The sequence below is a fragment of the Anas platyrhynchos genome, chromosome 2 (assembly GCF_047663525.1).
Source record: "Anas platyrhynchos isolate ZD024472 breed Pekin duck chromosome 2, IASCAAS_PekinDuck_T2T, whole genome shotgun sequence".
NCBI lineage: Eukaryota > Metazoa > Chordata > Aves > Anseriformes > Anatidae > Anas > Anas platyrhynchos.
Window position 1 is genome coordinate 105,574,764 of NC_092588.1, and position 72,089 is coordinate 105,646,852.

The following is a 72,089-nucleotide window of genomic DNA, read 5'->3' on the forward strand; positions in this document are numbered from 1 at the left end:
ATCTATTACTGACCACTCAGCCAGGACGACAACGCCGATGAATTATTCTTTGCAGAACTAAGAGATGCCTCGAGGTCAACTACCCTTGTCCTTATAGGAGATTTTAACTTGCCAGATGTCAACTGGGATCACCACACGGCTGACATGAGCAAGTCCAGGAGGTTCATAAAGCACCTAGATGATAACTTGTCGGTGCAGGTGCTAAGGGAGCCAACTAGGAAAGGTGCCCTCCTAAATCTGTCGCTGGAAAACAGAGAGGGTCTTGTGGCAATGCAGCAATTGGCAGCCATCTCAGTCATGGTGACCGTGAAGTGGTTGAGTTTAGAATTTATGGTGACAGAAAGAAAAGTGCCACCAAAACTTCAGCCCTGGATATGGGGAAAGCAGACTTCAGGCTTCTCAGGGAACTAGTCAGCAAGGTACCCTGGGAAAGCTGCTTTTTAAGACATTGATGTCCATCAGTGCTGGTCAATCTTTAAGCACTGCCTCCTAAAAGCACAAGATCAGGCAATTCCAAACTATTGGAAGGCAGGCAGGTGGGGCAGAAGGCCGGCCTGGCTGACCAGGGATCTTCTACTTGAGCTTAGATGGAAAAAGAAAGCGTATGGCTGCTGGAAGGAGGGTCAGGCAATGAGGAAGGCATACAGGGATGTTGTTCATGTTTGTAGGGAGAAAATTCGTGGGGCCAAAGCCGAACTAGAGTTGAAGCTGGCCATGTCTGTGAGAGACAATAAAAAAGGTTTTTTTAGATATGTTAACAGAATAAGGAGAACCGAAGAAAACATAGGTCCGATACTTGACGGGGAAGGTCTCCTCACAGACAATGACATAGGCAAAGCAGAGACATTTAATGCCTTCTTTACCTCTGTCTTCAGTGCTGATGATGGACTTTGGGACCCTGGTTGCCCTGAGTGGGAGGACCATGACAGTGGGAATGACAATCTTCCAACTGAGCCTGAACATGTGTGGGATTTGCTGTTCCACCTGGATCCATACAAGTCCATGGGTCTGAATGGGATCCATCGCAGGGTGCTTAAAGAGCCGGCTGATGTAATCGTGGGACCACTCTCAATCATTTTTCAATGATCTTGGGAATCTGGAGAGGTCCCAGTAGACTGGAACCTGGCAAATGTTGTCCCAGTTTTCAAGAAGGGTCAGAAAGAAGACTCTAGAAATTACAGACCTGTCAGTCTCACATCAGTGCCTGGTAAAATTATGGAGAAGATGATTATTAAAGTTATTGAGGTGCACCTGGGGGACAATGCAGTCATTGGTCCCAGCCAACATGGGTTCATGAGGTGTAGATCCTGCCTAACAAATTTGATTTCCTTTATGACAAGATCATCCATCTAGCTGACCAAGGGAAACCAGCTGATGTGATCTTTTTGGACTTCAGCAAGGCTTTTGACACAGTTTCCCATAGGATCCTACTGGACAAAATTTCCAGCATACAACTTAAGAAAAACATCATACGATGGGTGAGCAATTGGCTGATGGGCAGGGTTCAAAGGGTTGTGGTTAATGGGGCCACATCAGGCTGGCAGATGGTCACTAGTGGTAGGGCCAGTACTCTTCAATGTCTTTATAAATGATTTGGATGTAGGACTAGAAGGTGTTTTGAGCAAATTTGCCGACGACACCAAACTTGGAGGAGTTGTGGACTCTGTTGAGGGTGGAAAGGCCTTGCAGAGAGATCTGGACAGATTGGAGGGCTGAGCAATGACCAACCACATGAAGTTTAGCAAAGGCAGATGCCAGGTCCTGCACCTGGGATGGGGTAACTCTGGCTATACGTAACAGACTGGGTGATGAGACACTGGAGAGCAGCCCCGCAGAGAGGAATCTGGGGGTTGTGGTTTACAGCAAGTTGAATATGAGCAAGCAGTGTGCCCTGGCAGCCAGGAAGGCCAACCGTACCCTGGGATGCATCAAGCACAGCATCGCTAGTTGGTTGAGGGAGGTGATTGTCCTACTCTATTCTGCACTGGTCCAGCCTCACCTCAAGTACTGTGTGCAGTTCTGGACACCACAGTACAAGAAAGACATTAAACTGTTGGAGAGTGTCCAGAGGAGGGCGACAAGGATGGTGAAGGGCCTAGAGGGGAAGACATATGAGGAGCGGCAGAGGACACTGGGCCTGTTCAGCCTGCAGAAGAGGAGGCTGAGGGGGGACCTCAACACATACTTCCTTGCGAAGGGGAGTGGAGAGGCAGGTGAACTATTCTCTGTAAACACCAGTGATAGGACCCACGGGAATGGTGTTAAGCTGAGGCAGAGGAAGTTTAGGCTGGACATCAGGAAGAGGTTCTTCACCAAGAGGGTGGTCGCACACTGGAACAGGCTCCCCAGGGAAGTAGTCACTGCACCGAGCCTGTCTGAATTTAAGAAGCGGTTGGACTGTAAACTTAGTCACATGGTCTAAACTTTTGGGTAGACCTGTGCAGTGCCAGGAGGTGGACTTGATGATCCTTATGGGTCCCTTCCAACTCAGGATATTCTATGATTCTATGATTCCCAGGACCCAGCCTGAATGACAACAAGAGGATAGTAGTTCTCTGATTTAGTGAGTTGTAGCAGAGCCTTCCTAAGGTCTGTGACACATGCTCCAGGAAGACAACACACCTCTCTGGAGAGGTTATCTGGGCAGAAAATGGGATCTTCAGTGCCCCCCATCAAGGAGTCCCCAGTCACTAAGACTCTCTGCCTTTTTTTTGTGGCACTGGTTTTGATGCAGTGCCCCATCCAGCCCCACTCCTTGTGCTTGTTACTTCCCTCATCCTTGATGTGCTTCTCGGGGCCCAGGTTCCAACCAATGTCCAGACTGTCATTCTTCTCCTTTTCCTGCCTAAGAACCTTGAATCTATTACCCAGGGACACCATGGGGATTAATGGCACCGTCAGTGTTGGGGGAAGACGCCTCCTGCTTTGAGCTGAGACGAAGGTCCAGTCCCTTTCCTCTTGTGGATGGTCAAGCCCTCTGTACTGCAGGTGAGCAGCTGGATTGGCTACTACCCCTTGCAGGGACTTAGGAGGGGGCTGCTGGGCCTCAGTAGGGGCACGTTGACACTTCCTATCCACCTCCCTCAGAGACTTCCAGGAGCACCTCAGGCTGCCAATTTCTCACTGCAGCCTGGCCATTTCTTCAATCAGTTCCTTGAGCAGGACACACCTGCCCCCACAACAGCCCTCTCTTCCCTCAGGACCCAGGGGGGCTGATATTCTGAAGCTCCCCACAGTCTCTAGTCTGGACTGCCACCTCACCCCTCAGGGGATCCACCTGGGTGCCCATGTGAGGCCAGAGAGGCCACATCCCCTCAGTTTGGGTTACTGCCACTGTGATTAAAAGGTAGAGTTCCCAGAGAAGAGGAGAGGAAGAGGAAGAGAGGTGGGAAAAGGAGGGGATCCTCCCTGCCCCACCTGAACTGTCTGCGCTAACTGCCAAAGTCTGTCCTGTTTAGGCTTCCTGTTTAGGCATCCTGTTGGCAGCGCTCCTGGGTCACGGTGGTCCCTGGGGACTGCTTTTATACCACCTGGGGGCTGGCTGCTGTCACCCCTTGCTCCGCACTCAGCACTTCAGTGCCCGCAGTGGTACAAGCACAGCTCCTGCCTGCGAGGGGGTGAGGGGGCTGGTGCTGTGGTTCTGACCAAACGGCTCTGTGCCGCTTTATTGGGGGCAATTTTAGGGGTTGGCTCCATCGTCTCCCTGCCAGGAGCCCTCGCTGCAGCCAATTCGCATGAGGTCCTTGTTAAAATGGCGGCAATGATAAACTTGGCAGGCTTTTTAAAGCCAGTGTTGTCACCCCTGGCTCTGCCATCAGCACGTCACTTAAAATTATTACACTCTGATATACTCTGGCATGAATTGTGTACCTATACTCTTTATTTTCATATTGTTTGTGAGGATAAATTATGTTCATTTACAAATCAGTTTTATATGAATTGTTAAAAAAAATAAATCTGTAAAAATGGACAAACTGTCGTGTTCCTATAGAAAAGCCTGTCTTTGCATAAGAGTGCTACACCTGTGTAAATGTAGAAGCTGAAGTGTGTTTCACAGGAAAACATATTACTGTTACAACTGAACAAGCTTCCAGTCTTCTACTTCCTTGTTCTAAAACTTTCTCTGAAAAGTCTGGAGCTTATTTGCCTTCATCTTTTTTCATTTAGTCTTTCCTCACTATTTTTAACATGCTTACAGTCTTGTAGTTTGAGAAACTGGCATTCTAATTGTCATGATTCTGACACTGGTTCATTTTCTTTTCTATTTTATTCTCCAAAATAGAATCACAAGTACCTGTAACATTTGCTTTCATTAACTTTTTTTGGTGCTTAAAAATGTAAATACATCACATATTTTAAAGAAGTACAAGTTTAGGATTACAAAAGAACAGAAGTTTGTCTGAGAATCTAACATATTCATAAAGCTATGTGAAAGTGTTGTCATGAATATGAAAAAATGGTAAGAACAAAAAATCTCTTGTGAAAAAATCTCAGTGAAAATTTTCAATAATTCAACCACCCTTTCTATGTTTTCTACCACTGCAAATTTTCAGTTTGGTATTCAGGATGGCATTGCAAATACTATTCCAGTTTTGTACTAGAAATTGAAGAGACATATCTTCACTGGCCTTTCTGATCATTAAAGATCCAAGCACTGAATTGGATGCACTGAATAAAAAGCAGAAAATATGTACATATTTATAGAAATGATGAAACACATGCATACATCCATTTGTACTGTGAAACATACAGCACTATGTCAAACAGTGAGATGAAGTCTTCAATCAGTCTACATGGTATCAACAAAGTAAATGTTTATCCAACTAATGAACTTGGTAGCTAAAACAAGAACATTGCCTTGAGCTTGGCAAAAAATAACATGATGACAAAGAAATAAAAGATGAAGTGATTCTCAGGCAATCCAAGAAACATTTTGTTTTGATTCAACTTGCTTTTGTCTCATTTTCTCTTGTCAGGAAGATAGTCATCTGTTTTTGGATGTTCTCCAGCTTCATTTGCATGTGGTTTCTAGAAAAAGGAAAGTCCGATGCTTTTCAGATGTCTATTTTACAATGGTAAAAGTGCAGGCAATTTATTTTGTCCTTGGTGCCCATGTCTTTTCTTTGTAAAGCATTAAAATATATGCTGAAGCCATTTTTTGACCCCAGAATTATTATTATTTTTCTTATACTTAATCAAAGACAAAGCAGAAAGACATGCATGTGTAGATGTGTGGAACATATAATAGTTTCAATGGAATGAACTTGATCTAAAAAAAAAAATAATTTGATTTTTTTCTTTTTTATTCATATATATCAAACCAAAAGCAACCCTTTGTGCAACTCCAGAAATTATTCAAGAAAAGATCTCTGAACTAATGTGCTTAACTTCTCTCACCTGTGCATAAAAAGGGAACAGAAGCCAATCTCAAAATATTTCTGTCATTTTTGCCAAGTCAGTTAACAGAATATGCAACAGGGTGAAAGGATAATGCCATAGCTAATGCACTGACTTTTTGTGTTTATAGGTACATTAACAGCAATTGCTTTGAAGCTAAGAAAATAATAGGTAATTTTTGTATCATTTAGAGATGACTAAACTGCTCTCTGATGAAAAACAGCAACAACAAAACACTAAAAATTAATGCTGTCTCTATCTAGACTCCTACTCTATCAGATGTTCCCTAAAGAACTCTCTTGAACCAGATGGCCTCACTAGAAGTTAAAACAAATAATAAAAAAATAAAATTTAGTTCAACAGCTGTGATCTGTGGAAGTGGTAGGAATAGGAGGAAAGGAAAATTCCAAAGTTCACAGAGGTCATGTCTTTGTTTCAAGATTGTAAGCAGATATCCTTATTAACAGCTACCATTTTAAGCATTTTGGTAGTTTTGCCATCTTAAATACTTACAACATTGAATTTTGTTTTCCTTGCAGCTAATTCAGTAGAAAAGATATCAGCCAATTTAAGGAAAAATGTTTCTTTTAATCTCTTAAATGTTATATCCTTTTACAGACTGTCTGATAACAACAACAAATCTACAGTAATATTTTAAAATTATTGAGACTTGTCACTACACTTTTTTGCAACCAGCTCCTCTTTAAGTAGCTATGTAAGGTTACAAAGCAAAGACATAGTTTTCAATGTCTTGCAAGTGACATTTGTATTCTATCAGTACAGTGTCTGCAAAAGATAAAACCCAAAATGTAATAAATATACTTTCTCATGTTTATATTTTTTCTCAGCTATAGTTGTAGTAATGACCTCCTGTCTTATTAAAGTATCAATAAAGAGATAACTAGGCAAATATCATCTGCAGTCTGAGCTGGAAAGTTTGTTTGACTTACCTTGAAGGTTGTGGAAGCTTTAGCACTATTTACATGACAGTAATGCATGTTTTATATGACTGTAAAAATCATTTACAGTCCAGAATTTAAAGTACAGAACAAATGTTCAGTGCCAGAAGAATGAAAGAGTAAAAGTGAATTAAGCTTGTTCTATCCTTTATCTGAGGTTGTTTGTTTGTTTGTTTGTTTTCTTTATTTGTAAGGAAGATCATAAAAAGACAAAGTCACATGACGTTGCAGAGCAGGAAAATGGACATGGTGCTTAAGAGGACCATTTGATCCCTAAAATTCATGACACTAATGCTCTTTCTGCTGGTCGCATGAAATCCTGTGATTACAACAGCTTTCATATAAGGAAAAAGTTTTTGCTTGTTATAGTTAGAATGAGGAAATAAATAAAATAAAATAAAATAAAATAAAATAAAATAAAATAAAATAAAATAAAATAAAATAAAATAAAATAAAATAAAATAAAATAAAATAAATAAAATAAAATAAAATAAAATAAAATAGGTCAAAGCCCTGCCTCAAAATCTGAACAATCTACCAAAGAAATCCAAAATATTTAAAAAGAAGTTTGGAATTACTGATATGAAATAATGTAAATAAGATGAGAAAATTTAAACTGAGACGTAGTTAGGTCTTATGGAATTTTCATTTCTCAAAGAGTCTTGCCTTAGGCTAACACACATAAAGTCACTCATTGTTCATTTAATCTTATCATTACTCATTTAATCTTAGTCCTACTACTATGCATTCCAAGAATTTTGTACCCTAGAGACTTCTTTGAGCTTTTTGCCCAGCTATGACAACTGCATTTGCTTCATCAGGAAACAAATACTAAGTAATGTTACTTACTATAACTAACATATTTCCATATTAAAGATTCAAACTCCTTTCTATTTATGCCATTATGTTCATGAATTAACAAAATGTTTATAAATGTCAAGTATTTTTCATGTTACATTTTTCGTCACCTTTTTGATGATTTTCTAGAAACAGAAAAACAAATAAAAACTCATGAAGAAAAATGTACCAAAATGTACCTTCTTTTTGTGAAGGGAGCCCGATGAGCCCAAATAATAGCATGGGTGGTTTGCAATAGTTTTCCTTTTAAAAATAATGTCTAAAACCAACATTTTTACTGATGAGATTTTCAAGATTGTAAGCATAAACCTAGTAATCCCTACTTTGTAAATAGTTTCCAAAGAGTAGTAATAACATTTATCTTAAAAATTGTACTGAGGGTTTTTTCATTTTCTCTCACACAAAAATCAAGCACCTGCAGAAACTTGATCAATAAAAGCCACTTGTCTTTTGTCTTTTGATGAATACTGTAATTTGAATTCATAGAATTAATATTTTTTTCTTTTTCTCTTGATTCATTTATGTCTACTCTAAAATTATTTTTTAAGCACTTGACCTGCTTCTGCACTCTTTTAACTTACTTTTGTACAATTTATTTTGGGATAGATTTGCTAATTGTAATAAAAGATGTTTCTTTGTCATGGTTTAACCCATCAGGCAACTAAGCACCAGACAGCCATTCACTCAGTCCCTGTCAGTGGGATGGGAGAGAGAACTGGAAAAAATGTTTAAATAAAGACAGCGTAATAAAGCAATAAAGGAAGGAAAAATAATGAAAAGAATTATGATAAGGGAGTATACAAAGCAAGTGATGTACTATGCAAATTTTCAGCACATATTGACTGATGTCCAGCCAGATCCCAAGTCACAGCCAGCCCCCCCAGCCATTCCCCCCACTAGTTTTATTGTTATTCTTTTGCACAATTTGTTTTGGGATAGATTTACGAATTGTAAAAAAGTATTTTTCTTGATTTTATTTTCTTTAAAGGAAATATTTATTTATTTGTTTATTACCTCATTGCAGTTTACAACTTCCTCACGAGGGGGAGTGGAGAGGCAGGTGAACTATTCTCTGTAAACACCAGTGATAGGACCCACGGGAATGGTGTTAAGCTGAGGCAGAGGAAGTTTAGGCTGGACATCAGGAAGAGGTTCTTCACCGAGAGGGTGGTTGCACACTGGAACAGGCTCCCCAGGGACGTAGTCATTTCACCAAGCCTGTCTGAATTTAAAAAGTGATTGGACTGTGCACTTAGTCACATGGTCTAAACTTTTGGGTAGACCTGTGCAGTGCCAGGAGTTGGACTTGATGATCCTTATGGGTCCCTTCCAACTCAGGATATTCTATGATTCTATGATTTATTTATTGTAAATAATACAAAGCCACAGGCACTATAATGGTATATAGGTTTTTTATTACTAATACTCCTTAAATGTGTGCATGAACATGTATATTGGATGTGTCTTTAACTCAATTTAAAGTTCAGGTAATTAGCATAAGTGGGGTTTCCAGCATTAGTTCTTAGCTCAGTCTTGATTAGTATCTTATCTTAATTTAAGCATTCTACAAGGACTGATCAAAAATGCTGAGAAATGCTTAAAGATTGAGCTACAACATTCAGAAAAAAAGACAAAAAAAAAATGCAGGGCTCTTGTGAGTTAGAATAGCTGCACAGTTTGAAGGTTAAGGAACCCTGCTTAGGTTCTTTGCTCAGTAGCTGACAGGCTTTAATTCACATTGAGAAGAGCAAATCTGCCTCTTTCTAGTCCTTTGACTAGTCATTTATGCTATTACTATGCCTGTAATTTTGCAGCTGTTTGCTTTGATCTTATCTGATTGGAAAGGAAAAGAAAGAAAAAAAAAAAAAAAAGAAAGAAAAAAAAAAAAAGAAGAAAGAAAAACAAAACAAAACAAAACAAAACTACTATTCTCAATAATACCAAACACACAGAAATAAGAATGTTACATCTGTGTACTGACACAAGACTGTAATGAAAGCCAATAAAAAGCTCAAGACGGATAGTGATGAATTTGAGTTAGACAGTTTTAGTATACAAATAAATGTTTATTTATCTCTACTAAGGTAGGAATCCCTTTTATGAGTGGATTAAACAAACAAACAAACAAACAAAAATCCTTCTATATTACATGCATAAGGCCATCACTTTAAAAGTGGTGCCTATATTCATTATTTAAGAACAATATCTAAAACCATGGTTATATAATAACTTTCTGTGCATTTCTCTAAGTCAGTTCCAAAACAACCTAAATCAAATATTTCTAAATAGTCTAAAAGAGCTATGTAACTACTTCATCATGCGGGAGATAGACTTCTGGAGCAACTCCCTGCAGGGCCTCAAGGAGAGGCACCGGGGTGAGACACCCCAAATGGGGGTGGACACCCTGCCCAGTCGCCGTCGGACAGAGGGAGGGGATCTGGGAGCTGAGGAGGAATGGAAACAGGTCCCTGCTCGACATTGCAGGCGATGCCCTCCTCTTCCGACCCCACCTTCCCAGGTGCCCTTACGCAACAGGTTTGAGGCCCTGGAGAATGAGAGATCAACAGCGACTGAGGAAGAGGTAGAAAGTGTTCCCAGGAGGATTCCTAGGGCAAGGAGGTCAACTCCACGCATCAGGACTGCCTCCACCAAGAACGAAAGAAGGGTGATTGTTGTGGGTGACTCTGTCCTTAGGGGAACAGAGGGCCCTATTTGTCGGCCTGACCCTACCCGTGGGGAGGTCTGCTGCCTCCCTGGGGCCAGGGTCAGGGACATTGCCAAGAAGGTCAAGCGCCTGGTACGGCCCACTGACTACTACCCGCTATTGGTCTTTCAGGCTGGTAGCGATGAAGTAGCAAAGAGGAGTCCGAAGGCGATCAAAAGAGACTTTAGGGATTTGGGGCGACAACTTAGAGGTTCAGGCGCGCAGGTTGTGTTTGCCTCTGTCCTTCCGATAGGGGGGATGGAAGCTGAAAGGTGTGCTGTTCGCATAAACTCGTGGCTTCGAGACTGGTGTGACCGGCACAACTTTGGGTTCTTTGATCACGGGAAGGTCTATGCTACACCGGGCCTGATGGCACCGGATGGGATGGGCCTCTCTCGGAGAGGGGTAAGGATCTTGGGTCAGGAGTTGGCAGGGCTGATAGATAGGGCTTTAAACTAGAGTCGAAGGGGGAAGGGGCTAAAACCAGGCACGCCGGTGAAGACCTAAGGGATGGTACGCTAGAATCAGAGGGGCTGTGTGCCAGTGAGGTCCTTCGGTTCGATCCACAAGGTGCTGAGTGTAAGGAGACGCACCTGAAATGCTTCTACACAAACGCACGCAGTATGAGGAATAAAATGGATGAGCTAGAAGTCCTGGCCCAGTCCCGCAACTACGACATCATCGGCATAAGCGAAACCTGGTGGGATGAGTCCTGTGACTGGGGTGTTGCGATAGACGGTTACAGGCTCTTCAGGAGGGACAGGCAGGGTAGGCGAGGTGGTGGGGTGGCGATGTATGTGAAGCAGGGGCTGGACTGTGTGGAACTTCAGGTCGGCGATGGCAAAGCTGAGAGCCTCTGGGTAAGGATCAAGGGACGAACGAATAAAGGGGATGTCGTTGTGGGAGTCTATTACAGACCGCCTGGCCAGGACGATAGCGCCGATAACTTATTCTTTACAGAACTAAGAGAGGCCTCGAGATTAACTCCCCTTGTCCTTATGGGGGACTTCAACTTGCCAGACGTTAACTGGGAGTGCCACACGGCTGACACGAGCAAGTCCAGGAGGTTCATGAAGCACCTAGATGATAACTTCTTGGTGCAGGTGCTAACGGAGCCAACTAGGAAAGGTGCCCTCCTAGACCTGTTGCTAGAAAACAGAGAGGGTCTGGTGGGAGATGTGGTGATTGGTGGCCGCCTCGGTCATAGCGACCATGAAGTGGTTGAGTTCAAAATTTACGGTGACAGAAGGAAAAGTGCCACCAAAACCTCATCCCTAGATATGGGGAAGGCGGACTTCAGGCTGCTCGGGGAACTAGTCAGCAAGGTCCCCTGGGAAGCTGCTCTTGAAGGCCTTGATGTCCACCAGTGCTGGTCACTCTTTAAGCGATGCCTCCTAGAAGCACAAGATCAGGCAATTCCTAAATATCGCAAGTCAGGCAGGCGGGGCAGGAGGCCGGCGTGGCTGACCAGGAACATTCTTATGGAGATTAGGCGGAAACAGAGAGTGTTTCGCTACTGGAAGGAGGGCCAGGTGACATGGAAAGAATACAGGGATGCTGCTCGTGTCTGTAGGAAGAAAATTCGTGTGGCTAAAGCACACCTAGAGTTGAAGCTGGCTGTGTCTGTGAGAGAAAATAAAAAGGGTTTTTTTAGATATGTGAATGGAAAAAGGAGAACTAAAGAATACATAGGGCCGCTCCTTGACAGGGAAGGTCTTCTCACAGACGATGACATAGGCAAAGCAGAGACGCTTAACGCCTTCTTTGCCTCTGTCTTCAATGCCGATGATGGGCTTCGGGACCCAGGGTGCCCCGAGCTGGAGGACCGGGACGGTGGGGATGACAAACTCCCAACCGACCCTGAACGTGTGCGGGATCTGCTACTCCACCTGGATCCCTACAAGTCCATGGGTCCGGATGGGATTCATCCCCGGGTGCTGAAGGAGCTGGCGGACGTCATCGCGGAACCTCTCTCAATTATTTTTCAACGATCCTGGGAGTCTGGAGAGGTCCCGGTAGACTGGAAGCTGGCAAATGTTGTGCCGATTTTCAAGAAGGGTCAGAAAGAAGACCCTAGCAATTACAGGCCTGTCAGTCTCACGTCAGTGCCTGGTAAAATCATGGAGAAGATGGTTCTCGAATGCATTGAGGCGCACCTGGGGGACAAAGCAGTCATTGGTCCCAGCCAGCATGGGTTTGTGAAGGGTAGGTCCTGCCTAACTAACCTGATTTCCTTTTATGATAAGATCACCCGTATGGTAGACCAAGGGAAACCAGCTGATGTGATTTTTTTGGACTTCAGCAAGGCTTTTGACACGGTTTCCCATAGGATCCTACTGGACAAAATGTCCAGCATACAGCTAAATAAAAACATCATACGATGGGTGAGCAATTGGCTAACGGGCAGGGCCCAAAGGGTTATGGTGAATGGGGCTGCGTCAGGCTGGCGGGCGGTCACCAGTGGGGTCCCTCAAGGCTCCATTTTAGGGCCGGTACTTTTCAATATTTTTATAAACGATCTGGATGTAGGAATAGAAGGCATTTTGAGCAAGTTTGCTGATGACACCAAACTTGGAGGAGTTGTGGACTCTGTTGAGGGTGGAAAGGCCTTGCAGAGGGATCTGGATAGGTTGGAGAGCTGGGCGATCGCCAACCGCATGAAGTTCAATAAGAGCAAGTGCCGGGTCCTGCACCTGGGACGGGGAAACCCTGGCTGCACGTACAGACTGGGCGATGAGACGCTGGAGAGCAGCCTAGAAGAGAGGGATCTGCGGGTCATGGTAGACAGCAAGTTGAATATGAGCCAGCAGTGTGCCTTGGCAGCCAGGAGGGCCAACCGTGTCCTGGGGTGCATCAAGCACGGCATCGCTAGTAGGTCGAGGGAGGTGATTGTCCCGCTCTACTCTGCGCTGGTGCGGCCTCACCTCGAGTACTGTGTGCAGTTCTGGGCACCACAGTATAAAAAGGACATGAAACTGTTGGAGAGTGTCCAGAGGAGGGCTACGAAGATGGTGAAAGGCCTGGAGGGGAAGACGTACAAGGAACGGCTGAGGGCACTGGGCCTGTTCAGCCTGGAGAAGAGGAGGCTGAGGGGAGACCTCATCGCAGTCTACAACTTCCTCGTAAGGGGGTGTCGAGAGGCAGGAGACCTTTTCTCCATTAACACCAGCGACAGGACCCGCGGGAATGGAGTTAAGCTGAGGCAGGGGAAGTTTAGGCTGGACATCAGGAAGGGGTTCTTCACAGAGAGAGTGTTTGCACACTGGAACAGGCTCCCCAGGGAAGTGGTCACTGCACCGAGCCTGACTGAATTTAAGAAGAGATTGGACTGTGCACTTAGTCACATGGTCTGAACTTGGGTAGACCTGTGCGGTGTCAAGAGTTGGACTTGATGATCCTTAAGGGTCCCTTCCAACTCAGGATATTCTATGATTCTATGATTCTATGATTCATTTTCTCAAATCTAACACTTCCAATAACCTCTGAGTAAATCTTTCTAGATGAAACCTGCAGCTTTTATAAGCATTATTTATTAACATAGTACCTCAATATAAAGTAGCTTAGTAGATCTTTCCTACAGGAATTCATTTTTCCTTTAAGTTGTGACTCATATGCCTTCTGCATTTTCTACACCACTTTCTGGTACTTTAAAGAAGTCCAAACCCTCCAAGGGCCATTAAAATTTCTGCTTCTCTCAAGATCACGAAAGGACTGGTGGGAGATGTGGTGGTAAGGAGTTGTCTTGGGCAGAGAAACCAGGAAATGGTAGAGTTCTCTATCCTGGGTGAAGTCAGGAGGGCTGTCAGTAAAACTGCAGCCTTGGACTTCTGGATGGAACACTTCAGGACACTGGTAGGGAGGGTCCCCTGGGAGGCAGTCCTGAAGGGCAGAGGGGTCCAAGTAGGCTGGACACTCCTCAAGAAGGAAGTCTTAAAAGCACAGGAGCAGGCTGTCCCCGTGTGCCATAAGATGAGCTGGCAGAGAATAAGACCAACATGGCTGAACAGGGAGCTTTTGCTAAGTGTCCAGGGGAAAAGAGATTTTATGTCCAGGGGAAGAAAGGGCAGGCAATTTGTGGAGAGTACAAGGAAGCTGCCAGCATATACAGAGAAAAGATCAGGAAGGCTAAGGCCCAGTATAAGCTCAACCTGTCCGCTATGGTTAAGGATAACCAAAATGTTTTTATAAATACATTAATTGCAAGAGGTCCAAGGAGAATCTTCATCTTTTATGGGATGCAGAGGGGGAACATGACTACTGAGAATAAGGAAAAGGCTGAGGTTCTTAATGCCTTCTTTGCATCTGTCTTTACTAGCCAGACCACTTATCCTCAGGGTAATCAGCCCCCCCACCTGAAAGTCTGGGACAAGGGGCAGAAGAAACCCCCCACAGTTCAGGTGGAAACAATTAGACATGCTGCTCCACCTAGACTGTCACAAGTCCATGGGGCCAGATGGGATCCACCCAAGGGTGCTGAGGGAATTGACAGATGTGATTGCTGGGCCACTTTCCATCACCTATCAGAAGTCTTGGTCGTTAACTGGAGACTTTCTAATGTGATGCCCGTGTATAAGAAGGGTGGTAAGGAGGAGATGGGGAATTATAAGCCTCTCAGCCTGACCGGGGTGCCAAGAAAGGTGATGGAACAGGTCATCTTGAATGCAATCATGCATCATATGACGGACAATCAGGGGATCAGGCCCAGTCAGGAGGGGTTCATGAAAGGCAGGTCCTGCCTGACCAACCTATGACCAGGTAACCTGCCTGATGGATGATGGAAAGGCTGTTGATGTAGTCTACCTAGATTTCAGCAAGGCCTTCGACATGGTTGCCCATAGTATTCTCCTGGAGAAACTGGCAGCCCATGCGTTAGACAGATATACTGTTTGCTGGGTTAAAAACTGGCTGGACAGCCAGGCCCAGAGGGTAGTAGCGAATGGAGTGAAATCCAGCTGGTGACTGCTCCTGAGTGGTGTTCCCCAGGGGTCAGTGTTGGGGCCCATCCTCTTTCATATATTTGGGATTTGGATGAGGGAATTAAGTGCACCCTCTGTAAGTCCACAGATGACACCAAGTTGGGGGAAAGTTTCGATCTGCTGGAGAGTCGGAAGGCCCTGTAGAGGGACCTGGACAGGATGGGTCAATGGGCAGAGGCCAATGTGATGAGGTTCAACATGGCTAAGTGCCGGGTCCTGCACTTTGGCCACAACAACCCCATGCAAAGCTACAGGCTTGGGGCAGAGTGTCTCAAAAGCTGTGTAGAAGAAAAGGATTTGGGGATGTTGACTGATGATCACCTGAACATGAGCCGGCAGTGTGCCCAGGTAGCCAAAAAGGCCAACAGCATCCTGGCTTGTATCAGAAATAGTGTAGCCAACAAGACCAGGTGGGTGATCATCCCTTTGTATTCTGCTCTGGTGAGGCCGCACCTTGAGTAGTGTTCAGTTTTGGGCCCCTCACTACAAGAAGGACATCGAGGCCCTGGAGCACATCCAGACAAGGGCTACAAAGCTGGTGAAGGGCCTGGATCACAAGTTCTGTGAGGAGCAGCTGAGGGAACTGGGGTTGTTTGGTCTGGAGAAGAGGAGGCTCAGGGGAGACCTCATGGCTCTTTGCAACTACCTGAAAGTAGGCCTCTTCTTGCTGATAACTGGTGATAGGACTAGAGGGGATGGCCTCAGATTGCACCAGGGGAGGTTTAGGGTGCAAATTGGGAGACATTTCTTCTCAGAAAGAGTAGTCAGGCAATGGAACGGGTTGCCCAAGGAGGTAGTGAAGTCACCATCCCTGGGGTAGTTTAAGGAAAGGTTGGACATGTTGCTTAGGGACCTGGTTTAGTGGGTGACACTGGTAGCATGGTGATGGTTTGACCAGGTGATCTTGGAGGTCTTTTCCAACCTTAATGATTCTATGAAAATTCCTTTGCCCCTAAAAGTACTGGTGACTAGGTAACCCTCACTCATCAATTTCTTCCACACTTAAATAGTCAGTCACACTGTTATGTACACTAACTGGTTAATGTCTAGCTACATTCAAGCAGGGACTTTCTGTAGGTTATGGTACTAGAGGTTCTTCCAAGTGAATTAATGTGCAGGTTCTTCCAAATGAGTTAACATGCAGGACCCTCTTAACACTTTTACATTCAGTAGTGTTAAACTTTTTTCTTGCTGTCAGCAAGCAATGAGCAGCAATAACATGAATTCAGCACTTACAAAAATTATTTGTAGCAATTGAAATAGGTTGGCACATTTTCTGTTTTCAATTAAACATTAATATTCAAATCTTAACACAAACCAGATGTTTATATTTTTTTTTCCTTAACCTAAAATTACTTTTGGTGGGCTGAATTGGCTCAAAGCTCTTAGAAATATGGTTAGGCAGGCTAAGAAGGTAAGAGACCACTAGTATTGCAATTTCAGCATAGGTAAACCAAAGCAGATTTTTATATGAATTACCAGAAGTACTATCTACACCGTTCAATTTTATTCAGGAAGGGTATATTTCCTATTAAGTAAAACAAGATTGCATTCAAAACTACTGTTTCAAAACTAAAAGCTTGACAGAAATGCCATGATTTTTAAATCTTGTTTGCCTTCCTACTATTTCTTCACTTTCTTTCTCTATGTTCAGTAATGCTCTACTTCTGCCTCCCAGGTATTTTCATCTACTTTCAGCTTACTGTCTAATCCCCCATTATATAACGTCTCCATTTTGTCTCTTGTGCTGGCTTCCGTAACCAAATGACCTCTGTTTCTTTCACTGACTTTGCTCTAATAACCTAACTAGTGTGACTCAGTTCTTTATTGCCTTACTGTTTATAAGGAATATTACAATTTCCAGTAATATTATCACTTTCTTTTCCTTATTCTCTTACACAAATGTGTATCACCTAACCATCAGGTACAAGAGCACCTCTTTATCTATCCTCTAATAATTCCTTATGGCATTCCCACTCCTCTCCTTCTTGTCCTTTTCCCTCTGTCCACACATTCTCTGTCTCTTGCCCAGAATGGATTCTCTTCTCTCATTTCCTAAATACCAATTATTAAAATAAACTGTACACTCCATATGTCTGTTTCTTAGATCAGTTGGTTTTGTTTGTTTTTTCCCTGCCAAAATAAATAAATCCTAATCTACTGGTCATGCTAAGAAAAACCCATAGACACTGCTACTTGCCTCTAATATCACAGAATGACAGAATTGTCTAGGTTGGAAGAGACCTCAAGATCATTGAGTCCAACCTCTGACCTAACACTAACAAATCCTCCACTAAACCATATTGCTAAATTCAACATCTAATCATCTTTTAAAGACCTCCAGGGATGGTTACTCCACCACTTCCCTGGGCAGCCCATTCCAATGCCTAACAACCCTCTCAGAAAAGAAGTTCTTCCTAATATCCAATGTAAAAAAACCCTGTCACAATTTTAGCCCATTCCCCCTCGTCCTGTCACCAGGCACGTGGGAGAATAGACCAACCCCCACCTCACTACAGCCTCCTTTAATGTACTTATAAAGAGCAATAAGGTTGCCCCTGAGCCTCCTTTCCTCCAGGCTGAACAAACCCAGCTCCCTCAGCTGCTGCTTGTAAGACTTGTTCTCCAGACCCCTCACCAGCTTTGTAGGGGCCCAAAACTGAACACAGTACTTGAGATGCAGCTTCACCAGAGCTGAGTACAGGAGGACAATCACTTCCCTAGACCTGCTGGCCACACTGCTTCTTAAGCAAGCCAGGATGCTGTTGGCCTTCTTGGCCACCTGAGCACACTGCTGGCTCATATTCTGCTGACTATCCACCAATACTCCCAGGTCCTTCTCTGCCTGGCAGCTTTCCAACCATATGTATATGTTTATGTGAAATAAACTGAACCTTGCAATTGCAAAAGCTAAGTTAATACACTTTAAAATATGCAGATGTGTATTATTTATTTTCTTTCTTTTGACAGACAACTTTTAAAAATAATTTTATTTTTATAGTTCACAAGAAGCCACACACAGTATATATAAGGCCTTTAATGGACTGGCAAAGGAACTTGGTGCCAAATTCATAAATTACTTCAAAGTTAATACTTTTTTTAATTCAAATTCATAGCGCTTTTTTTTTTTTTAAAACATACAAATGAAACAAATATGGAAACTCCTTTCTGACTCTCCAGATAGAAGACATTTGCATGAGCTTAGCACAAAGAATTTGTTATGTTTACTGGACTTAATTAAAATTTTTAGCTTTGCAGTATTAGGATAGAAGATGAGGAAACCGTCTGCGTTAGATTCTTGGTAATTCCTGTTTCCAGCCAGGCTGTAAAAATCACAAGAACAACATTTTATTGTTGTTTTTTGGCCAAAACTAGAAAATATAAAGCTTTTGTAGATCTAGGGAAAAAGTAATACTGGATTCTCTAAAAAAAGATACATTGATGTCTCCTATTAAAAAAGGCAAGATTGTATTTAAGACGGTGTAAAAGCCTGACAAAAATGCCATGTTTTTTAACTCTTGCTTTACTTTAACATCTTGCTTTATTTCATATACTCAATATTATCCTTCCAGGAGACAAAAATCCTCATAGATTTATAGCAAAGAAACAAACAAAGAAAACAATAATAAATAAATAAATAAAACTACATCAAACCTTCATCAAGTTCTGCTTCCATTTTCATATGTGAATACATATTCTGAGATCAGAAAATACTTTATAAGTGTTTGAAACAGATGGTAGGAAACAGTCTGACCAGAGAGAACAGAAGGAACATTGGACTTTCTGCTCTTAGTACTAGTTTTCACCTGTACAAATGAGAAAAGCAAACTAACCTGAAAGGTATAACTCATAAAGAATTACCTTATCAGCAAGTGATCTGGACTGTATTAATGTTTTTCAGACTTGTAGGAAGAGAAAGGAAATAAAGGAGATCCTAAACTAGAGTTGATTCAGATAAAAATATTTTAGTCAGATTAGGAAGAAAAGTTTTACTTGTGTTTGTTCACATGATGAAGCTTGATTTCTAAGGGTCTCAAGGTATTGAAGCAGTTATCTAGGCTTCCACTTTAGAAAAACATTCTTTGTATTTATAATTATCATATCGTGGTTTCTTTACTATTAACATAGTCTCTCATTTTTTTTTTAATCTGCCTTTCAATATGTTAATATTTGCAGATGTGTTCAATTTTGTTTTGGTTTAACCCAGTCGGCAGCTAAACGCCACACAGCCGTTTGCTCACTCTTCCCCCTCCCTTTCTGGGATGGGGGAGAGAAATAGGAAAGTGAAGCCTGTGAGTTGAGATAAAGACAGTTTATTAAGACAGGACAATAATAATAACAATAATGATGATAATAGTACTACTACTAATAATGTGTATAAAAGACATGATGCACAATACAATTGCTCACCACCCGCTGACCAATGCCCAGCCTAACCCCAAGCAGTCTGACCCCCTCCTCCCAGCTAGCCACCCCTATATATTGTTTAGCATGAAGTCTGATGGTATGGAATGCCCCTTTGGCCAGTTTGGGTCAGCTGTTCTGGGTCTGCCCCCTCCCAGCTCTTGCTGCACCCCCAGCCTGCCTGTTGACAGGACAGAGTGAGAAGTTGAAACATCCTTGGCTTGGTGTAAGCACTGCTCTGCAACAATTAAAACATCAGTGTGTTATCAGCACTCTTCTCATCCTAAGCCAAAACAAAGTATTCTACCAGCTACTAGGAAGAAAATTAACTCTGTCCTAACTGAAACCAGGACAAACCTTCAGCCAGAAACTTAGACCAACACGTGTAACATCAGATTACATTAGCATGAAACTTCTGATGCAAACACGTTTGCATTCTTTGTGTGTATTTGCAGAGAATAGATACCATAGAACAGCCATATAAAATGTTATTTATCAATATTTATACTAGACACTATATTTATACTATAAATATATAATGTTACATTTATATTTATCAACATTATCCTTGACTTAACATTTATATTAGACACGTCAACATTTATAGTAGACATTTATACTAGGCATCGATATTTATACTAGGTTTTTGGCTTTCTCAAAAAAAAAAAAAAAAAAAAGTTGAGATCAAAAATTAATCTAACTGGATTATTGGAATGCCTAATAACACTCTGAAACTATTAGTCTGAGGAAACAGCTCAATGGAGCACACAAGAATTCCACAGATGTGAACTGAGATCAGCCAGAGAAATATGATGGAGGGTGGGATCAGTTCTGTGCGTTAGAAGTTCTGTTGGAACTGGGAAACCTCTTCTGGAAGTGTTTCATAGGATAAACACAAAACTATTTCTTTAACAGATTGTATATTCTTTCCAGAATTTAAAACCGAAAATTAATTATATTATTAAATTAATTAATAATTAAAATTATAAAATTAATTAATAATAAATATAATGGCAACATTGGAAAGGATTCTCCTGATGCTAATATGGCATTGATTGAAAAGTATATAATGTTCAAATTGTATAAAAAGCATTCTCACCCTTCTATGGAATTGTATTAATTTAAGGCTGATGTTTTTCTGTTACTTAATCTGGTATAAAATATTAGTATAACAAACTATTCATCTCTAGTTTGGACAATATTAGAAATTAATAGGAATGTTAATTGGGGTAAGAAAGAAGAGAATAGGAGGCAGAAAACGAATTCTCAGGTTGGTATTTCTTACTAGCATAATACCAAAATATTGCCTTAATTTTATTGCACTCTTATAAGGAAGATTTACTGATAAACAAAAATGTTCTACCCTGCATCCAACATAAGACTGGAGACCCAGCTGTGCTGGACATGGAATAAAAGAAATATTAATTTTCTTGGAAAAAAAATACCAGTACAAATGCAAATAAATCCTGAAGTCACTGCAGTTATTTAGAATATATTGATGATAGCCGATTGCTTTTGAGCAAGTACAAGATGCCTAGGAAACATGGGTTATATAGCTATATCATGAGTATCCTAGGCACAATTTTGTTTCAGATTTAAGAATGAGATATCTGACTATTAAACAAATGGAAGAAGTTAGCTTGTATAGAAATTTTTCTCTAATTTTCCTTCATTTTTTAAGGGGAAAACAAACATTAGAGGAGGTCTGCCTTTGTTATTTTGAGTTGTTACACTTATTAAATAGTGTAAGCACTGTGTAAATAGAAATTGAAAAAAGGAACAGAGGGAGAGAGAAATAAAGGGAGAAAAAAACACTAGTACATTAACATAAATGGCAGTTCTGTTCCCTTATTTTCATGTTCAAAACTTGACACAATGTTCCCTGAGAAGACAAGCATATTGGTTTTATTGGACTTCACCTCTATGTTCTCCATTAAAGCAGTAGATGCATTCATATTTGAGGTGCATGATTTTGTGTTGTCCTCATAGCATTAATGAAAATTTTCCATTCCCTGGAAATAATAATATCCCTGTAAATAATAATAATAATAATAATAATAATAATAATAATAATAATAATAATAATAATAATAACAACAACAACCCTTTTAAAATGTCAGATAAATGCAAATACAAATATAAAATGCAAAATATGAACGTAGACTGCAGTATGCAATACAAGTATGAAATTTGGCTCTGAATTTGCTAATTTCATATACCCAGCCAAAACACCTACAATACCAGTGAATGTAGAGAAGGCTTAGAGGGAGAGCTTATAGCAGCCTTCCAGTACTTGAAGGAAGGCTATAGGAAATCTGGGGAGTGATTCTTTATCAGGGAGTGTAGCAGTAGGACAAGGGACAATGGTTTTAAACCAAAAAAGGTGAGATTTAGATTAGACATTAGGAATAAATTCTTTTCTAGGAGGGTGGTGAGGCACTGGAACAGGTTTTCCCCAAGAAGTTGTGGCTGTCTCATCCCTAGAAGTGTTTAAGTCCAGGTTGGGTGGGGCTTTGAGTAACCTGGCCTAGTGGAAGGTGTCTCTGGAATTAAATGATCTTTAAGGTCCCTTCCAATCCAAACCACTCTATGATTCTAAGGTTAATTTTATACTCTGATAATCTTATAATCTGATACTATGTCATTATCTGATGAAATGGTTTGAAGAAATTCCTGTCCTGCAAATATACATTTTCTAGATAAACATGCATTAATGAGGCTGGTTGAAGTAGGGACAATTCTGGAGAAGTAATATACTATGTTAATTAATGTTTCCTTTCCCCAAAAGAAAGAGTTACACAAGTTTGTTGTTACCTGAAGCTCAGGATAACAGTGCAGCTTTGTAGAGTCAAGATTTTATATTTTGATGTTGCACCATTCATATATATATTATACACTTCGTTGTGCCAAGTAAATCATATAAATTGTGTTTGTGACCTTCAAGCAGATGTCCCATAGTGCCATTGGTCAGCTCCAGAGAACTGTTTCTTTCCAAATGCAGGCTAGAAGTTATTTGAAGGTCATTCTGTTTCTGTCAGTTTACCTGCAAGTAAGGATAACATTTCAAGAATAAGTCCTTTGACCTAATACTTTTGGCTGAATTGATTGTCTTCTGGGAAATATCACTCTTTAATTGGTTATCTATAGTGTACTGAACTCTGACAGATCCTGGAACTAGCATCAGAACAAGTTCAGTCTAGACAGCACTAATGACAGCCTTTTCTCTTTTACCATTTGCCACCTTATCAGCACCACAGGTAGACTGATTGTTTATAGAGGTATGTACTTGTTCTGTTGCTGCTAGAATTACAAAAGGAAAATATCTTACAATCAAATTCTCTCTTACAGTCTTCTTAGAATTATTAAGGTATTTATTCACTTACCACCTTTATTAGCATGACATCTGGAAGAACTACAGAAATACTGATGTCTAATGTCTACAACTACCACAGCTAACAGTACATTCACACCTCATTTAATACATAATCTTTTCCTTTTGGAAACTCTGAGCTAATAATTAGTGATTATGATATTTATTCTTGATTTTAGTATCACATAATAAATATGACCTTTCTGCCTACCTATGAAAAAAGCATTGGAAGTTAGTTTCATTTCATTTGATCCAGGAAACACTAGCATGCAGGGGATGCCAACAGAAAGATTGCCATAGAAAATACACAGCATTTTTCCTAGTACTGTTTGTTCTTTTGTTAAACTGAGTGTCATCAGACATCAGACATCTAGAATTGGCAAGACCAGTTGCCTCACAGGCTAAATAATGTCTGTTAAAGAATCATTTTCAAGACAGAACATACAGTCTCTTCATCTCACTATTCTGTCTTTGACAGAAATATCAGATGTTATTTAGAGAGAAAATTTAAACCTGGACCCCAACATTGGTCACTCACTCATACTTCACTGTGGTATGTGATTATGGACCTATAGTCCACCAGTGCACCTAAATCACTTCATGAACATAATGATACTATCTGACCTACCTATGTCCTTTTTTTCCCAGTTTTGTGGAATTTGGTTAACAACAGTTTTGCATTCACTTCATTCACTGCTTTATGATTTTCTACATCTCAGGCACATCCTCACAAAACTTTTCCTCCCTCCCCCTGGACTTTTAGTCACAATAAGGAATCCCACTCATTTTAGTATCCTCTCATTCCCTTGCCTTGTTCTGTATTTTCTTTGACTACTGTTCTGAAAATGAGAACTGCAAACAGTACCAAAAAAAAAAAAAGTGCATTAAGGTTTTAAACAGGCTAAAAATTATGGTTTCTCTTTCATACTTTGTAGGATGACATCCAATAGTACTTCAGGATACTGAATATTTTATTGGCCTTTCTGGCTAACACTACATGTTGCACAGATTTCAAAGAACTGGCACTGATTGCTTCAGGCTTTCATTCCTGGTTTGTAACTGTTATTTCCAAATTCAGCATAGGGTAATCATACTTAAATTATTTTCCCCAACGTGCACCTTCCTACAAATATCTAAACTGAAGTTCAACTGCCACATTTCTACCTGTTCATTCATTTCATAATTTTCTTCCAGCATTCCTCACCATCAGTGTGAAATACCTTAGCTTCTCCTGCAGCTCAGAGATTTCACTCTGTACTCCCTTCTAAAACCAACTGATGAAAATGTTGAACAGAATAGCATAGCACCCTGAAAAAAACACCACTGATTCTTCTCCACCCTGAAATGTGACCATTAAGCCCTGTCTTTCATTTTCTATCCTTTCAACAGTTTTCCATAGATAAAAAAAATCAATTTTCCCCCTTCCTGCATCTATTTGTTTTCCTTAATCATCATTAGGTGACTTATTCATTACTTGTGGTTTCACAGTTGTCTAACAGCTACATTTTGATAAATCATAGATGTATTTACTTCACTAAGTTTTATACAGTTGCATACAGTAGTAGTATTAAGCTGCAACTGTTGTATGAAGCTCTGTTAAATTCAGAGTTTATTAAAAATTACCATGTATGCCTTACAGAATCACAGATGATTTCCTCACAGTCCAGTAACTGAAGGAATGATAAAAAGTCACACCATAAAAATATTTTTATATTTTTCTGTAATACATTAGAAAGGGGTATTAAAAAGTATACTATGAATACATTCATATCTTCATTATAAATTCAAGCCTTGCAAGGCAAGAATAACAACTTTTCTAAAGCACATTTATCATGGAATCATAGAATGGCTTGGGTTGGAAGGGACCTTAAAGATCATCTAGTTCTAGCCCTCCTGCCATAGGTAGCCAAGACCCCATCCAACATGTCCTTGAACACCTTCAGGGATGAGGCATCCACATCTCTGGGCAACTTGTTCTAGTGTCTCACTACCATTACAGTGAATAAGTTATTCCTAATGTCTAATCTAAATCTATCCTCTTTTAGTTTAAGACAAGTGGTGGAGTCACCATTCCTGGAAGTCTTTAAAAGACGTTTAGATGTAGAGCTTAGGGATATGGTCTAGTGGGGACTGTTAGTGTTAGGTCAGAGGTTGGACTCGATGATCTTGAAGTCTCTTCCAATCTAGAAATTCTGTGATTCTGTGATTCTGTGAAGACCATTCCTCCTCGTCCTATTGTTATCTGCCCAAGAAAAGAGTCCCTCTCCATCCTTTTTATAAGACTCCTTTAAGTATTGAAATGCTGAAGTGTGGACTCCCCAGAGCCTTCTCTTCTTCAGGCTGAACATCCCCAGCCCTGTAGGAGAGGTGCTCCCACCTTCTGATCATCGTTGTGGCCTGCCTCTGGACTCACTATAACAGGTCCTTATATTTCCTGTGCTGAGGGTCCCTAACCTGGCTGCAGAACTCCAGATGGAACCTCACAGGATGCAGTTGGCCTTCTGGGCTGCAAGGGCACACTGCCAACTCATGTCGAGCCTTTCATCCATCAGAATCCCCAAGTCTCACTACACAGGGCTGCTTTCAATGAGTTCTTCTCCCAGTCTGTACTCCTGTCTGAGATTGCCCCAACCCAGGTGCAGCACCTTGCACTTGGACTTGTTGAACTTCATGCAGTTCATGTGGGCCCATTTCTCCAGCCTGTCCTGATCCCTTTGAATGTCATCCCTTCCTTCTATTACATGAACTACACCACTCAGCTTGATGTCATCTACAAATTTTCTGAGGATGCACTGGATCCCATTGTCTACAACATTGATGCAGATATTGAAAAGCACCAGTCCCAAAACAGATCCCTAAGGGACACCACTCATCACTGGCCTCCACCTGGACATAGGACCATTGACCATTACTCTCTGGATGCGGCCATTGTGGCAATTCCTTATCTACCAGATAGACTACCCTTCAAATCCCTATCTTTCCAATTTAGAGATTAAGATGCCATGTGGAACTGTATTAAAAGCCTTACAGAAATCCAGGTAGATGACACTGGTCAGTCTTCCCTTGTCAGCTGATGCAGTCACTCCATCATAGAAGGCCACCAGATTAGTCAGGCACGATTTGCCTCTGGTGAAGCCACGCTGACTGTCCCAGTCCACCTCCATGTCTTACATGGGTTTTAACATTGCCTCCAGAAGGATCCATTTCATGATCTTACCAGGCACAGAGATGAGTCTCACCTGTCTGTAGTTCTCTGGGTCTTCCTTTCTACCCTTTTGTTTCCCATTTTCCAGTCACTGGGGACTTCATCTGACTGCCATGATTTTTCGAATATGATGGAGAATAGCTTGACAACTACATCAGCCAATTCCCTCAGGAGCCTGGGATGGATGTTATCAGGCCCCATAGACTTGTAGTTGTTAAGTTGCATCAGGAGGTCCCAAACTTGATCTTCACTTACAATGAGTTGGACTTTGATCCCCCAGCCCCCACCTAGAGGTTTGGGGACTTGAGAGATGTAGGAAGCCTGACCACCAGTGAAAACCAAGGCAAAGAAGTTGTTAAGTACCTCAGCCTTCCCCACATATGTTGTTACCATATTCATTTGTGAGAGTGGGTTTGATCTCCTTAGTCTTTTGTGGCCAATGTGCCTGTAGAACCCCTTCTAGTTATTCTTTACATCCCTCTCCAAGTTTAGTTCTGTCAGCGCCTTGGCTTTCCAGATCCCATCCATGCACGTCTGGACAGCATCTCTGTACTCTTTCCAGGGCACATGGACCTGTTTCCATTGTCTGTGCATTTCTTTCTTTTGCCTAAGTTTGGCAAGCAGGGCTTTGTTGAGACATGGTTTACCTGCCTTCCCTGCTTGATTTATTGCATTTATTGCTTGATTCTATTGTTGTCTAAGGAAAAAGAGTTGCCATCTCTGATAAGAAGCTCTGTCCCTAAGGACTGCGTCCAACAGAATGTTGTCCACTAATTCTTTGAACAGCTGGAAGTTAGCTTTTCTGAAGTTCAGGGTCCTGACTTTGCTCTTAGCCAGGCCCATATACCTTGAGATCACAAATTCAACCAGGGCATAATCACTGCAACTCAGGCTTCCTCCAATCTTAACCTCTTTAAAGAGCTTCTCCACATTGGTAAGCATCAGGTCCAGTAATGCTTTTCCTCTGATTGGTTTGTCTAATACCTGGACAAGGAAATTGTCCTCCATACACTCCAGAAGTTTACTGGATTGCTTACTGCCTGCCAAGTGGCTTTCCCAGCAAACATCCAGGTAGTTGAAATCCTCCAGGAGGATAAGAGCTACGTGAGCTATGGTTCTTGTAGTTGGAGCAAGAAGGCTTCATTCCCAGGTTCCCCTTGGACATTTATGAGAAATGTATAGCTTGCATTCATATGTGGAAATATAATCATATAGATGTCATATACAACCTGTAAGAGTGAGAAATTACCCTAATTATGGCCAAAGTAAAATGTACGCCGAAGGCTTCTTTAGTAAGAAAGAGAAACTCCAGATAATTTAGTGCAACTTGTAAATTACTTTTATGATTCTATAAATATGAAATTAAATTTTAAATTCAAGTAATTAGAGTTCATGAAAATTATAAACCATTGGTTTCTATTGGAGAATATATTAGGCAGCCAGAATTGTTTTCATTGTTTAAGATCTTTTATTTTCTTTAATCTTTGTTAACTGATGACATGGCATTTGTCTTAAATATCTTGTACTGTTTTTACCACAGGACTAAAGATGTTCCATCCAACCTCACTAAAATAATGCCAAGTGGGCTGCATCACATAGTTTTCACAATCAGTCTCTCTCTTCTGCTTATTTGAACTGTTGCAGAAGCCTTTGAAATGAAACAATGGTAAATCCATGCCTGCGGAATTTGAATCTGCCCTTATATTTCAATACTGTATTAATAATCCTATTTTAGAAATTCTAAATGAGCCTACTTTGACCAAGACAAAGCCTCAGCCCTACTCCTTTGACCATAAATCTCTTTTTAGCATTATTTTTACTTCCAGAATTATAGCGTGATACTTAGTACTTGCCATACTTATTTGCACACAGCGTTAATTCACAGGAACTTGACTGTCTCATCTGATTTCTTGTATGCTTTGTTTTCCTCTGCGCTACAAATATCCACCGGTGATTTAAGATTTCCTGTTCTTTATATATAATATGAGTTAGTTGAAAATGCAGACGAATATAATGGGATATGATTAAAAAAAAATTTTAAAAAACATTTTTTTTTAAATGTATTTTCCATGACAATTTATTTGAGAACTGACTGGAATAAATGTATTACCGAAAAGTAAAATGTATAGTTAATGAACATTTTCTAGATTATCATAACATTTTTATAAACATAGAAAATGTTCTGTCATAAGCTAAATTCTTTCTATTTTCTTCTGAAAAAAAAAAAAAAAAAAGGCAAGCACCATTCATTTCCAATTCTGATAGTCAGAAGAGTACTATCCTTTTAGTTTCCATGTTCAGAAAAAATGTTATTTTCCTCAGTAACATAACTACAGAGTCAACAGAAATGTTATTTTACAAATCTAACCATCTCTTTTTCCTCCTTTTTTCTTCATATTCTGTAGTTTATAAACACACTATCTCCTTCACATTTTTTCTCTACTCTTTCCCTAATAGATGTGCACTTGATGATTTCTTCCTTTAATTCACAGCTTGTTTATGCCAAATACTTCTTTTTTCCAGACAATTATCTACTTTAACTGACTATTGAATTTTCTACTTCTGATTTAATACTACAAAAGGACTTATGCCCAGAAAATCTGTGTTTTTTCCAACTGCATTAACTGATCTAATAAATAGTGTGATGTAAAATGTAGAACAGTTTTTCTGTTTAAAATCATCAAAGGCACTTTCTTCCCAGCCTTTATCAAAGTATATGTTCTAGATTTTTCATGGAGCTTTAGACCCATTAATATGTTCACAGCAGGTTTTGTTTGTACCAGTTATACCTGCGCTGACATTAACACACAATAAAGCAACATAAAAACACTGGGAAAAAAATAAAAAGAAAGCATTCATAACAGAATTCTTATTAATTAATACATAAAAATACAAATTCCCAACTATCTCTGATTTTAATTTGGTAGTTTGAACTATTGTCATTCCACTATTTATGCCCATCCCATGATTTATTAACTATGTCCATCATAATAGATTAAAAATTATAATTTAATTGAACAATCCATAGAGTACTACTATACTAAGGGTACTACTTAAAATTATGACTGTGAAAGACAGAAGAATGATACAGAATGCTACACCAAAAGGCTTAATCAAAAAGTTTTATGATAAATGAAATTAGGTGGCAATGCAAGCAATTTGAAGTCACCTATAGAATCAAGCAAATGTTTATATGCATTATGAATGCATGAAGTACTTGTATACAGCCACATTTTTATTGCTGTCATATCTAAAGAAATTTTAAAAATTTTAACTTTGAAGTTTGAAGACTTTCATTTTCTTTGAGCCCTGGCAAAAAGTAACGAACAAAGTACAACAAACCATTAGAGCAACTGTTTTACATCTGCAATGCTGATTTACATCAAGCAACTATGAAGAAAACTAACTATCCCAGACAAAACAAGGTCACACAAAAACCTTAGAGATATTTTTAACCTTGATTAAAGCATCAGTGACACTGAAATCAAGAGGACCTTTTCCATACTGGTAGTTATTTAGATGTTAGCATTATGCTTTCCCCACCTAAGGGCTATCTTTAGCCCAGATGTTCACTGTAAAACTAACTGCCCCATAAAATATTTGAGAAATCTTTAGTCAATTCCTCAGTAACAGCTGTTAAGATTTGTTTAACAGAATGTGTTATCATCACTTTTTTATAGCAGAGAAAATTGACTTTAAGATGAAGCTGAATATCACAACTGAGAAGCCGCTGCTTCATGAAAGGGATAAGTGAATATAAGGTGACTTCAGCTTTCCAAGTACTTAGCATGATTATAGAATCATAGAATATTCCCAGTTGGAAAGGACACACAAGTCCAACTCTGAGTCCCCAAAGGACCACCCAAAAAATTAGACCTTGTGTCTAAGAGCATTATCCAAACACTTCTTGAACTCCACCAAGGAATCTAGCTTAACTAGTTGTTTTCTAATTCTGGCTTTTGACTACGCAATGACAAATGGATTTGCCTGAAACCTGGCAACAATTTACACTTCCTCTGTTTACACTTCCACTTAACTGTTTCATACACATAGCAATTCAATAAATATATGTTTCTAAAAGTCATGTATGATTTCAGTACCCTCATTGTCCTACAGAAATGACAAAAATTGATGAGCAGTGACAAAAATTAGAATAAATGGTTTGATGACTATATGTAAGCCTTGCAAAACTGTTGACATATTTTGTAAACTCTTTAATTATATACAAAATAGGAACACCAAGGTTCCTTTAGTTTCTCAATAGGTCTCTTCTGTTCAATAGGACTATAACATTATCATTCTTCCTAGAAAGCAGAAATCTCTCTTACTTTTCTTCTAATTAGTCAGTCGGTACGCAGAGCTGAAACACAGCAGTGATAACAACTGTCTAACTACTATACAATCAAAAGTAAATCCTATCAATTGTAATTGAAGATACATAGATTTCTTTTCATAGTTAACATATTTTGGTACTACAGAGTACTAATGCTGAGACACAAGGATTCAGAGATTCAATTGCCAAAAAAGCAACAGTCATGTGTTCATAGTCCTGAAAAGTAACTTAAAATATCATATAGTCTGATAGTTTAAAACTGCAGACTCCTAAGAATATTCCAGAGTCAACATGGACCTTGATGTAGTAAAATCAAATCTGCTGATGCTAAGGTTACTGTTGTCATATTCAGTTCTTCCTGTGGAAGAAGGGCCACAAATTAAAACCACAACCTAAGGCAACTCCTGCTCCTTTTTAGGTCAAAAAATACCATCATGATGTTTGGTGCAAACAATGTTAATATTTTATATATCACATAGAAACTTCACACTCCCACTACCTCAAACATGATATGCCATAATATATTTTTTGTTTTGTTTTAAAGGTGTAACCTCAGAAATTCAGTGACAAATCTGAGGATTCCTGCTTTATACAGAGATCCTCTTCAAAGAAAATCTGCTTTTGACCAGTGACCGTAAGTCAGTAATTAATGTGTCATACAAGAAACATATAGCCTTGGAAACGAAGTTATCACTGCCTTACCAGCAGCTCCAGTTGTTGTTAACCACAGTCACACTTTTTAACATGAAACAATGTGCAAAGATTTTTGCTGTAAAGTTTATAATTGAAGCATGCAGCACCATAAAGTGTGCACATGTTATGTACCAAATACAATGCATTCTACTAACATGTTTTTTCTTTTAAAACACAAAGAATTAAGTTAAAAGTGGGAACAGCTTTCAGCCACTGATATGCCATGGACTCAATTAAACCAATTACTTAGTTTACAATGTCTGCAATGCATTAGAATGTAACTGGAAAAGATTGCCTAGAAAAACACAGTCAAATGATAAACTACATTAACCTAATTCCTGTGGAAGAGACATAGTGTTTAGATATTATCTTGAGTTAATGGGAAATCAGAGACTTGCAAAAATTGGAAAAAGCCAAACGGATACCAACAACTCCTACAGTCCACCTGCTTCTCCACATTAGGTTTTGTAAAACAGGTTGCATAAATCTGAAAGGTTAATTAAAAATCCAGTTGCAGCAGGTTTATGCGCAGCAAGACAACTCATTACCACAACTTCCCCATCTGCAGATGTAGTCCACAACTCTTCTCAGCTTGGCATTTACTCCAATCAATTAAGAAAGAAAAACAGACTACCATGTTTAAGCTCATTTTCTGCTAACTCAGGAAGCAGAGATAAAGCCCATTATGCATTTTCCACAATCTTACATATGCTACTGTCCCTCAGAATTCAGAAAATACTTCTGACTAAACAGAAACTGTGACAATCAAGTCAACACAGGAGATATTTTTTTCTTTTTTTTTCTTTCTTAGTATGCCTGAAGTTATCCCAAAGTAACAGGAATAGTAGTAATTGAAGAGTTACAACCAACTTTCAGTAAGCTTTGTTTCAATTCAACTTCTACAGGAGAAATATCATCATCCCTCACATAGCTCCTTATTAGCATTTTGGCAACTGATACATGGTATTTCCTGATAAAGTCACTATTAATGATCTACAAGGTTTGTTCAAAAATTAAGTGCTGGCTACTCTTAAGTGTTTCCACATGTTTTGTGTGAGGCAGTAACAGGATAGAAAAGTGTCATTTTGCTAATAAGCTCAGCTCTCTCTAAACATTGGGAGTTTCACTTTCACTGACCAGAAAGCTTAGAGAATACTAGAGGACTGGCATTAGAAATTGTTATATAAATGTATCTTTGAATCTAGGTCTGAATTTAGTTTACCTTTTCAACATACATGCAAGAGCTAAGCTAAAAGGAATACAGGAATGAGAGAAACAGGATTCCTGATTGCCTTAAGCTTTTTTTTTTCTTCTTCTTCCTTTTACAAAGGCCTTAAATACTTAGGAAATTCACTATGTCATGGATACAAGTGTTTTCATATTAGATCACTATTGTTACAGAAAGATTCATAGTGCTACTGTCACAAAAGCTACACTACAGGAACAAAGAGTACCAGATTCTAGATTCCATGTTAGGAATTGCTACACTTGGCCCAAGAAGACAGATTCAAATTCATGCATCTAACTAAAGCTACAGTTTAAAGGCACGCTATAATATTATTCCTATAATATTATGATGGTGAGCCAAATTGCTGTTGCATATGAAGAGATCCTCTGATGATGATACACCTAGTAAATACAGTTGGAATAAATTCAGTCTTTGTTTATTTCCAGTTTATATAGAATATATATAAAACACAGTCCCATAACACATTAAGTTGATAAGGAACAGTAAAACCCCTCAACTGCTGTGACTTGTTAATCACAAGCCCAAACTACTGCTTGCAGTCTAATTTCTTTTTTATTAGTAAACATCTATTTTTTCTCTAAAAATAACTCATATATTTTCTATAAGTTGTTGAATCTCATATTGCCATATTTCAAATCAAAATAAGCCTTTTGTGCCTTATCAAACTTAATTCTTTTTCAGTCAGACATATTTGCATGGAATCCAAATCCATTGCTCATATGATATCAAAACTTGCGATAAAACTTTAAATTTACAGTATATCATTAGATTTAAGATTAAACAAAACAAAACAAAACAAAAAAAAAAGATTTATCATTGAGCAGTACTTAGCACAAAAAAAAGCAACATTAGTATATGATCTGACTGTAATTCTAACTCATGTCCTAAGAGCCTAATGATCTCTAGAATGTTATTAAAAATGTAAATATTCCTTTGCTGTGAAAAGCCAACAGATGGATTAGCAGAATCAGAAAATAACTGACTTTTCGATGCTTTTCTAAAAATATCTAAGATAAATTCTGCTTTATGGCATCTTTTCAAAAATTATTTGAAGTATGCTGAGGAGTAAGCCAGCCAACTTTCATTAAACTACTGTTCTTGTCCTTTGCATAAAAGCTGTATGCTACAACCTTTCTTCTGCTTAACTCGTCACTTCAGTGACAACTTCTTTTGGTCTGTATTGAACAGACTGGAGCATTACATTGTCTAAGAATTCACTGTCATAACATTCTCTAAAAATTGTATCTTCCACTGGCACTGTAGCTCTGGAAATATAATTAACACCTTTTGAAAGAAGAATATCTCTTTAGCTTGCTTTTGAGGGAGGAAAGAAAAGGCAAGAGAGAGAATGAGTAGATTCCCACCCTTTGTCCTCATTCTTTGTCAACTGAGAATAGCTGTTTGGAAAGGACAGGCAAGACTTTCTGGAATTCTCAGTATTCAAACACCACCAATTTTTTCCTTTATCAGAAAGAACACCTTGGAATATTCAACATTTAACTAACAGATACGTAACTGTGCCTCAACCAGTCCGCATTGAAATTCCTTGTGCACAGCTGGTTTATTCTGTTCATGACCAGGTATATATTTGGTTTTATTGAAAGATAAAGCCAGTTAAGTTTACATGGATATATGATTGCAATCTAACTTCACAACTCTTGGTTTACATTGATACAAACAGAAATTGCTCAATTAAATTTAATCAATTAATGTCTTCCTATCTTGTATCTTCAGTGCTCCTCTAAAATCAATTAATATTATTTTACTAGATCAGGTAAAAAAAAAAAGCCCCACCTAACTTGGCCTTGAACATTTCCAGGGATGGGGCATCCAAAACGTCTCAGGACAAACCTATTCCATTGCCTCACCACCCTCCTAGTAAATGATTTCTTTCTTATACCTAATGTAAATCTCCCCTCTTTTAGTTTCAGTTTTTTAGTTTAAAACCATTCCCCCTTGCCCTACTGCTACATTCCCTGTTACAGAGTCCCTCCCCATCTTTCCTGTAGACCCCTTTAAGTACTGGAAGGCTGCCATAAGGTCTCCCTGGAGCCTTCTTTCACTAGACTGAACTACAACTTTCTCAGCCTGTCTTCATAGAACAGGTGCCCCAGCCCTTTAATTATCATTGTGGCCTTCCTCTGGCCTCACTGCAACAGGTCAATGTCTTTCTTATATAGGAGACCCCAGAGCTGAACCAGGTGGGGTCTCAAGAAGGCAGACGAGAGGGGGAGAATCACCTGCCTCAACATGCTGGTCATAATTCTTTTGATGTAGTCCAAGATACAATTGGTTTTCTGGGTTGAAAGTACACATCGCTGTCTCATGTCAAGCTTTTCATCCATGAGTACAATCAAGCCCTTCTCCACAAGGTTGCTCTGAATTCAATCATCTCCCAGTTTATATTCATGTTTGCGATTGCCCTAGCCCAGGTGCAGGACATTTCACTAAATCTTCTTGTTCCTATGGCCCCACCTGTCAAGCCTGTCAAGGTCCATCTGGATGACATCTCTTCCCTTCAGTGTGTTGACCACACCACACAGGTCAGTGTCATCAGCAAGCCTGCCAAAAGTGCACTCAATCCCAGTGTCCATGTCACCAACAAAAATGATAATTAGTACCAATCCAAATACAGACCCCTGAGGAGACACTACTCATCCTGGTCTCCACTTGGACATCGAGCTATTGACCACAACTCTTTGAATGTGGCCATCCAGCCTGTTCCTTGACCATCAAGTGATATGTCCACCAAACCCACTTCTCTCCAATTTGGAGACACAGATATTGTGTGGGACAGTATCAAATGCTTTGCACAAAATGGTGTAGATGACATCACATGCTCTTCCCTTATCCACCAATGCTGTAACCCTTTTATAGAAAGTCACCAGACATGCCAGGCATGATTTTCCCTTAGCAAAACCATGTTGGCTGGCAACAATTACCTCGTTGTAATTGTTGTACTGTTGTGGTTTAACCTGTCCTGGAGCTAAGCACCACACAGCCATTAACTCACCCTCTTTCCCCCACCCTCCAGCCCAGTGGGATGGCGGAGAGAATCAGAAAAAAAAGGTGAAAGCTTGTGGGTTGAGATAAAGACAGTTTATTAGGACAGAGAAGAAAGGCTAATAATAATAATAATAATAATAATAATAATAATAATAATAATAGTACTGCTAATAAAAATGTCTACCAAACAAGTGATGCAGAGTGCAATTGTTCACCACCCACTGACAGATGCCCAGCCTATGCCTGAGAGGTCCCCCCACCCTGGCCAGTCATCAGTTGGTAATGGTAGGCACCATTAATTGCTCAGCATACCATATGGTATGTAATATCCCTTTGGCCAATTTGGTTCAGCTGCCCTGGTTCTGTCCCCTCCTAGCTCTTGCTGCACCCCCTGTCTACTCACTGACAGGACAATGTGAGAAGCTGAAAAGTCCTTGGATTAGTGTAAGTACTGATCTGCAACAATTAAAACATCAGAGTGTTATCAATGTTTTTCTCATCCTAAATCCAAAATACAGCACTATACCAGATACTAGGAGGAAAATTAACTCTATCCTAACTGAAACCAAGATACTTTTCCACGTGCCTTAGGATAGTTTCCAGGAGGATCTGCTCCATGATCTTTCTGGGCACAAAAGTGGGACTGACTGTCCTGTAGTTCCCTGAGCCTTCCTCTAAAAATTAGGATTATGCTTCCCTTTTCCCAGATACTGCCAACTTCACTAGACCACCACAACTTCGCAGATATGATGGATAGTAGCTTTGCAACTTCAGCTGCCAATTCTCTCAAGACCCACAAGTGCGTCTCATCAGGTTACATGGACTTGTGCACATTCAGGTTTCTTAGATGGCCTTGAACCTCATCCTCAAGTTTGCTTGACTGTCAAGTTCTAGCACCTCATACCTGGTGTGTAAGGGTAGATGGGAAGGTGAGGTAGGCAGGGAGGGGTCTCACCTACCACCCTGAGCAGAAACATGCTTCCATTCTCCCTCTTATCCTTTGTCTTTTGTGTAGTGGCTACCTGGTGGGATAGGCAAACCTTCATTTCTTGTGTAGTGACTGGCTCATGAGTCTGTCTCGGGGATGGTAGAGTACATTTCCACCAGTCAATTTCCTTCCCTGCATGAGCTACCACACAAACTGCCATGCCACGCCCTAACTGACATCAATATTTTAAATTGGCTATTAATAATAGATTTAACTAACTCCTTCTAAATGTTTACATTTAAACTGACTTCTCTACTCTCAGAAAATAATTGGGAAATTTTTTTTTTCATTCTCTTGAAGAGTTTAATCAGAATCCTGATGTCATTTGCCTTCTGAATTCTAAAACTATTTTAATGTACCTCTCAAATATACCTTCACTTTACAAAATGTCTCAATTCAGACTTTATAAGACAACTATTTGTCCCAGAAACAGAGCAAAACAACTGGCTTACAAATTATATGAGCTAAAACCAAGTATTTTTCTAGCATCTTAAATTTTCTAGTTTGTTTTGTTTCGTTTTTTCTTTCCTGAATGTCCCACCTCTGCATGTGAGCAGACTGGAAATCTGTTTTACATCTCTTACACTTGGACAGAGATTGTACAATAGTGCAAAAACCTCATGGTGCATACATGTTTCCATGCATCAAGGTAACCACAACCAGTACTCTGGGCTTGCTTCCCTCTCCGTATGCCAAAGATACTGAAACCTCTTAGTTTTTTATAGATGTTTCAGCTGCCAAAACACTTAACTAGAACAATATTGCTCCAAGAAAACTCAGGATTGCTAGGTGAGACAGATTCAACTGAGAGGTTTCCACACGTTTACCTCTCTGGCTGATCAGCATAAACCTTGTCTCTTTGCAGGGTGGGAGCCTTTCCAGGTCCCACCTTTCTGGTCCTGCAGCGTGTCCCTCCTCAGTACTCCCAGCACATCAGAGTTGAGCCATTGCCTCCTCCTCATCTGCTCCTTGAGACCTGCTAAGGCCTGAGGAACTGGTGCAGGGCGAGGGGAAGAGGGGCCAGCAGCAGTGGAAACCCCAGGCAGGCACTAACACTTACTGGAATGATCTCCCAGCCCCCGCCTCTCTCTCTCCCACTCCTCTGCATCTTCCCTGGCCTCTCCAGCCCTAACACCTGCACCCTTGAGTCCTGGCCTCCACAGTCCCGACACAAGCACAGGCTTGCAGAGAAAGAAAGCCTACAATGTGTGCAGTATAATGAGACAGATTAAACAGTTTCCACAGTAATCCTGATTTGTGTACACTTTATACTGCAACATTAGAAGACTGTAAGTATTGTATCACCTCCCAGAAATATTTATTGCTTGGGGTATTGCTACAAGTACTGTTTTTAGCAAAACTTACTGAAGAGTTTACTTTGCACTGACAAATATTAGTTGTTATGCTAAAATCTGCTATGCATGCTTATGTGTAAAGCCACTTATTGCTCGTATTTCTCTCTCATCAAATAAATTTTGAAAAAAATTACTATTGTCACAACATATTACTATTTCCAAGATTAATAGACAAATGTTTTCTCTCATACTCATCTGTACAGTTTATCTGTTTCATTTAGTACACCAGTCTAAGAAAATGTACAAAATTAATGGAACAGTTGGACTCATATGTTTTTGTTGTTGTTATTGTTGTTTTTTTCAGAGATGTGACATTGTAATTCCAGCAATTACGTGCTTATGCTTTTGGACATGCTATATCTTTATGCTATCTTTACTTGTCTTTACATTTTTGTAAAAGGATCTGAGCCTGTTGCAAATGTTCAACAAATTTCCCTAATACACTTTAAGCTAATAATAATTTGTGATCTAATGTGATATTGAACATTGTCACACACATCATATAAAATTAGTGGAAATAAAAATAATGTATTCATTTTTATTTCACAAATAAAAAAAAAAAATAAAGTTATTCATAAAAGAAAAAGCAAGCTACTTTTATTGGGGAAAAAAAAAAAAAACATTTTGTTTTGACTTTTCATCCATTTCTATAGAAAATATGTAATTGTGGCTACAGAGAACTACGGAAAATTGCAAAAGAAAAAAAAAAAAAAAAACAACAACAAAACCCTTATTGAACACAAAATAGTTGTATTTTTAACAGGAAAAGTGCCTTATATTAGGTCACACAGAATTTTGGAAGTAACTGTTCAACTTTGCATGTTATTCATACACCATATCATCTCCATCTGATGCCACTTCATACAGCCTGCAGGATATTTATTTAGAATTTTTCTATTTCTGTATTGTGAAATACTATTTTTGTTATTGAAGAAGCAGAAAAAAGGCATACTGTGAAATAAAACTGGACACAAAGGCTGTCTGCACAGTCTATTCCTTTGCTGACTAATGCAAAAAATACTCAGCCAAAACATAAAACACTCATATTACTTCCCTCTCTTGTCTTTATACGCAAACAGTGTTCCGTGTCCGTGACCTCTTGGTACAATGGCACAACACCAAGAACTTTGCATGTCATTCTGTCAGTCTGTCATGCTCACATATCATAATATCAGAATAGAATGTTCTTCAGGGTTTGCTGAATTTGTTCATTTACCATAGCACCTTTCCGTGACCAGTAGGTCTTGACTGCATTTCTGGCTGCCTTATTAATACAAGGCTATTTGAGTCTCATTCAGCTTTTATGTTATTATGTGCTTGTGTAGGAAAGAAACAGGTTGCAAATACAAGGTATTCCAGATGTCATCTAAAGAATGTTGAATAAGAGTAACAATCACTTTTGTTGATCTATGGGAAGATACTGCTGTAAGTAAAATGCAGAAAGCTGTTAGCTTTCATTGCTGCCAAAATGCACTGCTGAGTCAGGTTTAGCCTACTGTCAGGTTTAGCTGACTTGATAAGTAGCAGACTGTTGGTGGACAATAGGTCATTTCCAGCAGAGCTGTTACTTAGCTGGTCAGTTACTAGCACTACCAAGCTTCATTGTTTCTCTTTGATATCTTTATCTATGGTCTGGATGAGGGGATCGAGTGCACCCTCAGTAAATTTGCAGATGACATCAAGTTAGGTGCATGTGTCGATCTGCTCGAGGGTAGGAAGGCTCTGCAGGAGGATCTGGGTAGGCTGGATCGATGGGCTGAGGTCAACTGTATGAAGTTCAACAAGACCAAGTGCCGGGTCCTGCACCTGGGGCACAACAACCCCAAGCAGCGCTACAGGTTAGGAGATGAGTGGCTGAAAAGCTGCCTGGCAGAGAAGGACCTGGGAGTATTGATTGATAGTTGGCTGAATATGAGCCAGCAGTGTGCTCAGGTGGCCAAGAATGCCAACATAAGAATTGCATAAGAAACTGCATTGCATAAGAAACTGTGTGGACAGCAGGGCTAGGGAAGTGATTGTCCCCCTGTACTCGGCTCTGGTGAGGCCACAGCTTGAGTATTGTGTTCAGTTTTGGGCCCCTCGCTACAAGAAGGACATCGAGGTGCTTGAGCAGGTCCAGAGAAGGGCTATGAAGCTGGTGAGGGGCCTGGAGAGCAAGTCCTACGAGGAACGGCTGAGGGAGCTGGGGTTGTTCAGCCTGGAAAAGAGGAGGCTCAGGGGCAACCTTATTGGTCTCTATAGGTACCTTAAAGGAGGCTGTAGTGAGGTGGGGGTTGGTCTATTCTCCCACGTGCCTGGTGACAGGACAAGGGGGATTGGGCTAAAGTTGCACCAGGATTTTTTTAGGTTGGATATTAGGAAGGAATTCTTTACTGAGAGAGTTGTTAGGCATTGAAATAGGCTGCCCAGGGAAGTGGTTGAGTCACCATCCCTGGAGGTCTTTAAAAGACCTTTAGATGTAGAGCTTAGTAATATGGTTTAGTGGAGGACTTGTTAGTGTTAGGTCAGAGGTTGGACTAGGTGATCTTGGAGGTCTCTTCTAATCTAGATGACTCTGTTCTTTTCTGACATGCAGGCATTGACATACATAACACTTGTCAAAGAAATGCCCCAACAGTCTCTTGGTCAAGGGTCAGAAAAAATATGACTATATTTAATATTTTAAGATGATTTTTTTTAATATTACTGTACTACAATTCAATGACTATATCACAAATAATATCAGATGTTTCTTCTCAAATTAAGATGATAAAATTGAGATGAAAGAAAGTACTTTTGTAACAAAGACCATTTCCAGTAAAAGAAGGCTACACCCAAGGATGATGAGAACTGGGGAACGCTAAAATATATTCTACAAAAAAAAAAAAAAAAAAAAAAAGTGCTGTTTCCATGGGCCAGGTAATGATTCAATGGATTGGATGGCAGGGAAAATGTAGTCCTATTGACATTAGTCTGACTAGAGGTTGAATGTCAATGTTTACAGAATTTTTAAATTCTGTAAGTCACACTAAAAACAGCTCCTCTTGTTTTTCCAAAATGCAGAACTTTTTTTAAAAAAAAAAAAAAATGTATTTTTGCTTATGTTTTCCTCTATGGAATAGTTTGGGGAAAGATTTAAAAAAAAAAAAAAAAGGAAGGAAATTTTAATAGTTTACCATTCGCTTTGATCTCAGTCCCTGCTTAAAAAATCACTTCTTTGGAAGAGCTCAAGAGTTCAGTCAGTCAGTCAGTCAGTACTTTAAAAAATAAAATAAATAAATAAATAAATAAATAAAAGATGACTGTTATGCTAGTTCTTAATATTTTGATGAAATTTTATTTTTTCTTGGGCTTACCCTGACAGATACGTTTACCTAGCTTTTTCTTTCAGAGAAGGCAAGATGATACAGATGACCTGTAAATGGAAATACAATTAACACATTATTATATCTGAAGTTTTTCCACTAAGTACTGTTACACTGCAGAAGGTCGTTATGTGGTCTGAATACCACCTTAGTAACCTTATCTGATATTTTATGAGGAAAAATAAATTTGGTGCACAATTCAATTAACAGACTGGTAAAAGATAGATGCATTCTTAGATACATATTAGCCAACAAATTTCTATAAAGTAGGTCTTCCAAGAAGATTTGTTTTCATATTTTAATAGGATTATAAGTTGTCAATAAAGATGAAGAAATAAAGTAAAAGTGACATACTTGGATTTTGTAAAGGTCTGTTCTATAATGATTCTTTGCCTGGATATTGTAATGGTTTTTTGACTCTATGCCACGTGGCATGTGAATTGAAAATTGTCACCATGGAAACGATTAAACAAATAATAATTAAAGATATCTTAAGTAGCTGAATAAATCTCAACAGAACCCAAAAAGTAAACAGCAAAGTCAAAAGAAGAGCAAATGTTACATTTTTAGTGGGATTTAGTAGAAAATAGAAGTCAACATTTTTATTCAGGAATCGCAATGTAAATATAAATAATCTTGCTAGTGATCTTTCTGGATAACATAGAATAGCAAACCAACAAAGAATGTGTGAAGCAGGTTAAACACAAAATATTTTTTGTTTAACTTGATAAATCAGACACTCTAAAACAAAACAACAACAACAACAACAACAACAAAAATATCTTAGAGCAAGCAATGGGAGATCTTAGTTCCAGGAAAAAGAAAAAAAAAAAAAAAAAGAATGCATAAAAAAAACTATTTCAACAGTGATTCCCTTTTTTCTTGGCCATCAAAAGTAAGATACCCTATTTTCAGAGCTCCCTGGGCAGGATATTTTCAGTTGTCTAAAGGATTTCGTATACAGTGTAAGCTAGAATACTATATAGAAAACAATTTCTCTTGGCCTTTAATTTGAGTAGGAGCAATGTGGAGGACCTTGTTGTGTTTTTTAGATACAGAAATTAAATTTATATCTAGAAGGCAAACAAACAACTTTACTTCTGTTTATTCTTATTGAGGTATTTTCTTTTATTCCTTTTGTACTGTGTGGAAAGTTTATAAAATCCATTTTGCCAAAATCTGGCAGATATTCAGTGTGAGCGAAAATACAAAAGGGAGCCATTCAGTAGATTAGAAGTCATCTCCAAATGTGTGGGACAGGACTGGTACTCTGCATGGTACAACAGAGAATCTCCTTTTTGAGCCCTTGCAGAGGTATCAGTGCTGATGCTGGCAAACAGGGAGAGATGCTGGCAAAAACTCCCCTCCAGACAGTATAAATTATGGAAGAATGGGTTATTTTAAGTGACTTCCATTGCTTAAGCATATTCTCTGTTGTCAAATGCATATTTTGTTCTTTTCTACCTTCCCATGGTGCTCAGTGCAACAGAGGATCAAATTTCAAAGTAGAGTTAATTGAATAATGCTTGTTGGTCCGTTTGGTTGGGGAAATCATATTGAGATGTGCAGTTAGAACCAGTATTCTGGTCCTAACGAGGAATACTCAAGAACTGAGTCTCTCATTAGGATAAATAAAAATACCTCTGCAATTAGCAACAAATTGCCCAGATTTAAGTCTTGATCTTAGTTTAGAGAATGGTGATTGCTTCTCTGGTTAATATTTACACATCTTTATTTTACTATCAAGATTTTAATTTCTGTCCTTTCTTGATTACGAATACAGTATCCTTTATATAGCACTGTGGATTTTGAGATTAGACTTTTTGAGATTGGGCTTTTATCCTGATATACAGGATTTTTTGAAAGAGGTATTTAGTAACACATAAAATGTTTGGAAGAAAAAGATCCTCATGAAAAACACACCAAAAAAATTTAAAAGTACAATAAAAATTAATTACTTAGGAATATCAGTCACTATCCTTCTTTATTTACCAAAAGCTCAATTCCTCCTTTGGAAGAAGCAGATGTGCAGAAATTAAAGACTGTGATTGAAATTTTCTTTCAACCTAAAACACATTTAAAATTTGCAACTAAATAGTATTTTGTCAATTAATCCTACTTATTAGAAGGAAAGGAAACTGGGAAAAAATAACAATGGTGGACATTTATCTAATAAATATCTATGACAACTGTTTATTATTGCCCAATTTTTCAAATGGTTTTGCCATATTATACCAAAACAGGAGATTCTTTCATCCAGTTTCATGTTATGTAAAGTGATTGATGCCTCTGAAAGATTAAGGGGAAAAAAACAGAACATAAAAAAATGTTCACTATGTAGCTGTTTTATAGAACTTGTTCTGAATAAATGGGACATTACATTTTATTTAATTTAATTAATCTAATTTAGAGAACTAATTCTGGCTGTAAATTAATTTTCTTCTGTTAGAGGATCACATTTTTTTCCCTAGTGGAATGGGTCTCCCCAGGTACCCAAGATTCACTCACAGAGTCAAATCTTAATTAAAGCAGTGAGAATTTAATGGCAACCATGTATCAGCTTGAGCTGGGTGCCTCCAAGGAGGGTCCACACTCAAAACTTTCCCTAGGTTCTTATACCCATATAATCTTCATTTTGTCAGTAAATAGGGTTACAACAGGGCTACAGTCACCAGTGGGGTCCCCTAGGGCTCCATTTTAGGACCAGTTCTTTTCAATGTTTTCATAAACTATTTGGATGTAGGACTAAGTGTTTTGGGTCAATTTGCTGATGATAATAAACTGGAAGGATTGATTGTTGACTCTGTTGAGGGTGGAAAGGCCTTGCAGAGAGATCTGGACAGATTGGAGGGCTGGGCGATCACTAACCATATGGTTTTAACAAGAGCAAGTGTTGGGTCCTGCACCTGGGAAGGGGCAACCCTGCCTATACTTACAGACTGTGTACAAAATGCTGGAGAGCAGCCCTGCAGAGAGGAATCTGGGAGTTTGGGTTGATAGCAAGCTGAATATGAGCCAGCAGTGTGCCCTGGCTGCCAGAAGGGCCTCCTGTATGCTGAGGTGCATCAAGCATGGCATTGTTAGTTGGTCAAGGGAAGTGACTGTCCTACTCCACTCTGCACTGATGCAGCCTCACCTTGAGTACTGTTTGCAATTTTGGGCACTACAGTACAAAAAGGATGTGGAACTGTTAGACAGTGTCCAGAGACGGGCTACAAAGATGGTGAAGGGCCTAGAAGTGAAGACATACAAGGAGTAGCTGAGGTCACTTGGTCTGTTCAGCCTGGAAAAGAGGAGGCTGAGGGGAGACCTCATCATGGTCTACAGTTCCTCATGAGGGGGAGTGGAGGGTAGGCGTCAACCTATTTATTCTCTTTAGTGACCAGTGATAGGACCTGAGGGAATGGCATCGAGCTGTGACAGGGGAAGTTCAGGTTGAATACCAGGAAAAAATTCTTCACCAAGAGGGTGGTCGTGCACTGGAACAGATTCCCCAGGAACATAGTCAGGGCACCAAGCCTCTCAGAGTTTAAGAAGCTTTTGGACTATGATCTCAGTCATATGGTCTGGATTTTTGGGTAGACCTGTGTGGAGCCAGGGGTTGGACTCAATGATCCTTATGGATCCAACTCAGGATATTCTATGATTCTATAGTCAATCAGTTCTAAACATGTACACATTGTGTTCCTTCAGATTTGTAGTTCTTTTTGAAGGGGTAGGATGGCTTCTTTTATCTCTCAGGACAGGATGGCTTCTGTTATCTCCCAAGGCAGGATTACTTCTGTTATCAGGGCAGGCTCTGATCTGGTGCTGCCCTTGGTCAACACATTCTCCCTTCCCCATTGGCGCCACCCAGGCCACCACACAATGTCATTCGCTGTTGCCCAGTTGCCACTCCATACCAGTTTCAGGTGATGCAAAGCTCATGCTATGGTCTAAGGATTCACAAAATTTATTCTACTAATGTGAAACAAATCCCAAATTCCTTACATACCAGTGGCTTGTTTCTTTTTCAGTGCTGTAAACTGTCACTGAATCAATAAGGAACAAAAAAGGTATTACTAGTATTTCATCTTGTTTTTTCACTATCTTAATCTATAATGAATCTATGTTTGTTGTTCTCAAAGGCTTTTCAAACTTTGTGTGTATGTGTTATGTAGGTTTTCGTGTCAGAAAAGAGAAAAAAATCCTGATTTTTTGTTGAAAAGAAAAAAAAAGAAATAAACTAGAAATTCTTACATGAAATAATCACCACCTACCTGATATTTGGCTTATTTCACAGAATAACTGATAATATTTCAACACAAAATTAAGCAAAAAGAAATTGATAATTCTGTGTTAAACAATTAGCAAGATAATTAATACTAGTTGAAGGGTTAGCATTTTGAACATAAAAGTTTTTATATGTTAATTGCAAAATTGACAATAAAAATAGAAATGCAAAGATTCAGAAATAATATTATAAAAGTCTTCCCAATTTAATTACAGTTTATCTCGAGTAACTACTTTCAAATAATGTTCTCCAAACTTTCATTAATTTTCAGTTAAATAGAAATGATAAAATTCTGCAAATAAATAAGAGTTTGTAATTATACTAACTTCCTTGAGATGCATGCCTGGGAGTCTATTTTCTGTAAAAAAAGAAATAGGAAGTACAAAAAAAAAGTCAATTCTGCCTGTACAAAACTCACCATATGCACTTATCTATGATATATGCAAGACTTGAGCAACACTTGTTGATGTCTTGAAGCATGAACTAAAACTCATCAGCTGTAAAATTTCATTTGTGCTTTTTATTATTAATATTATTTTTCAATAAATAATTGCCATATTTGTTTCATAGCTTGAATGATTTTTTTTTAGAATGACAAGAATATGTTGAAGAAATGGTTAATTTCTTCAGGTTGAAAGGTTGAAATAAAGAGTTGGTTTTTTTAAAGCTTACCTAATAAAACCAGATTTCTAGGAAAATATTTGAAATAGTAAGTAATTGGCAAGGGGCAATTATCTCATTGTCAGTGTAAAAGACTGCTAATATGGTAAAAGTAAATAAATAAGATAAAAAGCTAAACCATGATTTAAAGGCACATAAAATTAAACATCAGTTCATGATACCTTATATTTATTAAAGTGTAAATTCTTACATAGGAAGACTTTTTCTGTATGGCTATAGATGAGCTCATTGCTTATTTTGACAATGAGAATGTGCAAGCATTTATGCTGAGCAAATTTTAAAAGTTCCTCTTCAAGACTGTTGAATAATTCTTTGAAGTCAGCTTTGTATTCCTCTTCTATTTTCTAAAAGCCTGATTCTAATATTACAAAATTGAATCATATAAATTGTGTAATACAACAATAACAAAATATAAGTTACATCGTCTGTTGCTCAATATTTTGCTAATTTCTCACACATTCTTTGAAAATATGTAATATATTAAAATGTGTGTTTGTTTTTTTTAATTAAATAAGCATCTAAATCACAAGCTGATCATAACCAAAATACATAGTGAAAATACATAATTTGTATCCTATTGAAGAAAAAGAATTTACATTATTTCACACTTGCTAACTCACAACAAAAATCACTACATTTTGTTTTGGTTTTATTCTTATGATTCACGGAGATATTCATCTGTAGCACAACATTGCTAGAATTTTCTTAACCTTGATGGGAAATGATTGTTCTGCTCTACTCTGTACTGGAACAGCCTCACCTTGAGTACTATCTGCAGTCTAGAGTACCACAATGTAAGGATAGAAAGCTATTAGAGAGTGTTCTGTGGAGGGAAACAAAGACAGTGAAAGTTGTAGAAGACAAGATCTATGAGGAGTGCCTGAGGTAACTTTATTTGTTTACACTAGAAGAGACTGAGTGGGGGGGAGGGGTAACCTCATTGTGGTCTACAGCTTCCTCATGAGGGAGACTGAAAGGGGTTGTGCTTTAGTGACTAGTGATAGAACCCAAGGGAATGACATGAAGCTACGTCAGGGGAGGTTCAGATTGGATATTAGGAAAAGATTCTTTACTGAGAGGGTTCAAGGAGCACTGAAACAAGCAAATGGTAGCAGCAGCAAGTCTGCTGAATTTCAAGAAGTGTTTGGACAACATTCTCAAATGTATGGTTTGATTTTTGATGATCCTGGGTGAAGCCAGGGGTTGGTCTTGATGATCCTTGTCTGTCCCTTCCAACTCATGTCATTGTGTGATTCTGTGATATACACACATTTACACATTTACATTATTTCATTTATCTCATCATTAAGTGATTATGTCATCACAGATGACAAGGATTGAACTTGTGTTTTCTTTTTTTTTTTCTTTTTTTAATAGACATCATTTGTCTTTTGCAATCAAATGTATATTGCAAATAATAGTAAAAAATATATAAAAATACTGATTTTCAACCATTTCTTAGTTAATTCTTGTACTGGGTTTACATGGCAAGATTTTGGTAACAGGGGACTGCAGCGGTAGATTTTGTGAGTAGATTCCAGAAGGTGTCCCATGTTAGAAAAGAGCCAGTTTCAGCCAGCTCCAAAAGGGACCTGCTGCTGCCTAGAGCCAAGCCAATAAGCCACATTGGTTGCACCTCTGTGAAAGCATATCTAACAAAGGGACAAACTGCTCCACGCCAGCAACCAGGAGAGTGAGGAGTGAGAAACAGCCCTGCAGACACCAAGGTCAGTGAAGGAGGGGGAGGAGGCGCTCCAGGTGTCAGAGCGGACGCTCCCCTGCAGCCTACGGAGAGGCCCATGGAGAAGTAGGCTGTCCCCCTGAAACCCGTAGGGTACCACGGTGGAGCAGATTTCCATACTGCAGTCCATGGAGGAGACCACAGTGGAGCAGGTGGATCTGACCTGAAGGAGGTTGTGGCCTATGAAGATCCTCTGCAGGAGCAGATTCTGAGGGGAAGGAGGTGCTCCAAGCTCCAGAGCAGAAGTTCCCCTGCAGCCCATGAAGAGGAGCCCATGAAGAAGAAGGTGATCTGAGGGGAGCTGCTGCCCATGGGGGACCTGTTTTGGAGCAGTTGGCTCCTGACAGTTGAACCCCATGTTACAGACCCATATTGGAACAGTTCTTGAAGAGCTGCAGTCTGTGAGAAGTCCTTGTGGGATCAGTTCAAGAAGGACAGCATCTTGTGAGAGGGACCCCACATGGAATAGGAGCAGAGAGTGACCATGAAGGAGTGGCAGAGACAAAGTGTAATAGACTGACTGCAACCCCAATTGCCCATTCTCCTGTGCCACTTGGAGGGAGGACTTAGAAGGAGGGTGTTTTCATTATTATTTTTTTTTAGTTTCTCACTGCTCTAGCTTGTTAGTAATAGATAATAAATTAATAAATTTATTTCATAAATAATAAAGCTGACAAATAAATAAACAGTGATTATTTTGTAAAATAAGGCAAACAGATGTTTTATGTCATAAGGTTTGTTATGATAAAGCAATTAATGAAATTAGGTAGTTCTTGTTATCTTTCATCATTAAAGTGTATTGTCTAAGAATTCATAGATCATTAGTGTCTCACTCACATGAGTGTATCCCCTAGAATGATATTTTTATTTTAGGCAGCAATTAAGCAACAAAAACTTATTTAGGAACATTCCTTGTATAAAGTATTCCATAATTATTTCAATATGAAATGAAACAGAAGTGTATGAAAATTTTGCTTCACTAAGAATTCAGCTGTATACATACAGATCCTCTAAATTCTGAGTAATTCTTTAGCCGTAACAGCTAAGCTGCATTCTGAATTTGGAAATCACTTTGGTCATTTAGGTGAGAAAAGTTATTTAGGTGAGAGTGGTATTCCCTAAAACTCTTTATTTCAGATCATAGACACTATAGACAAGCAAAAAGATTAACTGAATATTTGTGTACATTTAAAGGAGTGTCTGAATTTTGTTTTGTTTCATAACTTACATCATATTTTTTTCATAACCTACATCATTTGTAGGTATTGACCAAAAACAACTCACATGGAAAGAAAGGAAGAAACAACGGGAGGAAGGAAGGAAGGAAGGAAGGAAGGAAGGAAGGAAGGAAGGAAGGAAGGAAGGAAGGAAGGAAGGAAGGAAGGAAGGAAGGAAGGAAGGAAGGAAGAACCTTTAACAGGTATCCAGATATAGATTTAGACGTTAATGCAAGTTATTATTTCTGGAAAATGAAAAAAAAAAAAAAAAAAAAATTTTTTTAAATCAAAGAGTGAAAGGAACATCTCAAATAACACTTGGAGTTGTTTCTCAAGTCACCAGATCTGTAGGTGAGAAGATTAGAACACCTCTCAGTCCTTCGTTACAAGAAGCAATATTATCTAGGCCCAAAATAAGTACCTAATCTGGGGGGGAAAAAAAAAAAAGAAAAAAAAGAGAAAAAAAAAAAAGAGAGAGAAAAAAAAAGAAAAAAGAAAAACACCCATTGTGTCTTTCAAGTTTCACGGGGAAGATGTAGCTATTTTGAGTTAAACATATCTTATAAACTGAACACCTAGTTGTTAGAGACAGAAGTTCAAAACTGATATATTTTAAAGAGTCAGCTTTTAGAGCACAACTGCACTCAAAAGAGAAAGAGTTAATCAATTTTGTTCATGGGCTTTTCCATGTACTCATTTGTACCGCAGGCAGCAGTTATTGCTGTTAGTGTTACCATGCTGTGCCTTGTTATTCATGCTGGTGAAATTCATTCCAGCACACAAACACAAGGATACATGCACCATCTGAAGCACTATTTAAGACTTTGTGGTTTAGAACAAGAGAGAGCCTTTGTGGGCCCCATTCAAGATGATGTTTTTCATCCTGGATGGTAAACACATTTTTGAACAGAAAGCATCTGCATCTTATACTAAGCTTGTGACAGAATTTCTGCTAACTCCTTGAAAATATAAAACTGCTTTTGGCGGGCAAAATATGGAAGCCATAATGAAAATTGTGTATACTTGCAAAAGATAAAAATGTCATTCCAAATGCAAGTAACAGTTGTTTGGAATTATCAGTGTTTAGCATCAGTTAGTAGTTACCCCAAAAACTGCAGATGTTAGATGTTTGGAAAGGGTCATCAACCTAACAGAAAACTTGATAATTTCATTAATGAACTACATATTAGTCACCTTAGTGTGTTCACTATTCACAGAAACTAAGACAGAAATGCATGACAAGATAATATTTTATGCTGCAAGATGTCATCACGATGCAATAAAGCAATAAATAAATAAATAAATAAATAGATAAATAAATAATAGTGTAAGGTATCAGACTCAGAGTAAACTCAGAGCTATAATTTTTTCCGAAATAATTTGCTGATGCCAAGACAGTGTTTTCATTTAGCAATAATGAAGAGAAGTGCAGTTTAGAAATCAGAGCAGAGGGCCAAAAAGAATCTGAGGAGGGCCAAAGAGAATCTCCATTCTTTACTGGATGAAGGGGATATGACTACAAAGGATAAGGAAAAGGTTGAGGTTATTAACGCCTTCAATGCATCTGTCTTTACTAGCCAGACCACTTATCCTCTGGGTACTCAGCCTCCAGACCTGGAAATCTGGCACAAGGAACAGAAGAAACCCCCAACAGTTCAGGTGGAAACAGTTAGAGACCTGCTGTTCCACCTGGACTATCACAAGTCCATGGGGCCAGATGGCATCCACCCAAGGGTGCTGAGGGAGTTGGCAGATGTAATTGCTGGGTTGTTTTCCATTATCTATCAGCAGTTTTGGCCATCCCAAGAGATTCCAGATGATTGAAGACTTGCTAATGTGATGGCCATCTAAAGAAGGATTGTAAGGAGGAGCCAGGGAACTGTCAGACTGACCTCTGTGCAAGGAAAGGTGATCGAACAGGTCATCTTGAATGCAATCATGCATCATATGCAGGACCACCGTGGAATCAGGCTCAGTCAGCATGGATTCATGAAAGGTAAGTCCTCCCTGACCAACCTCATCTCCTACGATCAGGTGACCTCCCTAGTGGATGACAGAAAGCCTGTCAACATAGTCTACCTAGACTTCATCAAGGCCTTTGACAGAGTCTCCCATAGTCTTCTGTAGAAGTTGGCAGCCCATGGCTTAGACAGGTACACTCTTTGCTGGGTTAAAAACTAGCTTAATGGCCAGGGCCAGCAAGTGGTGGTGAACGGAGTGAAATCAAGCTGGCCATGAGTGGTGTTCTCCAGGGGTCAGTGTTGGGGCCCATCCTCTTTAATATCTTTCTTGATGATTTAGATGAGGGAATTAAGAGCACCCTCAGTAAGTTTGCAGATGACACCAAGCTGGGGGAAAGTGTCGATCTGCCAGAGATCAGCCTGAGAGAGAGACAGAGATCAGAGATCAGGAAGGCCCTGCAGAGGGACCTGGACAGAATGGGTTGATGAGCAGAGGCCAATGGATTGATGTTCAACATGGCTAAGTGTGGGGTCCTGCACCTTGGCCACAGCAACCCCATGCAGCGCTACAGGCTTCGGGGAGAGTGGCTTATTGATGCCTGCCTGAACATGATCTGGTAGTGTGCTCAGGTGGCCAAGAAGGCCAACAGTATCCTGGCTTGTGTCAGGAATAATGTAGCCAGAAGGACTGGGGAGGTGATCATTCACCTGTACTCAGCTCTGCTGAGGCCGCACCTTGAGTACTGTGTTCAGTTTTGAGCCTCTCACTACAAGAAGGACATCGAGGCCCTGGAGTGTGTCCAGAGAAGGGCTATGAAGCTGGTGAAGGGTCTGGAACACAAGTCTGATAAAGAGTGACTGAGGGAACTGGGGTTGTTTAGTCTGGGGAAGAGGAGGCTCAAGAGAGGCTTGGGAGAAGGCAAGATTATCCCTATTGTAAGATTGTAGTCTCAGTATCAGAAATATTTATTTATTTTTGTTCCTCATATTTAAAACCACTAAATTATTGGGCACTTGTAAGTGGAACAATAATTTAATAATTAGGAGTGAAAAATAACAGAATATATCGCCTAGGTCTTGACTGTGATTTCTGTGATGTGTTACCTGCCGTATCTACAATGATGTGAATCTCAAACTGTAGTCACTATTCACAGTTAATGTTTTCATAAAAATATAAATCTATGCAAAGGTTAGAACAGGCACTACTATACTTTAGTAAGTGTAATAAGTACTGCCTATGAACATTATAAAGGAATTCCACTTTTCTGAACTATGTTTTAATGCCTTTCCATTTTAGGCATTGTTCTAAGTCACCTTTGCTTAGAGAAAATTTAGAAGACAGAGAACTGTTTTTCTGTGGATTTTTTTTTCAAGAGCTATTTAAGCAAAAATAGTATCCATAAATAGCTAGGTTGATTCGTTAACATAAGGAGCCTGAAGTTAAAGCTCATACAGATCATATAAGATTGATATGAAGTAATATGACTAAGGTTTCAGGTAGGGTACAGGGAAGGGTGTATAAATGTGAAAGAGAAAGGGAATAAGGAACAAGCTTATTCTAAATGAGGTTAGGAAGTTCTACACCATTCATAGCTTTTTAATTGTCTAATTTAGTATCAGACTTGTAAATGTTGCCATCTGCCAGCACCGTTCAGTTTGTTTCCCCATTGTTAAAAAGAGGATGGACGACATTTTAAATTCCCACACACATTTTACTGTGTATTATATGATTGTCAAGAGCCTTTTGGAATATCAGTTGGACTCTCAATAGGATGTCCTCCGCCCATATGTATACAGACTGCTTTCAAATAGTGAAGTATTTGTGATACAGTGCTTCCATTGTTGATTATTCCCCGTTATACAGTACTAATGATTTTTATAATTAACAATAAATCACACAGTATTATAAACTTCAGAATCCTTTGGAAGAGTTTCTATAGTTGCTTGGACATCAGACATAGATTTATAATTTGCAACACTTTCCTTCACCACCTTTTAGAAACCACAATTATATTCTGCCACTGAAGAAGTTTTTATTTCAGCTCATTTGCCTAGTTTCTCTTCGAACTTGAGTCTCTTGTTAATTTCTCATTTTCTTCTATAAATTTTATTATGGTTTTGAATTTGATCTCCAGCATATTCCTTATCAAAAATAGATCCAACGGTGGAATCTTCTGAATTTATTTATAATGAACATGGATGTAAAACATATATTTTTTTTTCTTCCTTTGTTGTTCATTAGGTCTTGTCAAACTTCCAATGTTTTCTCCTCCTAACATTTTTTAAGAGAATGTATTGCTTGTTTGTTTGTCCTGCCTGTTGTAGGTACTAGGATTTAGATTCAGCAAAACATAGATTAGGAGAGATTTATTTATTTTTTTTAATTCCTCACATGTAACACATAAAGAAATGCAAGCTTTCTTGCCCCAGATTTTTAATTTTTGTAAGGAGCTCCATTACATGAAAAAAACTGTTTTTCTATTTTCACATAAGCATGACTTAAGTAATGTCTATAACTCTTATGTTTTGATTGTTTAGCCATAATATTAGTCTGTATCTATTTTAAAAATGTGATATTATGAAAACCAGAAAGAGCCATGATTGTAGCATTCAGGTTTTTAAGGTCTGTGTTTCAAACAACACACTGTATGGGTTTAGAGGTGTTTTAAAGGCAGTAATAAAACTCAAATGATTTTGCATTGGTTTGGCAGCCAAATAGGTAGCTGCCCTAACTTCTTATCTTGTCTTCTACATCTGGCAAAAAGGAAAAAGTCATCAGAATTTCACAAAGCAAGAGTAGCCTAACACTATAAAAATTGTCATGTCATGTACAAGCATGAATCAATATGTACTCATTCACAAAGTATGGCATAGATATTCTTTTCTTTGGGGGTTTAGGCTCCATTTGCCGTGTTTGAGTGCCCGCTTCAGTATATCTGCCTGTGAATAGTATTCTTTTGAAACAGATGAACAAAAAGATGAACTCAGACTACCAAAATTAGTGTCCCTCAGAAGAGATCTTACAGGCTGACAGACTCAAAATAAGAACCTTTCAATAGCTGGCCTTACAGGTCAGAAATATTTTGAAGAACATGAGATAACCACAATATTTATTGTATTGTATTGTATTGTATTGTATTGTATTTATTTACTATGGAAAACCACCCATCCCTTTTGCATTTCTGGAAATTGTTCAGACACTTCAGAAATAAGAGAGCAATTTTTTTGTGTGTGTGGTTTTGTGCAGGGGTATTGCAGTAGCAGGATAAAAGCTCTCTTGGATGTTGTTGTATATTCTGTTATTTACATATAATCTGTTCTGTACACACAATAAACCAAAACTGTACATTTATGTGGCTTATGTGGCAAGATTTTGGTAGTGGGTGAGGTGGGGTGGCTGCAGGGGTGGCTTCTATGAGAAGAGTCTAAAAGCTTCCCCACGTTGGATAAAAGACAGTTCTAGTTAGCTCCAAAAGGGAAATGCTGCTGGCCAAAGCTTAGCCAATGAGCGACACTGGCTGCACTTCTGTGAGAGCATATTTAAGAAAGAAAAAATCTGCTGCAGCATCTGGGGGGGGGAGGAGTGATAAAATGTTCAGAGAAACAACCCTGCAGACACCAAGGTCAGTGAAGAATGAGGGGGAGTCTTCAGGTGCCAGATCAGAATATCCCCTGAAGCATATGGAAAAGGCCACAGCAGAGTAGGCTGTCCCCCTGCAGTCTCTGCCCTGTGGTGGAGCGCACACAAGAGCAGATGGATGTATGGCCTGAAGTTGCCTGAAGTCCTTGCAGAGCCCACATGGGAGCAGACACCAGGCCAGAACTGCAGTCCACGCAGAGGAGCCTACACACAAGATGACCCAGCAGGTTCTGTAGGCCACAGGGGACCCATGCTGGAGCAATCTTCCTGAAGGACCTGACCCCATGGTATGGACACATATTAGAGCACTTCTTGAAAACTACAGTTTGTGGGAAAATCCACATAGGATCAGTTTGTGAAGGACTGCATCCCATAGAAGGGACCCCATGCTGGAGTAGGGAAAGAGTGTCTCTGCTGCTTCTTCATGGTCAAAGTGTTATGTATTATCCACAACATTCATACTCAATTCTCCTGTGACACACAGGGAGGACACAACAACACTGCACTTTCCTTTATACTTTGTTGTAATGCTGTTATCCATCAGCCTATTTTTCTTTTTAAAAATCTACATTTAATTCTTCCTGATTTTTTTTTCCAAATGCCAGTATCATCCATCCATATTTTTTGTATTACTGAATGTTTAAAAGTATAATATTCAGTGTGCATGGAATATAACTGGAAACCATAGCAGACTGTTGAAGAATTTTGGTCTATACCTCTTCTGCAACTGCCATAGAAACATCCCCTGATTGTGATGAACACACTATGGGAAGTGAACAGAGTTAGCAAATGAATACATAAAATGTTTGTTAATCAAACTTCTAAAATCATAAATATTGAAAAGATTTTCTTCCTTTCCTCTCTAATTTTTAAATTAAGGATAAAAATATACCGTATACAGACTATTTTTAAGAAAGGTGTAAAAACTTGCTTATACATAGTGAAGAAAAAGGAGAATAAATTTCTGATACCTCTATTACAGAACAGAAAGTCAGAAAAAGAAATTTCTTAATTAGTTAATGTATCATTAAGTTGGAAAAGACCTCAAAGAACATCTGGTCCAACCATACCATCAGTATTACCCACTAAACCATGTCCCTAAGAGCACCCTGTCCAACTTTTCCTTAAATACCTCAGGGACAGAGACTCTAACACCTCCTTGAACAACCCATTCCTATACCTGATTACTGTTTCTGAGAAGAAATGTCTCCTAATTTCTAACCTGAACCTTCCCTGGTGCAAGTTAAGGCCATTCCCTCTAGTCCTATCACTAGTTACCTGTGAGAAGAGGCTGACCCCCAGATCCCCACCACTTTCTTTCAGGTAGTTGTAGAGAGCCATAAGGCCTCTCTTGAGCCTCCTCTTCCCCAGACTAAACAACCCCAGTTCCCTCAGTCACTCTTTATCAGACTTGTGTTCCAGACCCTTCACCAGCTTCATAGCCCTTCTCTGGACACACTCCAGGGCCTCGATGTCCTTCTTGTAGTGAGAGGCTCAAAACTGAACACAGTACTCAAGGGGCAGCCTTATCAGAGCTGAGTACAAGGGGAAATTGACTTATTGCTTTTCATTGAGACTCAATGCTGTCATTCTTCAAAGCATTCCAAATGCTTGATTGATTTTCATAACTTCTTTGAGATCATATTTGAATACCTGTATAAATTAGAACCCATGAGGATAAACTTCTAATTATTGTTACTCAATACAATCCATAAATCAGATCTATATGGCACTTTATAACCAACTTGAAAAATTAGGTTATTCTGTGCTACAGAAGAAAAAATAATAGAAATCCTCTGTTGCTATCCTGCAGTTTATGAGCACATTTTACAGTATAATTGGATATAACACTATTTCAGATACAAAGCCAGACTAAATCATATCAGCATTAGAAGGAAGACTTGACAAATCCAGACAGTCCATGTTACACATATCTGGACATTACATTACATTTCCAAGCAGTGGGGGACACCAGTAAGCTAACAAGCCTGATGACTCTATTTACAGCGAGGCTAACCTGCTTATAACAATCTGTAAAAGGGAAAAAATTTGCTCATCAATCAACGTGTTTCTTATTTATTAGCAGTACTAACAGTGTCCTACAATTTCCTTCAATTAAGGAAATGAAACCCACTTCCAGTCCCTAGAGCCTCATGTTTATTGCTATATTGAAATATCAATTTTATTTTTTTAGGATTTTTTTTCCAACATTCTGAAGATAAAATTCTCGATATTCATAGTTTGCTTTGGCTATAAAATCAGTGAGTATAAAAAATAAAGAACTCTTTTATTTCCCTTTAATTTTGGTTGTCTATAGAATCCAGAATTTACAAAAACTTGGGTAACCAAGCTCTGAAACCCTAATCTCTATACATTTTAGCACTAATACCTGAATTTATGTATCGTATCCTAGATACCTGGAATATACAAATAGAAAAATAATACAGTTCTTTCATCTTCTTGTTTCAGTTAGACCTCTGCACTGTTTCTGGAATACAAATTTCTTTTCAGTGCAAACATGCAGAAGAGCCTGACTAAAGTCTTGCTGAAATCTAGTGCTAATTTATTACACCAGGAAAAAACTCAGCTATTGAAAAATTGTAGTGTAATCACTAGTTAAATATCATTTTGTCCTCTACCCACAAATGTTAATGATAATGTGCTTATAGGTACCAAAACAGGCTCGTTACATATACAGGTTTCCTTCTAATGATAGGGCCACAGAAGAATATATGTGGATCTACAGACTAATAGTCTCTTGCTCTTATCTCAGTGAAGGAGTATTACCCTTACTGCTTGTAACCCGGAGTCTCACATTAAAAGCTAGTCTCATATGTAAACTGTTAGAAAAATACTCATGTGATTAATACTACCAAGATCTCACTCTTAAAGGCCAATCGTCTTGCTTAGTCTATCCTGCCTCCTGCCTACAACCTCAAGTCTCCTGGAATGGACACAAGTCAAATGAAAATAAATAGGTAAATACAGCCATACCTTAGCAAATATGAAGCATCTGTTGAGACTATAATTTTAATAAAGCTTTTTTTTTTTTTTTTTTTTTTTTTGTGGGGGGGGGGAAGTGGGGAAGTAGCAGGTTATACAACTGCCAAAATAGACCTACATCTACATTGTTAAAATGCACCCTGATGCGATTTTGGAAATGTCCACATGGTATGTGAGGAGAGAAACTGTAAGAGACTAAGAGACTTTGAACAAGTCAGCCTAAGTACCAAAAATGGAGGTTAGTACATCAGTTAACACAATGCTCTGTCTAGAAGTCAGCTCGCCTGGGAAGGCAGTTTTCCAGACTGTTTGAGGCTTCTGTTGTTGTGAAATACTACCTGATTCACATACAGATCAGATGTCTCTGCAAAGCACAATACCCTTTAAAACAAAAGAGAAAAAAAAAAAAAGTCTTTTTAAACAGCAAGCCTTATAGAAAATATCCCCTCAAATTTTTCTGAAGGTCTTGAAAAACCAAATACTTCATAAAAACCTTCATGTTTTTTAAACTTGGTAAAATCTGTTTTACAGATTTATTATATGGCTTGTTCAAAACTCTTTTTATTTTTTTTAATTTCTCAGACTTTTGTTCATATTATGCTAGCAATTGGGCCTAATCTACACCTGATTCTGAAGTACTTTTTGCCAGTCCATCTCTGTCATAGATATAACTCTAATAAGACTATCATAAGCATAAATTCAAATCTGAAAAGTATTGCCATAATATTAAGAAAAATCTGCTTTAATTAAGAAATACCATGTGAATATAAATGTATGACTTACTAAGGTACAATAAACAGGTAAACACTTCTTATGTATGGTTATGGTAATTTTCACTATGTACAGTTTGTAAGCACATTCATTCATGCCTTAATTTAGGAGCATAATTGCTTCTAAAACTTGAAATTGATAAGAGATTACTTTATTCATCTGTTTCAGTAACTACGTGTCCAAATCACAAGATGTAATTCTAAAATCTTTAAAATTGGCCCAGAGGTCTACAATAGGAGTAGTTGCCATTAAGTATGGCAAGCTTTTGTCCAAAATATACCCTAAACATGCAAAGAAAATATTTGCATTAATAATTAAATTATGTGTTCACATGTCATCAGCTTCTGTTAACTTTAACATTAATCACAAAACAAGGAAAAGAATATCAAGACACAGTAGCCTTGCAGCACAATGTTATTACTATTTATTTTGATTTTTACCCACAGAATAGAAGGAATTACAATCCTTTGCTCTGATTACTTACTGGTGATCATGAAACTAGTGATTCTTATAATCACATCTTCCAAGGTAGCCAACAACAGTTTCCAGCAAAGCTAGTATTTGAGACTTGCTTCTCTATGTCCTGTAGATAGGAAAAACAAGCGAGTTTTCCACCATGGTCTGAAGACCTTTGCCCTGTGCTAACAGAGATCTAATTTCTAAATCTTTGATTCTTGTAAGAGAAATCTGGACTATCTTTAGTGCTCCTTCCTGGAACTGGCTCATCGCTCTTAATCCTAATGAAGTTGAACTGTCACCCTGCTTCTCAACAGTTCCACCTAGATAGTGTAAATGACTCCCAGTGGAGAAAATTGAAAGTTTCCCTTTCCCCAGGTTCTGTCTAGGAAAACTTGGCATGTTATGTTGATGGTTTCTTCTATGTGTTAGGCATTGCAAGGTTGAGATTAAGCTTCAGTATGGAACCAGTTTCAACACACATTTGATTTGTCCCTTCCATTTCTGAAGACATTTAAAATAAGAAAAAAAAAAAATTAGGAAAACTATAATATATATAAGCAGCTAATATTTAAAATGTGCAATTGGCACATCTCTGCCGGTGCAACTGGCAGAGAAATTTCAACTGACACCAGAGAGAGCTACTACATATAATTTGGGCATATAATAAACAATCTAGAATGGCGGAGATCCCTAAGAAAACAGGTGTTGTCTTGTTGTCTTTCATTACAATTCTGAATTTGTTTTAAATTTTCTTCATTGCTTTTGCAACTTCACAGAATCACTGAATGGCTGAGCTTGGAAGGGACCTCTGGAGAGTCCAACACCCCTGCTCAAGTAGAGTCACCAAGAGTCAGTTGTCCAGGAGCATGTCCAGGGTGCTTTTGAATAACTCTGAAGAGGTATTCACAACCTCTATGGGCAACCTGTGCCAGTGCTCCATCATCCGCACAACAAAGAATTGTTTTATAATGTTCAGAGGGAACCTCCTGTGTTTCACTTTGTGCCCATTGCCTACTGTCCTATTATGAGACACTACTCAGAAGAGCCTCCTTCTTTGCACCCATACTTCGGGTATTTAACCCCACCAACTCCCTTTCAAAAAGGTCTTGGGCCATGGGCTAGGAATAATTAGCGTACAAAATGAGAGCTTGGGTAGGGACGGATTTATAAATAGCACAACACGTAGGGGCCATGTGTGTACCCACCACCATGGCAGACATGACAAGAACTAGACCAGAGATGTTTCTGGAACCTGGGGTGGTCATCCAAACCTTTCCTTTCCTTCTACCTTTCTCACTTACTCTCTGTCTTATTTTCTCTCTTACTTTCTTTCATCGTATGTTACAGGCTGTTCAGCCCCTTCTGAAAAAAAAAAAAAAAAAAAAAAATAATAATAATAATAATAATAATGTTTAAATAACTCCTGTTATAAATAACAAGATTTAGTTTCTGCCAGAATAGTTTCTGCCTTCAATAAAACCTATCAATCAATCATTAAGTGTTATGTCACCTTAATTTAGTCCAGGGGTACTTTGAACATCGGAGGCCTCTAAGTGGGCCGTCCAGGATGTCTCTCTCTGTGCCCCCAGAGGGATGTCTGAAGAGATTGTGGCCCTTGAATAAGTCCCCTCTAGAGCAGGTACAACTCAAAGCATCTGTGGCCTCTTGTTTGTCCATAACATACAAGGAGAGTCTGAGAGAGCTAGGCCTATTTAGCTTTGAGAAGAGCAGACTGAGAACGGATCTTATCAATGTGTATAAATATCTGAAGGGAGGGTGTCAAGAGGATGGGTCCAGATTCATTGCAGTGGTGTTCAGTGACAGGACAAGAGGCAACAGGCACAAACTGAAACACAGGAAGTTCTATCTGAATATGAGAAAACACTTTTTTCTGTGAGGGTGACAGAGCACTGGAAAAGGTTGCCCAGAGAGACTCTGGAGTCTCCTTCTCCAGAGATATTCAAAACTTACCTGGATGCAATCCTGTGCAACATGGTAACCTAGGTGACCCTGCTTGGCAGGAGGGTTGGACTAGAGAATCTTCAGAGGTCCATTCTGACCTCAACCATTCTGTGATTCTGTGATAACGAGTGTTAAAAAAAAAAATCCATTTTACAAGTGGATTTAATTGTTAACAATGATAGCTGTTAAAAACAACTTTTTTTTTTTTTTCAAAGTATGGAAGGATGGTTCTTGAAGACTCATGTTATTTGTATACCCATTATTAATTAATTAATTACTAGGAAGCCTCAACAACTGCAGTAACATTTAGTATCATGCGAGGTTTTTTATTATTTGGAGAATTCTGACTAAATGCAGAGGATCTCAAAGCATTCTTTTGTTGTCAGTGTTAGTGTAAAAAAATGTTAGTAGAAAAAAAAAATGTTCAGTCCTCCCAGTTTCTGTTTTGGATGAGAAGCCATGTATTGGCCACTTCTAAAGTATTCTCTAGCAAATGAAAATATGACATTATCAAGAGTGAGGATGTCCCTGAATTGTGCCTGTGATGATTGTTCCTTGAGGAACAAAATTGACTTGTTGCACTGTCTCTTAAGAACTTAATTGATTGGAAGTAAACTCATTTGCAATGTCTAGAGATCCATCTTGCAATGCTGCTTTAAGGATAATGAATCCAGTGAGTTTAGGAATGACAAAATCCCATATTTAATGAACAAGCCATATAACCTGTAAATCAAGCATCCATCATTATGTCAAACAAATCCCTGAGTTCCTATTAAGTGGATAGTCCACCACCTTGCCAGTTAAACATTTTTTCTTGGCTTTCTCTTTTACTCTCTTTCCTCAGAATAAAAGATTTCTGTGAAATTTTAACCTTTAGATAAACACAGAGGCAACCTTGCAGCACGCTCCTGTGTTAGCAAAATTTCACCACATAAACCCAATACACTAAACTACTTTTACCGGGAGATGGTTTCTTTGGTATCAACACTAGACAAAGATGTACTCCTTATTTTATAGTGTTTTATTATCTTTAACTAATGAATTCTCTTCATTATTAAAACTGTAGTCAGCCAACACAAATTAATAATGTCCACACATCAGATTATGAAGACATTTACTTTATAGGATGCTTACTCAAGAAGATGAGAGTGGTTCAGCCTACACAAGAAATTCCAGTCTGCAGATGGTTCAGGTTTTGAGCTAAAGTCAGTGCAGTGTTTCCAAGGCTAGTCATATTGTTACTCTGATCTTTCTCTGTTAGCTCTGTATTTATTGCCTTACAAACACAATTCAATTCCATTTCTGCTATCTCTGAGGACAATTTCAGCTACAAGGCTCTTTCTCACATTATGAACATTTTTAATGCTCCTACGTGTTGACAAGGGTCCTGGGATAAACATCTCACCTAAGGAAACAATTTAAAATTTACTTTACAAGAAGAAATTTACATAGCACATTCACAGAAAGAAAAAAAGAAAAAAAGAAAAAAAAAGAAAAAAAAAAACATAATAGAAGGAGAAACAAACCCAAGGACTGATCAGTCTATCTGCCAGGCAACAGTTAGGGGTTATAAAGCTCACGTAGGTGTAATTAAGGTTGTGGCTATATGACTGGGGCACAATAAGAAAAATAAAGCAAAATAAAACAAAATAAAACAAAACTTCAAGCCTACCCTGGGAAAACTGCCACAATAGACAATTCAACATATGGTGTAGTTCCAAGTAAGAGGACTGAAAAATTATAGTTCTAAGCTGGTATGGGTACAGGGGGGAGGGGACAGATTGTTCTGAACAGTTTAGACCACACAAGGAGAATATGGGATTTCATAATTTTACAATGCTTAAAATAAAAATAAATAAATAAATAGGTATGATGTCTTTTAAAATTGAATCAATCATTCATTATAAACCCTCAGAAGACTCTGTATTATTCCTAGCTGAGCTCATGAATCAACAAACAAATTCAACAAATACCATCTTAAACTATATATTTATTTGCTATAAAGACAGCTATGTAAAAGCTATCTTGAAATATTCTAGGCTTAGCAACACTGCTTAATGCATGAACTGTCTTGTGTTAGTATTGATATTGACACAATTCTGTAAGGCTTCTTAGAAAAACAGACTGAAAAGTCCATCTATACACATTCATGAAGGCAAAATTTTCTTGAGTTGTAATGCAAGATTACCCTAACAGTAAAACAAACAAATTATTTTCTATTCTCTATACTTTGACTAATTTGAAATAGTTTGTGGTGGTTTTATTGCATTTTCATTTTTTTCCTCAGGTGATTATTTTAGTTTTATATTTATTTTCCTTAAGTTATTATTTTATAAAACAAAGACAAAACAAAACAAAACAAAACTGTTCATATTGTTCACGTGTTAGGAGAATGCTCTACCCAGAACAGAATCTTTAAGACATATCTTTGGAAGACTTTCCAGTTTAACAGTTGACTTTTTTCCTTGTATTTCAAATTGTTAATTGAACTTAATGCATCTAGGACCTACTGAGCTGACTAGTAATTATTATGACAAAAGCACTAAAGATAGGGCTTTATAAAATATCAGGCTGCTTGGCAGGAAAATAGGTCAAGTAATAAAATTAATTTTCCAGAAACAGAAATGGTCTCTTTGGTAAAGACTCAAGTACTTGAAGTTATAATCTAGTCTTGTCCATATTCTTGTAATTTAAATACTAAGAGTCATTGGCACTTGAATTCACCACAGCCAATGGTTGAATCACAAGTCAAACTGACTGAGAGAATTGAATTTACAGATTAAGTAGAGACCTGTTGAAAATAAAATGTGCAAATGCTCACAGCTGCATCCCTTCAACAGCAGAACACAGCTGTCAAGATCTGGTACATTAATACTAAAGCCTCTGGATCGGAAAGTCCAAATTTACATAAATTCAGTTGATGGACTTAAAGAATACTTCCTCCTTTCTTACAAAATTTCAAAGAAGCACCGATTTATAAATAAAAATAATAATTTCTTAAAAATATTTAAAAGATAAGAATATAATCTTTTATCAAATGATCATGAATTGCAATAAATAATTATATTCAAAGTTGGATAACAGAAAAGTCCAAGGAAAACTGGAAAGTCCAAAGACCAAGGATCCATGTCCATAGATACTTAAGGCAAGAAGAGGAAAAAACCTACCTTCTTTTTTAAGATCAAGTGAGAAAAAATGCATAATTCTTTATTCACTGTCCAAGTTTTCCTCAGGTACTGGTGTTTTCAAACTCTGAATTCTGGTCAGAACCAATTAGAGAAGTCAGACTGCACTAAGGGATGTGGATCAAGGATCAACAGTAGAATAAAGAGGATGGAGTCCCAATTTAAGTATAATATCTGGTATAAAGTTATATATAATACCAGAGAACTCTGAAGATGTGCGTAAATATTCTTTTCCCAATCACAGTCACTTTTGCTCATGCTAAATAGATATCCTCCAAGAACAATATCAGAAAAGAAACATATTTTTAAACTTAGTGTAATATTTTTCAAGTTCTTTCTTCAGCTGTATTATCAGAACACTACCTAGAACATTTTGTACAATGTTCTGAAAACTGTTATTTTTACTCTGAAATGTTTCTTAGAAATATATGTTTTTGAAACTAATTTCATCAGAAAAATAGTATGTCAACATGATTGCTTCCTCTCAGTTTAATTATTCAATTTGTCCGAATTTAATTTCAACAACTCAGCAATTTCAAAGCCAAAAAATACCAAATAACTGTTCAAATTGAGTTGTATAAATATGTGATTCATTTATTCAAGGTAATACAAAAATTCACTTGCTCATCTGTCATCTTTATTCAATTAAGAGTCAGAATCTGCAGGTTTTTTATATATTAGATTTTCACTGATAATTTAGCATATAGGACACTTAAAGTTTAAATACAAACTATAAAAGAAATATAAATTACTAACTTCTCAAAAGTACTACTGAATGCAGTTTATTAAAAACAAATAAACAAATCTAATGTAACATATTTTTCATGATTTAGGGAAGAGGGAGGGAAAGCTACTTGCGGCTAATTGTCCAAATCAAGAATTAGACTTAAGTGTTGCCAGGATGAGTCTCCCAAGTCCTTATGCAATATATGGGGAAGAACAGAATGTTCCTAGAATAAGATTTGTTAAAATCAGTATACTCAGTTGTCAATATAAATATGGAAGCACAATGTGGGCCTTAACTCCTAAACTTCTGTGTTAAGGTCAAGTTAAACCCTCACTGTATCTCCTGGAGTCTGTTGCTTAAAACTAAGAGAAATTTGTCCACATCCAATCTTACAAAGGAGTGGTAGTGATATAATAGGATGCCTAATTCGATCTCACTCACTCACTCACTCACTCACTCACTCACTCACTCACTCACTCACTCACTCACTCACTCACTCTCGGTCTCTCCCTCTCTTATAATTCCTCCCTCTTACCACATAACACAAACTGTATAAACTACTTGGAAACATGGACTGGAATCAACTAGCCATACCAGCTGAATGATATAACTATTAGGCTCCAGAATATAATCTTGTTAATAACTCCTCTTATTAAAGAAATACAAGTTCTTAGCTTTATGTTATCACTTTCATTTAAAGGAATGTCATCCTGTTGCTTGACACTACTGTTCTGCATAGAATTGCCTTTCTTTTTTTTTTCATGATGTGTTTAATCAAACCAATCATATTATCAAAAATGCATGAAACACACACTTCCTGCAACTGTGTTTTTAAATTATAGTCAATACAGCTGTCAAGTTTTATGCTGATCCCAGGGCTGATATGACTTCTGAAACTGTGAGCACAGTAGTAATATGAGTTGCAATATGGCTTCACCAGGGTCTTAAAATGAAAATGCTCCTACTGGGTTGTAGGCCCACCTAGCAGTTTAACAGAAAAAACTATGGACATCAAAGTGTTCTGCAGATGGTTTAAATGCAACACTAAACAACCAACATTAAATTATACCTTAGTTTTACTTTATGGTCAAGTTCCTTCTACAGCTCTGAAACCCTCAGAAGCAAATTCTGAGAAGCAAATCCCGAGAAGCAAATCCTTCTTATTACCCAGTTACTATTTTCTTTCTCTATCTGAGGCTGGTGGCTACATCTCCTTTTTCTCCTTAGCAGACTATTTATTTTATTGTGTGTTTTTGTTATTTTCAGACTGTACTCCTCCTCTTCTCTCTCTAAGAAAATAAATAAATAAATAAATACATGTCAATTTTTTCCTATGGCCTTATAGAGAAAGACCTTTGGTGGACTGATGGCTCCTGTGATATGCCTGGGAACAGGCAGGGCAGGGTATTGTTTGCGTTTCTACTACCTGCTATTGTCTCTCTGTGCTACATTGTGGGTATACTTTTGATTTTTTTATTGCATAACCTGTCATCTTCCTAACGCTGTGATATTCTGAATCTGGACTCATAATCAAAGATAACCTTGACTTCCATTTTTTTTGTTTCCAAAATTTCTATGAGTTAATTGCTTTCAGAATACCAAAGCTGTCTGAGTACCCTCGATGATCAAATTTCATCCCAAACAAAACAAAACAAAAAAAAATCCCAACCAGCATGTCAGTGATCATCCAGTAGTACCACCCTGGAAAAGAATTAGTCACTTATTAATTTACACATATGCAATGTATTATCATTCTTTTCAAGCACTTCTCTCCCAGCACCTTCTGTTATGAAATCATTTCCAGATGTCAGAGTCATCAGCATTTTGTTTGAAATACTACCTGCAGAAGCATGTGACTTGCAGACAATAGCATATTTACAGTCTCTCATCACAGGTAACCTTGTTTACTTTAATTGTCTTGAACTTCCACGTTCATTTTTCTCCTCTCTGAAGACATCATGACTAGCTCAGTTTTGATGTGTTGCTTTCCTCTTGGCAGAACTCCAGCCTCCACCACTGCTCCTCCATCCTTACCCTGATTCTTCCTTCAGTATAGCCAACTGCAGTCCACTGTACACCATGTGTTCATATTGTAGGAGTCATTCATTCTGTCCCAAATCATATTCAAGTTTTTACAAGTTAGCAAAGAAAGCAATCTTCTTTTCAGTCAGGACTGAACAATTTTATGATTTAAAATGAAAATCCATGTTTCTTAAAACTGTATTTTTATTTCACAAATTCAGCCTACATTTACAGCTACTACAGACCTCTGACTTAAAGAATCTCAGTGGAGAACTTTAAATGTTGTCTTTTCTTTATGACCCTCCTCACCATAATCCAACACAGGCTTTTTACAGATCATTTTTCCTTGCTTCTTTATTTTTTGATGGCTACAGCACCCACCAATTTTCTAGAAAGTAACTCAAGCTTTATATTTGGGTAAGTCATCATAGGAATTATGCTATGGGTAGGAAGAGAGGAATTAGATGTTAGAGAGAACAGAAAAAAAAAAAAAAAAAAAAAAAAAAAAGAGAGAGAGAGAGAGAGAGACTGCAAGTGTCATATTTTTATTTTAAAGAGGAAAGTTGTTTTTTTTTTTCCCTGACCTAATACATACCACTTCCTTTAGCAATTACCTGAGACACAGACCTTTCAAAATAAAGTCTGTTACATTGTTACAAATTGTTATACACAGGAACAAGTTTAAAGAACCTCATTTCTTGGAGCATTGTATTCAGATCGTATGAGGGATGGTTTTATGTATCCATTTATATAAAAACCCAACTCTAGCAACCTCCACTGAATGTTATATTACACATTCCCTGTGTAATATAACATTCACATTAGCTTGCTCAGGCTAAACATATGTCATGGTTTCATCTAGGATAGAGTTAATTTTCCTACTACTAGCAGGTATGATGCTGTTTTGGATTTAGGATGAAAATGACATGTTGATGTTTTAGTTGTTGTAGAGCAGTGCTTACAACAAGTAAAGGACTTTTTAGCTGCTCATACTACCCTGCCAGCAAGGAGGTTGAGGATGCACAAGAAGCTGGGAGGTGACAGAACTAGGGCATCTGACCCAAACTGAACAAAGGGATATTCCATAACATATGACTTCATGCTGAACAATTAATATGGAGTGGCTGGGGGAGGTGGAGGAGGGGGCACCAATTCTCGGGGACAGGCTGGGCATCGGTGAGCAGGTAGTGAGCAATTGCATTGTGCATCACTTGATTTGTACATTCTATTATTAGAGGGTCATAAAGAAAATATTATTATTATTATTATTATTGCATTATTATTATTTCTCTTTCTTTTTCTTTTCTGTCCTATATTAAACAGTCTTTATCTCAACCCACGAGATTTTACTGTTTTTTCCTCACGATTCTCTTCCCCATCCAACAGTGAAGGGAGAAGTAAATGGCTACATGGTGCTTAGCTGTCTGCTGGGTTAAACCACAACACTATATTCAAAACTGAATATAGTATAGTCTCTTACATTTATCCTACATACTGCCTATGCATTTATGTTTTTTTTCCACTGAGAAATCATTTTTGATTAAAATAACTTACTTAAAGTACAGAATTTCTTTGAAAAAATGTCTTATAGCTAATGTGAAATGTGTTCATCTGATTCATGTCAATACGGAACAATGCTAGGTCTGCATGGTATGATGAATGTGACCTTACATACCCTTGTATAACCACAGGTCTAAGAAAAACAGAGTGGTTAATGTATATGGTTCTTGTATCTTGCAAAGGAATGTTTTAGCTATTCGCGTCAATAGAGAGCTTGAAGGGAAATGTATTTGTAGGCTTTTTCTTAAAGACTCTGATATCTGGGTGAGGTTCAGAATAACTGCTAACTATAATGACTATTGCATGGGACACTATGCAAGTCTCTGATATCTGGCTGGAAGATTAAGGAGAAGGGGAAAGCTGAAGAACGACTAAAAGACAAAGCTTGGAGGGGACACTGCACAAGTCTCTGACATACAGCCAAGTTGGACAAAGGAGAAGGACAAGAGGGATGAAGACTATGAGCCTTCAGCACGAGAGACCCCCAGACTGATATTCATGCTCCAGTAGGAGGGTTTGTATTCCGGAAACTAATTATAATAACCCTGTTTTTTTAGAAGTAGTAATGAATATGTATTAGTCTAGGAGCATAAAAATCAGCTGCTTGATGTAACTGGTGTGCGTCTCAGTGGTGCAGAGATTCCTGGTGCACCCAGTGCTGTTTGCTTACCTCTATTCCTTTAATAAATTGTAATCTTTTATTATAGCCCTATTTTGAAGACTGAGCCATTTATTACAGTTAACTAAAATGAAATTTTAAATTTAATATTCTTTTTATCATAGAAAAAACTGATAAAGCTTATTTTTCTAGTTTGTATTACAAATGTGACAGATGGTCAGCTAGTCATAGTAACAGATGCAGTCTTTAGAATTTTAACAAAATCCACCTTTTTTTTTCCATGATTAATATAAGTGAAATGGAAAATAGGATTCTCCTTGAGACTTAGTTGGATCATAGATTACATTAATTTAAAATCTAAACTTTGGAAAAAGTTGTATTTATTCAACTAAATACAACTAACAGCTTCATGAAAGGGCAAATTGTGCCTGACAGAAGTGGTGGATAAGGGAAGAGCAATCGACGTTATCTACTTGCGCTTTTGCAAAGAATTTAATGCTGACATCCTTGTCTCTAAATTGGTGAACCATGGATTTGACAGATGGACCACTCACTGGATAAGGAATTGGTTGTATCATCACAATCACAGAGCTAATGGTTCAATGTCCAGGTAGACACCAGTGATGAGTGGTGTTCCTCAGTGGTTGGTATTGGGACTGGCCCTATTTAACATATTTGTTAGTGACATGGGATAGACTGCACTCTCAGCAAGTTTGTCAATGTTCCCAAGATGAGTGGTGAAGCTGACATGCATTCCTTCTACAGGGACCTTGACAAGCATGAGAAGTAGGCCCATGCAAAACTCATGAAATTCAACAAGGCCAAGTGCAAGGTCCTGCACTTGGGTTAGGGAAACCCCAGGCAGAAATACAGGCTGGGCAATGAGTGGATCAAGAGCAGCCCTGCAGAGAAGGACTTGGGAGTATCAGTGGGTGAGAAACTGAATATGACCTGACAATGTGCACTTGCAGCCCAGAAAGCCAACCGTACCCTGGGATGTATCAAAATAAACATGACCAGTAGGTTGTAAGAGGTGAGTCTGCCCCTCTACTCTGTTCTTGCGAGATCGCATATGGAGTACTGCATTCAGCTCTGGGGCCTCCAACACAAGAAAGACATTGAGCTGTTAGAATGAATTCAGAGGGGGGGGGCTATGAAGATGATCAACATTCTGATGGATAAGTTATGATTATGGAAAATGTACTGAGATCTTTTTACATGGATAATAAATTATACTCTCATTATATGGATAATGAATTATACTAAAAGGTTAGTTTTAAAGCACAAATAATGTCTTGTGGTAGCCCTGAGTTGGCTGTGAAAGCAAAGAGGATGATTGTACAAACAGGTGTACATGTATGTGTCTTAGCAACTTGTTTATGTGAGAGAAAAGAAAATCTGGTTGGTTTGGTTGCATTTATTGGTGTGCTGTCTGTTCACATGACCTACCCCCTACCCCCAGAATAGATTTATCCCTTTCACAAGAGTTTTTCTATAATAAAACATTTTGTATCAGTTATACTGTTGCAGAAGATGTGCCACCATCTGTGAAGATTTTTGACTTCTCTAACTATATACTAAATTTAGTTCTAAATTTATGCAACATATCACTCTAACACTCTTAAAAAGAAACATTTGAAAGAAGTTGTTAGAAAAAAAAATAAATAGTTGGAATTTGCTCATCATATAATTCAAGATCTGAAAAGGTTAAAAAAGACAAGGGGACTGTTAATAATGTACCTCTTGTAACCCTTATATTACCTTCAATTCAGATTGTTTTAAAGGCTTACTATCAGAATCTCAGTCCTATTTTCATTTAAGACTGTGACTGATCTTTAATTGACCTCAGATGAAAAAATAAAAAAAAATTTAAAAAAATAAAAAATTGAGCCTACAGTTAAAATATTAATTTAGAAGGAAATAAAGTGAGATGGAAAGTCTGTTTCTACAGAACATCTCCCACCAAAGAAGGCCTTTCCCCCTAGCGGATACAGACGTTGTTTTAAAGAGAGACATATGGTCATATCAAACAAACATTCTAAATATAGTGCTAAAAGGCAAAAGAAACAGGAATGTATGACAATTACATACTTGCAATATTTTTTGTTGTTATTGTTGTTGTATTCTTTTCCCCTTTATGGAGGAGCTTCTAAGAAAAAGAACAATGTTTCCTGTAATTTCTTTGCATATAACTTCATCATCTGCAGCTGCAGTTTTAAGGAAAAGGCAACAGATGCATAGTCTTGGAAGCATTACCTAACTAGACCAGCTGTTTCACACAAAAAAAAAAAAAAAAAAAAAAAAAAAAAAAAACAACCTTCAGAAATGTAGTTGCTCACTTCAAGAAAAAATACACCTAAACACAGACTTTGCTTAGTCCAAAACACTTCAGCAGTATGTGCCATACCACTGCTAGCCCAACTCATTTTGCAAAGCATCAGCCTCCTGACATGAGCTTTGGTCCTTTCATTTTTCATCCTATAAAGAAGGACCCCTACAACTTTTGCATCTATAAATGTTGGAAATGTAAATAATTGAAAGGCTGCAATTAGATGCAAGCCTGGGCCACATCATCTGAACATAAATTTTCCTCAGGCAATGGGAGAAATTAGACACATGACTTTGGTTCTGGCTTGTCCTGGAGCTAATGATAACATTCAGATCAGGGAATGATTTTCCTCATAACTCAGGTGTGATGACATTCAGGAATTTGGTTTAGTCAGGAACTGCAAAGTAGGCCAGGCCAGAATGTAACAGTTACAGCTTATCAAATCCAGATTCTAACCTCCATCTGCTCTGACAAACAGCTTACATATTATTACAAATTATATTTGAGAGTGCCTTCAAGCAGCAAGGCCAGCTTGTCACTTCCCTCATCCAGGCAACCACTCTTGCAGCAAGTTTGTTGTGGGAAACTCCAAATTTTTGGAGTGAAACATGTGAGCTGCCACCTCATTTGCATGACACATGATCATGGGTCTAAGGATGACCACAACACCAAGCCTCTCTAAATGGACATTCAAAACAAACACAATGCTGCTTACCAATGCCAAGAAATATACCTGTATATATATATATATATTCTTGCACTGTCTTGTGTGCCTGAGGAGCCCAGAGGTAAACAGTTGTGTGAACATCAGAATAAATGAAGGCTGACTTTCAGTGACTTTGTTGAATGACTTTTTAACAGCACTGTGTTCTGTGATCGCACCGTTCATTATAGATCAAAAAATCCATACAGGGAAGAAATGCTGCAATGTCCCACCCACATGAAAAGCTGTCCCATGTGAATTCTTCCATGTCTAGTAAGCGGAGAGCTTCTATGAGTGCTTTCTTTCAGATGATGAATTGCCTCCTACTTTCACAGACATCCTGAATTTGAGCATGCAGACAGGATGGTACAGGAAGAAAAGAACAAGAAAAAAAA

At 38.4% G+C, this 72,089-nt stretch overlaps 1 long non-coding RNA gene across 3 annotated transcripts; it reads right to left on the reverse strand.

Moving 5' to 3' along the window:
• Positions 1-4,336: 4,336 nt before the first annotated feature.
• On the reverse strand, positions 4,337-34,518 carry LOC106015400 (uncharacterized). 3 transcript variants are annotated; one of them, XR_011807268.1, is made up of 4 exons: positions 34,393-34,518; positions 22,113-22,341; positions 21,218-21,328; positions 4,337-5,028 (listed from the first exon to the last, which is right to left on the reverse strand). It is a non-coding gene; the product is annotated as an uncharacterized lncRNA (long non-coding RNA). The 3 variants fall into 3 exon arrangements; XR_011807266.1 differs by lacking the exon at positions 4,337-5,028 and having other exon boundaries at positions 19,156-21,310; XR_011807267.1 differs by lacking the exon at positions 4,337-5,028 and having other exon boundaries at positions 19,156-21,328.
• Between the last annotated feature and the right edge of the window lie 37,571 nt (positions 34,519-72,089).